General features: G+C 37.5%; 5 protein-coding genes and 1 pseudogene across 8 annotated transcripts; 2 read left to right on the plus strand and 4 right to left on the minus strand.

Annotated features, from left to right (window-relative positions):
• Positions 1 to 576: 576 nt before the first annotated feature.
• Positions 577 to 11,036, plus strand: LOC133795212 (polygalacturonase). Its single transcript, XM_062232669.1, has 5 exons — positions 577 to 756; positions 9,087 to 9,113; positions 9,688 to 10,044; positions 10,151 to 10,440; positions 10,568 to 11,036. The coding sequence occupies exons 1-5, from the start codon at positions 577 to 579 to the stop codon at positions 11,034 to 11,036; spliced, it is 1,323 nt and encodes a 440-aa protein (XP_062088653.1).
• Positions 11,037 to 11,827: 791 nt separating this feature from the next.
• On the minus strand, positions 11,828 to 16,482 carry LOC133795213 (type I inositol polyphosphate 5-phosphatase 12-like). Its single transcript, XM_062232670.1, has 11 exons — positions 15,499 to 16,482; positions 15,143 to 15,395; positions 14,180 to 14,993; positions 13,965 to 14,089; positions 13,789 to 13,873; positions 13,504 to 13,669; positions 13,361 to 13,401; positions 12,996 to 13,263; positions 12,756 to 12,879; positions 12,305 to 12,662; positions 11,828 to 12,217 (listed from the first exon to the last, which is right to left on the minus strand). The coding sequence occupies exons 1-11, from the start codon at positions 16,394 to 16,396 to the stop codon at positions 11,828 to 11,830; spliced, it is 3,522 nt and encodes a 1,173-aa protein (XP_062088654.1). The 5' UTR covers positions 16,397 to 16,482.
• A 3,758-nt stretch (positions 16,483 to 20,240) lies between these two features.
• LOC133796584 (uncharacterized) lies at positions 20,241 to 23,610 on the minus strand. 3 transcript variants are annotated; one of them, XM_062234161.1, is made up of 6 exons: positions 23,282 to 23,610; positions 22,211 to 22,405; positions 21,784 to 21,900; positions 21,403 to 21,552; positions 20,937 to 20,995; positions 20,241 to 20,553 (listed from the first exon to the last, which is right to left on the minus strand). In XM_062234161.1, exons 2-6 carry the CDS (start codon positions 22,361 to 22,363, stop codon positions 20,418 to 20,420), a joined length of 615 nt encoding a protein of 204 aa, XP_062090145.1. In that variant the 5' UTR covers positions 22,364 to 22,405; positions 23,282 to 23,610; the 3' UTR covers positions 20,241 to 20,417. The 3 variants fall into 3 exon arrangements, with proteins under 3 accessions (XP_062090145.1, XP_062090146.1, XP_062090144.1); XM_062234162.1 differs by having other exon boundaries at positions 22,211 to 22,432; XM_062234160.1 differs by having other exon boundaries at positions 23,319 to 23,609.
• A 350-nt stretch (positions 23,611 to 23,960) lies between these two features.
• On the minus strand, positions 23,961 to 26,547 carry LOC133796586 (outer envelope pore protein 37, chloroplastic). The gene is made up of 6 exons (XM_062234165.1): positions 26,040 to 26,547; positions 25,879 to 25,968; positions 25,611 to 25,793; positions 25,397 to 25,491; positions 24,651 to 24,771; positions 23,961 to 24,265 (listed from the first exon to the last, which is right to left on the minus strand). Exons 1-6 carry the CDS (start codon positions 26,442 to 26,444, stop codon positions 24,134 to 24,136), a joined length of 1,026 nt encoding a protein of 341 aa, XP_062090149.1. The 5' UTR covers positions 26,445 to 26,547; the 3' UTR covers positions 23,961 to 24,133.
• Positions 26,548 to 27,117: 570 nt separating this feature from the next.
• On the minus strand, positions 27,118 to 32,445 carry LOC133796585 (la-related protein 6B). Of its 2 annotated transcripts, none has more exons than XM_062234164.1 (10): positions 31,778 to 32,445; positions 30,651 to 30,732; positions 30,283 to 30,377; positions 30,070 to 30,141; positions 29,783 to 29,862; positions 29,569 to 29,671; positions 28,679 to 28,726; positions 28,525 to 28,593; positions 28,147 to 28,281; positions 27,118 to 27,982 (listed from the first exon to the last, which is right to left on the minus strand). In XM_062234164.1, exons 1-10 carry the CDS (start codon positions 32,228 to 32,230, stop codon positions 27,725 to 27,727), a joined length of 1,395 nt encoding a protein of 464 aa, XP_062090148.1. In that variant the 5' UTR covers positions 32,231 to 32,445; the 3' UTR covers positions 27,118 to 27,724. The 2 variants fall into 2 exon arrangements, with proteins under 2 accessions (XP_062090148.1, XP_062090147.1); XM_062234163.1 differs by having other exon boundaries at positions 28,147 to 28,296.
• A 19,370-nt stretch (positions 32,446 to 51,815) lies between these two features.
• Positions 51,816 to 55,034, plus strand: LOC133795214 (proline transporter 1-like; annotated as a pseudogene).
• The last annotated feature ends 16,668 nt before the right edge of the window (positions 55,035 to 71,702 follow it).

A 71,702-nucleotide genomic window follows, 5' to 3' on the forward strand; every position in this document is an offset into this window, starting at 1 on the left:
TTCGGCGAAAGTCATCAAGGAGGCATACCGGCGAGACCAGTCAGAGGCCCACCAAAAAGAATCGAACCGAAGATCCTCCAAGGGACGCACCTACTGGGAAAACTTCCGCCCATCCTCCGAATCATACGGAGAAACAGACTCCTTCTGCCACGCTAAAACCTCCGGCTGCGCCTACCGGAGAGCAAATTACTCGGGAAGAAGCTCTCGGGGCCAAAATCTTGAGCCGCACTCTGCGATCAGCTAAGGATCGCCTTGTACACATTGGCAAGAACGACCGTGTCAAGGACGCAATGGTTGAGGCTGAAAGCATGTCTGTCAACATGATCCTAAACAGGGCCCTGAATGAAATTTCCAGTGTAAGTACTCCCTTGTCTCTCAAGCCTTGGTCCTTTATTCTTCGCAATAGGCTTTAACTTTTTCCTTTGTTCACAGGCCTTGCTGTCTGCTACCACTGCTCGTACCCGTGCCCAGGCTTCCATCGATCAGGCTAAGGCAAAGGCCATTGAGGGGTATCAGGTGAAGGCAGTCGAAGAGCTTTCGGCTGCAGAGGCTAGGCACGCCAAGGAGTTGGAGGCAATGGCTCGAGAGAGGGACGCTGCAGTGACTAAGCTGTCGGAAGTTGAAGCTACAAAGGAAGCTGCAATAAAGTCGAGGCAGCAGTATCGAGACTCCAGCGTAACCCATCTTCGCGAAATCATAAGGTTGGAAGGGCTGCTAAAGTCTAAGGACGAGGCCACTGCCACTCTTGAAGGCAAAGTGAATCAGCTGGAGCTTGACAACTCCAAAAATCTGGAGATGTACAAGAGGACGACGCTCCGATGTTTCTACAACTTCTGGAAACACAATCAGGGTGCCGACTTCAGCTATCTTTCTGAAGACGTTAGGACTGCCGAGCTGGCGCGCTGTGCTGCCCAACTGGCTGAAGAGGAGGCAAGAGCGAGGGTTCCTGCTTCCCCAAGCCTGGCTGGTGCTGAAGAAGAGGTTGTTGCTGAGGATGCTGTCACCCAGAATGCTGCTAAGGACCCTCCGGCCCCAGATGCCTCTTAAACTTTTCCATTATTTTTCTTTCTTTCTGGCTACACGACCCACGGGTCATGATGTAAAGACAATATTTTCTTTTTGAATTTACTGCACGGGCAGTAAATCTTTTCTTTTACTTGAATAGTTACATCCAAGCAGTGATGCTTGCGGTGTAAAAGATTGCATGATGCTATAATATTTTTATTTATTATAACATTTATCCGTATGACCGAACTTAGCATAGTACTTTGGCATGATTTAACAAAACATAAATTTTGAAAAATACTCTAAGTACTCTAGCATGCTTTCACTCATTTTGTTCATGTGTTTACATACCTTGCGGGTATGCTTTGCTATCGATGTGCCTTATATGCCCCCCAAGTGATCGAGGAGCTTTAGGTCCTTGGTCACTTGCCTTGACCATGACCTGTTCGAACATTCTTGTTCGTGTGCAAAAATGATACTTGTAATACAGCAAAACAACACACGTAATGAACAAATACTTGTAAATGTAAATTTACAAAGGTTGGCAAGAATGACTGGATGCACACAGTCCCTTATAATCTCGTATTAAAAATGGACTAAACATGTCTTTACGAGTGATTCTGGAATAGAATGTTACATATACGAGCGATTAGTCATATAGCGTGGCTAACCCTCTTTGCTAAACTTGTAAAAAGAGAAAATTATTACAAGCCAGTCCTTTAAAAAGGGATGTTTATTGATAATACTTGCGCAGGTGTTCTCCATTCCAATAACGTGGAACGAGATCTCCGTTTAAGCGTGCAAGTTTGTAGGTGCCTGGATGAGGGACTTCTTCAATCTGGTAAGGTCCTTCCCAATTAGGTCCGAGCACTCCAGCAGTAGGGTTGCGGGTATTTAAGAAAACTCGTCGTAGCACCAAATCTCCGACGTTGAATTTTCTTTCTTTAACTTTGGAGTTAAAGTACCGGGTGACTTTTTGTTGGTATGCAGCGACTCGGAGTTGGGCCTTCTCCCGTATCTCGTCAATCGAGTTTAGGGATTCCATCATTAGTTGGCTGTTCTGATCCTGGTCGTATGTTAGACGTCGATGTGAGGGGGGATCTAACTCGACAGGTAACATAGCCTCATATCCATAGGATAAGGAAAATGGGGTATGCCTTGTCGCAGTTCGGTGAGACGTTCTATTCGACCAGAGGACTTCAGGTAGCTGCTCCGGCCATGCTCCTTTAGCTTCCTCAAGCCTTTTCTTCAGGGTGTCTTTAAGAGTTTTATTCACGGCTTCGACCTGCCCATTCGCCTGAGGGTGTGCAACTGAAGAAAAGCTTTTAATGACTCCATGTCTTTCGCAGAAATAGGTGAATAAGTCGCTATCAAACTGAGTCCCATTGTCTGAAACTATCTTTCTAGGAAAATCGTATCGACAGACGATGTTCTTGATAACAAAGTCGAGAACTTTTTTGGTCGTGATGGTAGCGAGCGGTTCAGCTTCGGCCCATTTGGTGAAGTAATCAACTGCCACAACTACGTATTTTACTCCGCCTTTTCCTGTAGGTAGGGACCCAATCAAATCTATTCCCCCACACTGCAAAAGGCCATGGACTTTGCATTTGTTTCAATTCGTTTGGAGCCGCTCGTGGAATCTTCGAGAACCTTTGACACTTATCGCACCTTCGTACAAACTCCATCGAATCCTCGTTCATAGTTGGCCAGAAGTACCATTGCCTTAGGATCTTTTTTGCCAAACTCTGCCCCCCAGCGTGATCTCCGCAGAAGCCTTCATGCACCTATTTCATGAGTTCCCTAGCTTTTTCTAGTGTAACGCACCTTAGTAATGGCATTGAATATCCTCTTCGGTACATTACACTGTCGACCAGTATGTATCTAGCAGCTCGCCTTTGCAGAGTTCTAGCTTTGTTCCTATCTGTTGGCAGCGTACCATTCATCAAATACTCCAAGAAAGGCACCATCCACGTATCCTCCATCTGAATCTCCATACTGGATTCTGCGGCTTGTATGCTCGGCTTACTCAGTCTTTCTACTGGCACGATGTTCAAGGTGTCAGCATCCTTTGCGCTCGCGAGTTTGGCTAAGGCATCTGCGTTTGAATTCTGATCTCGCGGGATTTGCTGGAGGGTGTACTTCGTGAACTGGGCTAGTAAGTCTTTTTTCTTATTTAAGTAGGCCGCAATTTTCAAGCCTCGGGCTTGGTATTCTCCCAGGACCTGATTCACCACCAGCTGTGAATCACTGTAGATATCAAGCGTCTTTATACTCATATCCTTTGCCATTCTCAATCCAGTGAGGAGTGCTTCGTATTCCACTTCATTATTTGATGCAGTAAAGTTGAACTTGATGGCGCATTGAAATCGATACCCTTCCGGCATTATCAATATCACTCCCGCTTCAGCGTGGGATTCGTTGGATGAACCATCCGTGAATAGTTTCCACGAGGGAGTTTTGTCTTGAGGCACGGGCACTTCAGGCTGTTCGCATTGCTCGCTGTCTGGAAGTTCGGTGAACTCCGCAATAAGGTCGGCCAAAACTTGTCCCTTGACTGCTGCTCGCGGTGAATAAGTTATATCGAACTGTCCCAGTTCGACTGCCCATTTTAATAATCGCCCAGCCGCTTCCGGTTTTTGGAGGACTTGCCGAAGGGGCTGGTCAGTTAGAACTGTAATGGAATGGGCCTGAAAGTAGGGGCGTAACTTCCTAGAGGCCAGGATCAAGCAATATGCTAACCTCTATATTGGTGGATATCTTAATTCTACCCCAATCAGTCCCTTGTTGACATAGTAGACTGCTTTCTGTATGCCTTCCTCCTCTCGTACTAACACCGCGCTGGCAACAACTTCATTAATCGCCAGATAAATAAACAAAGTTTCTCCTTCGATCGACTTTGATAAGATGGGAGGCTGTGCCATATGAGCCTTCAAGGCCTGGAATGCTTGCTCGCAGTCTCCTGTCCATTCAAACTTCTTGTTTCCTCTAAGTAGATTAGAAAAGGGAACACACTTGTCTGTTGATTTCGAAATGAATCTACTTAGGGCTGCAATCCTCCCGGTCAAACTTTGTACATCTTTGATCCTTTCTGGAGACTTCATGTCAATCAGGGCTTTTATCTTGTCGGGGTTGGCCTCGATTCCTCTTGAATTTACGATAAACCCTAAAACTTCCCTGATCCAACTCCAAAGGAACATTTGAGGGGATTTAATTTCATTTGGTACTTGTTTAGTACACTAAAGCATTCTTGTAAATCCCTTACATGCCCTTCTGCCTTTTTAGACTTTACCAGCATGTCATCCACATATACCTCCATGTTTACACCGATTTGCTCCTTAAACATGTGGTTGACTAGCCGTTGGTAAGTCGCACCTGCGTTTTTCAGCCCGAAGGGCATTACCTTGTAACAATATAAGCCTGTATCGGTCTGAAAGCTAGTGTGATCCTCGTCAGGGGGATGCATGCTAATCTGGTTGTAGCCTGAATATGCATCCATGAACGAGAGGATCTCGTATCCTGCAGTTGCATCGACCAGCTGATCGATCCTTGGGAGTGGGAAGCAGTCTTTTGGGCAGGCTTTATTGAGGTTTGTAAAATCCACACAGGTCCGCCACTTGCCGTTAGGCTTGGGAACTAGTACCGGATTGGAGACCCACGATGGATAAAATGCCACCCGAATGAACCCATTCTCTTTTAGTCTTTCGACTTCTTCTTTTAAGGCCATTGATCTATCTTTATCGAGTAGCCTTCTTTTCTGTTGCACAGGTGGAAAGGTCTTGTCTATATTCAGGATATGGTTGATTACTGCAGGATCTATCCCAGCCATGTCTTTATGGGACCAGGCGAAAACCTCCTGGTTCTTTTGCAAAAATTCCACCAGGGCGTTCTTCGTGGTAGGCTCTAAGTTTTTCCCAACCTTTATGACTCTGGTCGGGTCTTTCTCGTCGAGTTGGACCTCCTCCAGGCCCTCGACAGGTCCAACAATTTCTTCAAAATCCCCAAAGCGAGGATCTAAATCTCTATCCTCACTTTGGGCAACACCCTATTTGGTGACTTCATCACCGGATTGGGTTTGCGTATCAACTGCCATCTGCAACCTATCTAAGGTAGTGCTCTTCGGTGTTCCACTCTTCGCCTTCGTGATTGAGGCGTTGTAGCACTCCCTGGCTTCCCTTTGGTTCCCCAACAAATGTCCTACCCCTGCGTCTATTGGGAACTTCATGGCTAGGTGCCACAAAGAGATGACGGCCCGTAGATCAACCAGTATGGGCCTTCCAATAACGGCGTTGTACGCCGAAGGACAATCGACCACTACAAAAGTGGCGAGTAATGTCCTTGTTGCAGGCGTTGTACCCATCGTTACTGGGAGTTTGATCAATCTGGCTGGGGCGAGTCCTTCTCCAGAGAAGCCGTATATCGTTTGATTGCAGGGCTCCAAGTCCTTCACGGACAATTTCATGCGTTCCAGTGTTGATTTATACAGGATATTCACTGAACTTCCTGTATCGATCAGTACCCTCTTCACCATCATGTTTGCCATCTGGATGTCCACGACCAGCGGATCGGAATGTGGGAACCTGACATGCTGGGCGTCGCCATCAGAGAAGGTTATCTCTCCTTCTTCTGACCGAGCCTTCTTTGGTGCGCGGTCCTCCACAGTCATCATCTCGATGTCCTGGTCGTGGCGCAGAGTCCGAGCATATCGTTCTCTGGCCTTTCCGCTATTTCCCACGAGGTGCGGTCCTCCACAGATGGTTAAGAGTGTTCAAGTCACGGGGGCAGGCTGTAAGGGTGGCGAGCGCTGGCGCGTGGGCGCTTGCTCGTTACCTCCCGGAGCTTCTCGTTGGGGATTTCCCGAGGCCCGTACGTACTTTCTCAATTGTCCTTGTCTAATAAGGAACTCGATTTCATCTTTCAACTGGTTGCATTCATTAGTGTCATGTCCGTAGTCGTTATGGTAACGACAGAACTTGGTGGTGTCCCTTTTCGAAATATCCTTTCGAATGGGGCCAGGTTTTTTGTAAGGCACACTAGAGCTTGTGGCCTGATAAACCTCCCTCTGAGACTCAACGAGGGCAGTGTAGTTAGTGAACCGCGGTTCATAACGATTACCCTTGGCTCGTTTGTTGTCGGAGGTGGAAGGCTCGTTATACGGCCGTTTCCCACCATTCTTGCCATGGTCGTTACCGTTCCCGTTGCCCTTGCCGTTGCCATTAGGTTTGGACCCATTAGCGGCTTTGGCGGGTTCGGAAGCCTTCTTATCCTTGCCTGAGGGCTTTCCATCATCGGCAATGGCTTCTTCGAGCTTGATGTAGCGATCAGCCCGATCCAAAAATTCTTGGGTAGTTCTCACTCCTTCCTTTCGAAGACTTTTCCAGAGGGGAGAACGACGTTTAACTCCTGCAGTTATGGCCATCATTTTTCCTTCGTCCCCGACCGTTTTCGCTCCAGCTGCTACTCGCATAAAACGCTGGATGTAGTCCTTCACTGACTCCCCATCCTGTTGGCAAATTTCAACCAACTGGTTTGCCTCGGTCGGATGCACACGACCTACGTAGAACTGTCCGTAGAACTCCCTTACGAACATTTCCCAGGAAACTATGCTTGCAGGAGGGAACTTAAAAAACCATTCCTGCGTTGCTTCAAAAAGTGTTGCAGGGAAGATCCTGCACCGAGCGTCTTCGGACACTTTCTGAATGTCCATCTGAATTTCAAATTTGTTGACATGGGACACTGGGTCCCCATATTCGTCAAATTTTGGGAGTGTAGGCATTTTGAACTTGCTGGCAGTTTCAAAATTAGCTATCCTTTGTACGAAAGGAGTGCCTTTCCTCCTATCGTGGTCGATGTAAGAAGTTCTTCCCCCGACTAGCTGCTGCACTGCCTGGTTGAGGGCGTCTATCTGGGCTTGTACAGCGGCAGGAATCGCTGTGGCCTCTGTCGCTGGGGGGCTTTCTCGCCATGCCGCTCACGGCGATCGTTGAGTACATCTCTTAGGTCCTCGTCTCTTCTCCACTGCTCGCTACCTCCGAGCCGGTTGAAGACATTATTTTGTCTGGGTTGCCCCCCAGCGTCCCGTTTGTTGGGTTGTTCATCTTGAGGTACCTGGCTCCTGCCTTTACCTCTTTCTTCGCCTCTCTCACCGGCATTTCCCTTCCCTGAGTCGGCCTCATTATATCCGTGGCCATCTCTGAACCTCGACTGGCTATGGTGGGATCGACTGTTACCTCTATTCCCGTCTCTAGTTGAAACGTCCCGAGCGTTAGAGGGTGGCCTGCGCTGGTCGTGATGTCCCCATGCACTATCATGCCGTAAGGGACCCCGGACCGCAGAGCCTAACTCTGAGTCTCTCCTGTTACCAGGAGGGTGCTGACCTCTGTTCGGCAGGTTTGGCCCATCATCCCTACGGCGTCTAGGACTGCGAGGCTGATGCTCGGCCCTATTCTGCCTCTGTTGTGGGGGGTTACCCCGAGCAGCTTGGGATGGTGGCTGCGCCTCAGGATCCAATGGGACATCGTCACGAGGCATCTGAGGCTGCTCGGGCCTCTGCGGACTTGAAGGTTGGATCGGTGGGCTAGGATTGGGACCCCTCTGAGGTGGCCCATTAGCAGGTTGGTCAGGCTGCGAAGCAGGTACAGCCTGATTTCTAGCCAGTTGCAAGGCTGCCTCGAGGGCTGCCATGGCTTCGCTCTGGCTGCGGTCCACCTCCGCCTGCCTTTCACTCAATTCCGCGCGCTGCCGTTCAATCTCTTGCTGCTGCCGTGCCCAAGGTACTTTTCAACGTTGCATCATCCATTTCCTCCTCCTCAAAATCCAGCTGTGGCTCATCCTCTGCCATGTTTGCAGGAGGAGGAGGAGGAGGTGGCGGGTTCGACGGTGCAGCGGCGGCCGCTTGTCCAGTTTTCTTTCCAGCTTTCGCCATTAGTTTTCTCAACAACGATAAATCAAGCTCTCAATGAAAGCACAAGAATGTTGACCCAAGATTTGGCCAACTGACACGGAGTCAGAATATGCTTGATATGAATGAATATGATGAGAAGAACGTAATGACAAAAGTAAATAAGACACAGTATTTTATAGTGGTTCGGCCCCAAGATCTGGTAATGACCTACGTCCACTTAGACTGATATTGATCTAAGGGTCAAAGGAGTGATCAAAGAACAAGGGTTCAATGAGTTTCACTTACCTCTGAAGAACAATACAATACTGCTAGGAGAATTGCTATAGTCTCAAATAATTCAAAAGCCAAAAAGTCGAAAAGGTCCCCTTCCTTGAGCTATATTTTGCTATTTATAGGCTCAAGGGGGGTTACAAAAGATTGTTACATATATCCTCTCCTGAATAATCGAGTATCCAGGAGATTGTGTGAGATAAATTCGAGATTCACAAAGATCTTCCCATAAATGTTGCTTTGTACGCGGAACTATCGAACAGACTGGTCGCAGGTAAGACTGGTCGCAGGTAAGACTGGGCCGCACTGCTTCTAATGTGTCTTCTGGTCGATACTCTAACAGAACGTTTCCAGGTGTTAGACACGTATCCAGGGATCACTTGCCACGTCATCAATGCTAATTTTTTGGATAACATATATAATCCTAATTGTTTACTAATAATATTAATATGAATTCCAGCTGCTGGTGCTGCTATATGTATAATGTATAATATATATATATATATATTTCTGGTGGCATGTTACGTTATATCCAGAATCTCCTTCATCAATTAATTAATTTATTATAAATAATCCTCTCACTTATAGCTAATTTAAGGTGCAAGTAAGTCTCTCTCTAAAGTAAAATATAATATAATAAATATTGATTAATGGATACAATCATATGTGAACCGTTATTACAGTTTGTTGAAGTACATGCACATATAACATGCGTGGCCTATTAATTATTAGCTTGGAGTTCGGCGACCATCCCGGCTGCAACTTCTCCGCCTTTCCTCCACGTTGTCACGTGACGTGCTAATTAAGTACCTTCATTCATTCATTCATTCATCATCTTATAAATGAATTAATTATTTTTATTTACAGAGAAATCATAAAAATATAAAACAACTTATCACATGGGCTTGAGTTGTACTACTTATCACATGCGAATGCAGTATATGTCTCCGTACATATCATAATTCCTATTCCAATCCACATGTATCTATCTTACCCCACATCACGCCTATACTATACTATATGTTATATATATATATATACATTTATTCTAATTATTATTACTATTATTATTATTATTGCTTATTAATTAATTCATCTTTAAATTAACAAAGAAACCTAACCAAACACATATATGCATTCATATTATTCCCAACTCAATTAATAGCCTCACTCATCTACGATACCTAAGCTAACTGTGTCTAACCTGTTGTTCAACAATTCCATGTATTTATATATATATCTATAAATATATATATATATATTTATATATACCTTCTAATAAGCTAACTGTCTCCATATACTGCACTGCGTCTGCTTGGATATATATTCCAAGTAACAACTAGCTATCCATACATATACACTCGTTCTCTGCCTATATATCTTGATCTCAATCAATGGAAAAGCTTAATAATAATAAGGTTATTGTTTGGCTTTGGCTTTGGGTGCTTGTGATATTCACAGTGGTGCTAGTATCAGCCAATGCAGCAGCCTCTTCCAGTACTAATAATAAGGTGAACGTGATCCGTTACGGTGCAAAAGCAGACGGCAAGACAGACTCAACGAAGGCATTCCTCAAGGCATGGACAGCCGCGTGCGGATTAGCCAGGGCGTCCACCATGTACGTTCCCAAGGGGAGGTTCTTGCTCAATGCTATAGTGTTCAGAGGGCCTTGCAGAAACAGAGTCACTGTTCAGATAGATGGCACCCTTGTGGCTCCCTCAAACTACTGGGGTCTGGGGAATTCAGGCTACTGGATCTTGTTCATCAAAGTCAACCGACTTTCGGTGTCGGGGGGCACCATAGATGCCAAGGGCGCTGCCTTTTGGGCTTGCAGGAGATCTGGCAAGAGATGTCCTGTGGGAGCAAGGGTACGTACGTATATACATATATATTATATAATGTGCTGTTACTTATTATATATATATATATATATATCATGAGTATGTGGTTAATTATGGGTGCAATTGCATGCAGTCAATCACGTTCAATTGGGTGAACGACGCGGTGATCAGCGGCCTAACATCGATCAACAGTCAGCAAACTCATTTCGTAATAAACAGCTGCAATAACGTGGTGGTCCGAAATCTTAGGCTGATAGCGCCTGATCAAAGCCCCAACACCGACGGCATCCATGTGCAGGGCTCCACTGGTGTCACCATCGCCGGTGCAACCTTACGCACCGGAGATGATTGCATCTCCATTGGCCCTGCCACCAAAAATTTGCATATGACCAACATCAACTGCGGCCCTGGCCACGGAGTCAGGTAGCTCCATGTAGCTAGCTAGAGTACTTAATAATCTGTATACATATATAATAATATTTCTCATCTGAGGATCTGTATATATGTTCATCATGAAGGATTCATATAATATATATAATAACTGTTGCAGCATTGGGAGTCTAGGGAAGGACCAGATGGAAGGAGGGGTTGAAAATGTGACGCTGACAAACGCTGTATTCACAGGATCAGACAACGGGGTGAGAATCAAGTCGTGGGCAAGACCCAGCAATGGTTTTGTGAGGAATATTGTGTTCCAGAATCTGATCATGAACAAAGTTAAGAACCCAATCATCATAGATCAGAACTACTGCCCCAGTAACAAGGGGTGTCCAAGGCAGAGTTCGGGAGTGAAGATCAGCGAAGTGAGCTACAGAAACATAAGAGGAACGTCTGCGACAAAAGAGGTGGTGAGATTCGATTGCAGCGCCAGCAACCCATGCAGAGGAATCAGATTGCACAACATCAACCTCACTTTTCTCCTTAATAATAACGTCCCTGCCACTGCCATTTCCTCCTGCAAAAACATCGCCGGAACTACCACGGGAGTCCTCATTCCCCGCGCATGCATCCCAAGATGATCATACATATATATTCCATAGACGACTACTATAAACGTACTTATATTATTACATACTCCCATCCTTATGGAAGGCGCTGTTATAAAAGGTTTCCATGATTGGGGTGTACTTTGGTTGTAATATTGTTATATGTAATTCACACACATATATATAGTTAATAGTACAGCTAGTACGGTGCCGCTTAGCATTTCTATGTAATATAGTGTTTGACAGAGTCAGTCACAGATGGACGTACTGATCATCTCATCTTATGAATATTAATAATTTAATAAAGAAAGAAAGACGATGGAATTAATAATTGGACACGTAGAAATAAGGTTGTAGCTCAGAGTGTGGTTACTACTATATAGAGTTATTAATTATATGTTTCGATTTCCCTAAAAAATATTATTTGTTTCAATATCTCCAAGTCTCACTTAAAATACCATCTTTGTAGTTGGTATATTTCAGAAGAGTGTAGAGTTCTAGAATACACACTAGTATAATTTCCTGCTCTGAAATTCTTTTTATTTTTTTAGGAAAAAAACTATTGTATTTAGGTAATTATTAAATGTTACAATCACTTTCGTCTTGTGTTCCATTTCTACAACTGTGGATGAATAGTCTCTTCAAATGAATATATATATATATAGGAAAACAAATGAAAGTAGAAAAGCTTTATATCATATTATAGATGTATATATAATATAGGGGCGTGAAGATGTTCTGTCAAGAAAAGTCTGTACATCAAAGTCAAAGAAGATGAAGAAAATGCCTAAGATTACGAGTAGTGTGAGTGTGGCCATATGCATCTACAACTGCTTCAAATTGTCAGTCTTGGGTTCTACCTTCAATGATGATGATGATGATGGTTTGTCAGTAGCATCACAGCAGGAACTGTTGGGTTGCCGAGATTCGGCCATTTGGAAGGAACTCTTTTTGGAGCTGGTGGATAATTTAGAGTCAAGGCGTAGTGTCTTGGAGGAGAAACAATGGCGCACACATATTTGGTGACTGTTTGTTCCGGAGGAACAATTGCCTTGCACATTCACTGCCAGAATAACTTCCTTGTCTCGTGTGTCCTCTGACCACCAATTCTGTGGAATGCCGTCCACAAACTCTTCCAGGGTGTGAAGCTCTTCATGGCGGATTGAGACCTCCACCGCTTGCTCAGGTTTGATCATGCCTGCTGCTGGGGTAACCTGATTAATCATAATGAAACAAACTAGTTAATTAGAGTGATGTGCTAGGAATGAATGGAGGGAGAGGATTCATGCAACAGTAAATACCTCCAGCCATCGTGGAAAGCCGAATGAGCCTCTTGGTTGATACTCAGCCTCTTCTTCTTCCTTGATAGTGCTCTGACCTTCACAAACGATTCTAAATATGGCTATATCATTGGCACTGTCATTGGAGATCCGTATATTAAACGTGTCCTGATTTTGGAGGACTATGCTGTTAGTGCTCACACTTGTTTCTGGAACATAACACAACTCTTGGAGCATCGACTGGATCTTCTCGTTAGATTTGTAAATTGTTCCAAACTCCTTTCTCCTCACTGATCTGTCAACATGGGAGATTTGAACGTTGAATTTACACCGCACAGGCTTGTGATCGCTATCAGTCACATCCATGCATGCCTCGTACCTGTTAAGAGAAAAGAGGTGCACCAAGCTCTTAAGGCCATGTTGAAAAATAAGAGAAAACACATAAAAGATCAACTGCTAGCACATTACATACTGCAAAATTGATGCCACTACAGGACACTCTAGACCGCACTCAAACACTGCAGCCGGTCGACTGTCGCGATATATTATTCTGTCGCACCATGCAGGAATTCGTTTTTTCTCGCCAGAATCATAACCTGAAAGAAGACAAGGGAATTATCTTATTGAAAACCAAAGTGCTCCTATCAGATGTCAATACCAGATCATATTGAGTAGTCCAATTATCTCCAAAGTCTTACTCTTTCTTTCTTACCTGATAAACCTGCTTGGTGCCTTTCAAACTTGTAAGTGGGAGGGAATTTTATCAGTGCCTCACGCATCCCTTGGAAAACTTTACCAGCTTTCATCTCTGCCCTGAGCTGATCCTTTTCTCTGAGCCAATCAAAGCATCTCTGGGAAACGAAGTCCCTGGCTTCATCGTAAGATATGCCAAAAAGCCTGTAATTGAAATCACCCAAGAATACAACCATATCTGCTTCTGCTAGTTCAGGCCTTGCTTCTTCAGAGTTGCCACCCATAGCCTATATCACCAAAGAATAAGGCCCTTATTTGATTGTTAAGACGATACGAATAAATGTATGTTTAAGTGATCAGAAGAGGAGTCGTAGAAGCCCTTACGTTTGTTCCACGCATCATATGAGAACCAGTCGAGACTCCAGCTGCAACAGAGAGTAGCCATGGGAAGCCAGAAGAATAAAGGAGCCATGATAAATATGTGGACAAGGCAAGAGACAAACACAAAAGTAGGAGCTGCACCATACCAGCTGAATTATGAAGGAAATATGATGATCGGTTGAAGACCATGTTGCGATAAATGTGATCGAAATCAGCATTCCGGCGATTGACAGCTTCCAAATGTGCAGCCAGGTGACAGTTCACAAAACACATTATCCGGTCGTAAACTCTGATCTTCAAACCTACACCTCCCTGCTTGGACATTTCTAGGCCAGCTCAATCAATATGGTTGTTTCATTTTACTATGGAAACAGAACAGACTGATTGGTAATGCTATTGCTGACTAAGTAAAGAAGGAAGATTGTACAAACCTTATTACCAATAGCACGGCCAAAGCCACATGGAACTGCTCCAGCGTCGATATCCCCAACATGCGTTCTAAGATTCTTTCTTACCCTAAATATTAAGTGTCATCTCTCACAGAATGAGACTTTCAGCATACAAAGATGGGAAGCTTAATTAGGGAAATTAAATCACCGTCACTGACCATAGAGATATGAGCAAGCCTGCCAGTTGCCTGGATCCCATGCGCTCAAACGTTTTTCCTTCATCCAATGCCTTCCCTATATTGTCTAGCCACCATTGTCCAACAGAACTTCCTTCAAGCCCTACCTACAAGTGGAATATAATAATAGAAAATGGTAAAAAAGGGAAAGAAATAATACTAACGCTGCAGACGCAAGTAAAAGAAAGGATGATTACAGTTTCTTTTGCCGCAGACATTGCAAGAAAGCCCGCCCCCATCTCTACTTCTTGCAATCCAATTACAACAATGCCAACATCTGGCACTGCAGAGCCCAACCATGACATAAGTGCGTCATGAGAAGCTCTCCCTTGACCAACATTCCATGTGCCAACCAAAAGTCTAACATTGTCTCTTCTGGTATACATCTTTTCTTTTGCAGCCAATTCTGAACGCAATACGTTGTCGATAGGCCCCGGAGATGTGATGTTCCAACCCCGAATACCACCATGAGTAGCCAAGCTAAAAACATGGCCATTTCCAACAGCCAATTTAATTACAGGACTGCTGTGAGCCACCCACCCTGCAATCAAATTTCCTTCTAAATCCAACACCTGAATAATGCCACTGACATACCCCACATATAATCTCGTCCCGAAAGTGCAAAAGCATTGTACAGCACAAGGGTGATGGCTGAAATCTTGCACACGATTTCCATTGCCGTCCCATTGCACTAGCAAGCCATTTGTACATCCACTCCATATCATGCCATCCGCGGTAATCACTAGAGCTTCTGTTCTCTTGGCATCTTCTACAAATGCCCCTGCGCCTCTGGTTGCAACTCGCCGAACGACATCTGCAGCTCCCATTATAGCATTACGCGAGCGTTGTAAAAAGCCCCCGGATTTCTCCTTTTTTGATGTAGAAACAAATTTTACCTTCATCTCATCTTCTACAGCTGCCTGATCTTGCTGGACTGAGGAAATGTCAACTCGATTCTCGATCTGCCCTTCTATGTTGAACACTTTAACAAGCTCCCTTGAACGAGCATCCCTGTGGAAACACCATCTTTTGGAACATTAGATGCACCTTACCTTTCCTTTACAAAGTAATATATAAAGAAGAAAAATGGTACGTTCTCCTTCCTGCTTAACATAAAATGAAGAAAAAATGCACGCAAAAGCAACAAGTGTGTATCGTACCACAATGAGAATGACAGAGATCCAGCGCACCAGACTTTAGCTCTAGTCTTATCGTATAACAAACACTTGACATCTTGGGAAGATAAGTTACAAACACCATTCACTGTGACCTGGCTTCTAAGGTCGATGAATGACCTCTCCACCAACAAAGCAGCCATGTATCTTTCCTCTGGTTTTAGAGAAAGAGATTTTTCTATAGATTCCCATGGCCAGATCCTAATAACACCTCCTTCAGAACCGGACCACAGATCACCTGGATCGATCAAAAAGTAACATAATATATAATAAAATGCAGCATGTGAGAAGAACTAGCTAATATAATTATATAAGCTAGGGTGGGTGATGGATCATCTCACCATGAAATGTCATAGCCAAGGCAAGAACAGGGCCACGGTGTGCCTGCCAGGCAAGGCCTTCCTTAAAAGGGGTTGCATCCAAAGGTTGATCGGCTCTCCAAGACCTAATCTTTCCATCCTTATGCCCACTCCAAACGAGCCTATTGCCATTGTCGGCCATCAAACACAAGATGGGAGAGGTGTTGGCTGATTCTTGGTATGGCGCTGCATCTTCGTCGCCTCTCAAGACCCTGCCACCGAGGCCGCAGCCAGGTTCATAAGCATCCTTGAAATGACAGACCCGCAACCCACTCTCCTGACCTGCCCACAGCTGCGTCTCCGAGCAAGCAATGTTCCTCAGGAACTTTCCCACTTGGGTTTCCCTCAGGGGATGCGGGCGCAGCTCCAAGCATGGCGGCCTGCCGGGGTGGACAGCGGCGCGGCCGGGTACTTTGAAAATGCCGGTACCACCACCGTTGCCGATGAACTCGGGCAGGGGCTGACAGTGCCGGGGATCCTCGGAGGGGAGCTCGGCACAGAGGTTCTGATCGAGTCTCTGGTGGGTGGTGGAAGAATAAGGAAAGAAGTCGTCATCGGATGAGTCGTAGGCGATGACTTGGGGCATCTGGGTATCGTCGAGGCTGTGGTTACGTTGTTGGTGGTTGCGTTTGGGAGCGGGAGCGGAGGTGGTTCGGAGCTGCTGGCTGTAAGATTGGGACTTGCGGGGTGGAGGGACACTACTTAGACCGGCGAGTGCCTCCCTTTCGTCGTCTTCTATTCGCAGTTCGTCCATGGATGGAAGAGAAGAGAAGTTTTTACAGAGTTTTGTTTTAATTTTGTTTTGAGGAAAGAAGAGATAGATGATGATAGGAAGAAGAGAAAGAGAAGGAAAAAGAAAGGGATGATGATCCGCATGCATTGCAGTACTTGCAGCTTACGTTGTTCACTTCACGTACCAAATATATTCCTATTACATAGTACCACCATACACGTACGTACCTCATCCCCTGAGGATGAGGATCCTCTTCCTCTGCTCTGTCCATACTATTACTCGGTATATAAACTCTACTCTCTTTTGTTTATTCCACCTTACTTAAATTATATATCATAAATAATACAATTATTTGATTCTAATAAGTGTACTTTTATTTCCACGGTAACTTAATCTCCTTTGCCAATTTAATTAAATGACAATAATATAATGATTCTGTTTTTGAATCTTTTAAACAAATAGAAATATTATTTTATTTTGGTTTCTTTATTTTTAAAATAAAAAATAAAAATATGTTCGGTAAGTATTTTTGTTTTTTGTTTTTAAATACAAAAAATAATAAATAGTTTTGATAACTTTTATTTTTATTTTTTGTTTAACAATATGAGGTGTTGATTTGAAAAATAAAAAAAAAGTTTAAAACTATTTAAAAAAAAATTGAAAGTAAAAAAATTTTAATTAAAATTTTTAAAAAAATAATAAATAAAAATAAAGTTATCAAACACGTTAATTAATTAAATAAAAAATTATTTTTTTAATTATTATCAAACTACATCAATATTGTTTAAATTACGAAAACAAAACAAAAGTTAGTCTCAATAAGGAAAAAGTGGAGTAATTAAGCAAAAGAAAAGAAAATATTTGGAAAAAGTTTTCGACCGTCTTCATCTTCTTATTTTTTTTCAGCAATAAGATAAATTCATTTAAAATAATTATAATGTCTTACAACGAGAGAATTCTTCTAACCCAACAAATTATTCATCCACCTAAAGAGAATTCTTCAAACCAAACAAATTTTTTATCTATGACGATGAACATAAATCAAGGATATACTCTTAGAAAATTGGACAATAAACTTGCAATATCATCTACCAAAGACAAAGAACAAGTAAAAAATTCTAATCCAGCACCACCATTAAAGATAATACAAATCCTTAAATTCTTATTCTTCTTGTATAGCATCCAGATTCGTTAATCTACAAAAAAGATGAATAAAAATATATTTAGAAAAAATAATAATAATAATTAAAAGCACTATTCAACTAAGTTTAAGCAATTGCAATAAAAGAAAGACAATAAAAATATTCTTATGAATTAGAAAAAACAAATTTATAAAGACTAAACTTATGAAATAAAAAGAAACAAGAAAAAAAAATCTTATATGTGTAGGTCATGAAAATGTCCCCTTTATCTCGATTTTATATTGATGCCTCAATAAAAAAGAGTCCAATAACTAAAACTAGAAATTACAACCATCTTTCAAAATCAAACTCTTTCCAGTAACTTACAATAACAACTCATAATAACAAAACTTATAATAATTAATAACTCCAATAACTTTGAATAACAACAATAAATATTATATAACATAACAAAACAAAACAGAGAACTAGATTTAATCGCTGGTAAATCAAACTTAATTAGTTAGCAAGTTTTTGCTGCCAATGACAGATAGAACCATAGTTGAGTTCTTGCAAAATAAATTAAAAATGTGTCTTGATTCTTCTTGCACCCAAACTGATAATATCATAGCCAACTGTCCAATCATAAAAAACCTGAAGGCATTGGCTAACAAAAATGTCAATATCACAATAAATATAATTATCAAATGAAGTGATTAAGGAAACCATATAAGAGCAGTTATATTCCATCAAACCTATGAAGAAAAAAAACAAGAATTGAGAATAAAAATGTACATACAAAGTTAAATTGATATACATATAAGAAAACCAAAATTTAAGACTATTAATATATATCTTATATCATCTTCTAAACTATGTTGACATGTTATCAAGATTCAAAACATATTTTCTGATGGTCAAACTATATATATAGAAGACTTTCTAATGGTTAATACCCATAAATGAGTACTAATAATTATGATGATGTGGTAATATAGTGACTTGGTATAACAAGTCATCATCATGTAAATATTTTTTTTCTACATTAATTTTGAATTTAATTTTTTTTTTGTCATAATTAATAGTGTTTCCAACCAATAAAAAACACTAGTTATATTTAGAAATTAACATATATTTAAAAAATAAAAAAATTACAATATTTTATTTTCATAATAAATACACTTTTCATTAGGTAACATATTAATTAACAACTATAAATATAGATGATTAATCGTTATATAATAATTAATATTAAAGTAACCATATAAGGTTAGTAACTATTAAGAATGCAATTATAGCTGAGAAATTTGTATGATTGATAAAGTAGATATTAGATGTAATCTCATAAAAATAAGATAATAGAGTACATGAAAAATACCAGAATTTTCACAATACAATAGTACCATTAATTCGCACCATCATTAAGTAAAGTAAAAGATCTATTAAAAAACAACCGCATATATAAATCACCATAGAAAACATAATACAAAAAATAAATACACCTGTCAGGATTTCAACGTCAACAATAATAATACCAATAGCAAAACTCTTTCAAAGAATACTTGAATTAAGTGAAAAGAATACTTGAATTAATTACTTAATTACATTATATATTTCATAATCATATCACTTTTTCAAGCAAATTTTCCATGCGCTGAGCCAGGACTAAAATATGTATATATATATATATATAGAATGTATATAAGTATATAAACAAAAAGAGGGACAATTTGATCCATAAATAAAAGACTGAAAGGATACTGAAATTAACTGTCATTGTCAACCACACAAAAGTGGAATTAAAGGAAAATTCAGTAAAACAATACACACTAGCTTTGATCGTATTCACAATAGCACATAATTTTTTAAAATATTTTGATCGTTTTTAGATCAAGATAAATCGAATATAAGAAAAATGGAAATTAAAATCCCGAAAGAAAATCAATTAAAACTTATAAATAAATATGTATAAAACTTATCTTTAGTAAGTATAAAAGAGGACAAAGAATCATATATGAATTATTTGTGATTTAAGAACCTATAATGGTTATTGTGTTCGATAGTTACCGTAGACCAACCACCGATAGTGTACCATACTGGAAAGCACCGATACTTAACACCGAAATCCCAGTCAATCTCGCTCGCAAGGATATCTCTAATCCAAAACTTGAGTTTTACAACTGTTAATAACCATTAGAGAACAAATTCTCAGATCAGAGTAAGAAAACCAAATCTCACCGATGGCAACCCAGTGAACCTCGACCACAATGGTGCCTGCATGAGGGCTTGATCGGGACCAGGTAAAGGTTGATGTTGCTATTAATAAAAGTAAAGGAAAAGTGGATCTGATCTGGGAATGGTGCTAAGGGATGTCTTCTTCTTTTTATTAGTTTGTGTAGTAATAATAATAAACAATAAGAGTTGTTTCCAAGTTTCATTTTAAGATGATTAAAAAAAACAACATTAGTTGCTCTTGTCTCATGTATTACAAGGTGTAAAATCATAATTGAGTTTGTGAGAATTATCTGGTGTTGGTTCAAAATCTCATCCTGTACAACACCCGAACGGATAGACAGAAATAGTTACTTGGCGCAATCCAAACTTATGCCAAAATTAGAGACTGATTGGTGCCATATACTAAACTTTTGATATTCAACATTTCAATAATTGAATACTATCTACCACTACTACCATTTTCGTATTCCAATTTATTCATTTTACAAAGATTTCTTTAAAATAGAAATACAGAAAAGTTAATAATAATTTTTTAAAAAAATTAAAAAGAATTCTTTAAATCTTGCACATACTCTGATCTTTGGGACAGGCACTCGTGCAGTGTCCATTTTATGGTTGAACTGGAACGTACAATATCAATCAAATCTCCTTACCAAAGGAGTACTGTGGAGCAATTGGCCCCCTTCCTTGCCAATATAATAATCAAATCTACAAAAAACAAGAAAGCCAGGCAATTTGTCCTCGCCCCATCTAATTTACAGACAAAAATAAGTAGCTCCCTCTAATGTATGCACATGAAAGAATTTATGGAGTTAATCTAGGTAGAATAAAGTCACAATTTTTCGCAGATTCTTCGCCTCTTGACAAGTTTCCATGAGCAGTCGACTATCATGAAAGGCAAAGCAAATCACTTGCTGTACTTGTGAAATGATGTCCATATTGCATAGTCTGCACTAGTTTCACCACACAATAATTAATACTCAATTATTATATCCATATAAGCATCAACCAAAATTCCTCTTCTTACTAAAAATGAAATTTAAATGCATAGCCCACTACACAACACTACACAGAGTGGCAAGCAATTCAACCACTTTTAATAGTTAACCAGACATCAAACTAGGTTGACACGATTTCTACTACCCTGTCCATTGACTAGTGGATAGGGGTGCTAAAGTCGGCATACAGGTTTCTTTCAATAGACGTGGAAATTTAGAAAGACCTTAGTAAAGCAGAGAGTCATATGTTTTCCACCCGACTACATTACACCAAATCATACTGGTTATCCCTAAAAAAAACACTGACTATATAAAGTGAAGTTGAGAAAGAACCTGCTCGCTTCAATCAAGGGCAAATGATCATTGTAAGGCTTCTCTATCACATTCTTCACCTGCATTTAGAAATGAACAATAATACAATTGTAAATGGTTTTCTTCTTGGTGACAGACCAAACCATGCCTTATTAAGTTAATCCCTATACATACAATTGTAAATAGACTAGCACAACAAGTCTATTGATTTGTAAATATTCATTGTTCTGGTCTGTTTCCTGGTTCTTTGGTATTTATAGAATATAGGTATGCTCTATAAGCTCAACTAGTTAATTCATTATAAGCAATAAGTTAACTTTGGCTGGGAAACAAAACAAAAGATAAATCAAGCTCAATAAAATTCCAACTGAACCAGACATATTCAGTAATTACCATCTTTGATTGCATATAAACTATCAGAGTTCCACCAAGTAAAACCATTAACTAAAAGATATGAAGTAGAAGAGAGTAAATTCATTTTTCTTACTTTGGACAACAATTCCTGGCTCTCAGGCGGTTGCTTTTTCAAGCTCTGAGGCAATATTACTGTTAGTAGCTCTGGTTTTTCTGCTCTTAAAGCACCCCTTATAACAGCTGCATTAGTGCCAGATGCTCCTGATGTATATATGTGATTCTTCTGCAAATAATAGTGTGATACCCAAGCATTAGGAATATTAAGGGAACAACACAAACATATTTACATCCACATGCATATGGTCAGGTAAAGCATCACTGAGCATCTGACATGCTCAGTATAAATATTGATTATTCAGCGAGTAATAGTGTTGTGCAAGACTACAAGGAACATTAGGGGAAATACTATAAAATTATAGTATCACATAAGATACATGAAATCAGGAGCTCTTACAGTTATAACCATTGCATAGCTAAGAATCTCAATAAGTTCTTGGTGCATGAATCCCATATTCCGTGTTCCAAAAAATCCAATAGCTCTAGGTCCTTGCTGCTGAATGGCTAATAATTCCTGAAAGATTAAAAAAAAACTTCAAGTTCTAAAGTTGTTCCTATTTTTCAAAAAGAAATACAATTTAAATATTTTATTGACACAGAAGAGAGATATTGAAAAGCCCAAGTTGTAATAGATATATGGATCCAAACATGGTTCAATCAGCAAATGTTTATTCAATCATCTTTACTTTTTTACATACACAACTAATCATGATGTATCTACTATTGCTTCTTATAAAACTAAGGGTGCTCATACCGTGGGGGAGGCAAAGCATGATTATAGAAAAGACTTAAAAGGCAGTAGTGAAACTAGCAACATGAATTACCTGTAGATAATCGACATCAGGAGCAGGTTTAAATTCTGATACTAAAACAGCTCCTGATCCTTCAACAACTGATTGCGCTTGGGTTGGGATTTGACTGCCGACTTCTTCATCAGAACCGAACATGCGCACATCATTCTTCTCTTCATATGTCATATCTTGTGAATCTATATCTCTTCTAGCATGTCTGCGTAGCCACTATACCAGTACAGAAAAAGAGAGCCCCTGGTAGTAAATCATTAGTGAAAACCAACCGCCCACAAAATGTGGTGATCATACAAGTTCAAGCTCTAGTAAAATTAAATATTTTTCTCCATTGAAAAAAAAAAAAAAAAAGCTTCTTATTGATCAGTACTCAGTAGTGGACCTTATGATAACAAATTAGTTTACTTAACTAAGTTATAAAACGATGAAAGCTTCCTTTAAACAGCTATGAAAACGTATTTGTACAGATTTACAGGGAGGGTTGAAGATTGAAGTGATGTAGATGGGTAAAAAAACTTATATTAATAATTAATCATCACTAGCACCTTAGTACTAACAAATAGGTCTGTTAACATAGATACATACATCTCTGTTTTATCATCCAATCTGTAACAAAGGGAAAGTTCAACTATGCGCATCATAAATATGTAATAAAGATATAGTTTCTTGACTTGAGTGCTGTGCAACTGTCTTGAATTAGTTAAAGTCAAATTTAGTATGAAAACAACTTTGGTGATCAAATCCCACCCCTTACATGTAAAATTAGATAGACCTAAACGAAACGGCGAAAGAGTTCATAGCTGTTGGAACCAGAGCTTTGGAAGAAAAAGAAGAAAAAAAAGCATAATTTGCAAACAAATGTGGTCCTCTTACAATGATATTTTGTTTTACTTGTCCCGGAAAAAGAGAAAGGCAGATGAATATAACTCATTGACGCACAGTTACTTACATATTTTGTAAATAAAATTACAGGAAATTACACAGACGAATCTAAGTTCAAAAGGCAAAATCCTTGCGTTTTTTCTTTAAATAACTAAAGAAGAAAAGCAAGTAAAGAAGTAAGTAAAAATATATGAAATGATTGCATACATGGTTGTATATCGGAGAGAGAGAGAGAGGGAGATACCGTCCTCGGGGAGATATGGGGCGGCTTCTTCCTGGGTGGAATAGATGAGTAAGATGAGAAAGAGAAAATGAAATTAGGGCAAAGAGAGTGAAAGGGTCTGGAGGATTTGGTAAAAAAATCAGAGGAAGAAGGAGACGTAGATGAGAAAGCAATAATGGAGGAAGTGGTGGCGTTGGCGGTGGCCGTGGCCGGGGTCATAGGCATGAATAGCCTCAACATTCTTCTTTTCTTTTCTTCTTCTTCGACTTTCTATCTCTCTTATCGGCAGCCTTTTCTTTTTCTTTTATATGTATATACTTTTAACAAATAGTGTATTGTACTAAAGCCAGAAAGAATATATTTTATTTACGCTTCTTACCCTACACTTTTTTGTTGAACTTTTTCAACTTCATATTAATTGACTAAATTATGATAATAATATTCATTATAAACTTTTTTCAATGAATATATATTTTCATTGCGACAAAAATAAATATTATACTATAAAACAAGGGTGGGTTTGGAAATAGAGAGAATGTGATGTATCTTTCATTTGTGGTAGTATTGTTGGAGTGTGGGAGTTACATGACTACCACACATCAAATTCAAAAGAGATATTTTCTCTCTTTTTTTTCTAAAAAACAAAAAAAAAATGCTCTTGGATTCTTTTCAACTCTCTTCTTCATTAAAAAATATATATTTTGTCAGAAATAGAAACAAACATCTTTCTATTCCAAACATACAAAAAGTTCAAAATACAGATCATTATATTGTTAATTGCTTTTGCTTTGCTGCTAAAAAAAACAGTAGACAAAAAAATTACTTCTAATATCATATCAAATGTCCCATCTCTTCTTCAATCGGAACATCAAGGCTGAGGATTTTATGTCATCTTGTGGCACTTGCAGCATAAATTGAATTTTCATCTTCAACGGGGCTGCCTTTGCTTTACCACCTTCCTCTCCTACCTGAAACCCAAACCCAAACCCAGAAACCACCTCATTTTCATTTCAATATCAACCACATCAAGCAACAACAACAACAACATTTATATCATAGAGACCAATCTCACTTACCTAGCTTGGAGCAGATAAAACCTGCAATTGTGATCCAAACTAAAAAATAATAATATAAGCCAAGATATGTCATGCCAACCATTTATTCCTATTAAAGAGAATCTACACTAAACCTTTCTCGCCCTGCTCCCCCTATTTTAACTTAATTTGACTGGAACCGAGTAGCAATAAAACGTAAAAAATAAATAATAACCTGACACTTAATGATATGTTTGTTATCACCATATGAAATGACAAATAAACAGCAGCAATAAGTCTAGCATATAGGACAACATACCCAAAGAGATGCCCAGCCAAGACGTACTTCTGAATCATAACCAGCTTTAAATTTCAAGTCTCTACCATATGTATGCTTGTAGACAGCACTCCAATTGTTTGCATCAAAATTGTACCAGTAGCTGGACATGAATTTATTGAAATAAATCAGAAAAGATATCAAATTTTTGCATGGGTGTGCTTGTACATATCACTCCAATTGTTTGCACTAAAACTGTACCAGTAGCTGGACACGAAGTCACTAGAATAAATCAGAAAAGCTATCACATTTTGCACGTGTGTGCTTGTGCACAACACTCCAATTGTTTGCATCAACTTTTACCAAAGCTAGGACATCAGAAAAGGTATCATGTGTTGCATGAAGCTGTATTGTGGTGATTAAGAAACAATTACTGAAGACATGATAATTCGAGACTCCAGGGCACCACTCATGTCATTTTTACCAAATTATAAGCATTTCATGTTAGAAAAAAAAAGGTTAGATTTTAAGTCTAACTTAGAGTGGCACCGTTACTTATTTGCCCTTTTCAACAACAAGCAACAAGACTTATCTGATCATTAATGTAGAGCAGTATAGGAATTATAATATTGGCAAATTAAAATAGCACCAAGCCACTCACACCGGACAACATGTACATATCAACATGAGGGAATGCAAAAAGATTCCTTTTGATTGCAAATTGGAAATTTCATTAAGGATGTATGTAACTACATATATACAAAATTCCAGGATCCAATTATTGTTACCTCAATTTGTCTGAAGGACCAAAACGACGCTTAAAGGCAAATGATAATGCATTTGAGGGCAAAGAAATAGCTGGGATAAAGGACATTTGTTCATCCTGCAGTGCAGAAAAAGAGTTGAGAAGTCAAGACTATTCATCTAGACAGTCAGATAGTTTAGATAGATATATTGGAATGTTGGGCTATTGCAAGTACAGAAAGCTAATAATATAATAACCTTATAGGAGTATCTGAGTATCAATTCCTCATCAGCATACTGGGCAGTACAAATGCCATTCAAAAGATGGCCTTTAACAATGCCATTAATAGACAACACCCTGTGAGTTTCCTCCTCCTCTTCCCTCTCCACCCTCTCCTCCAACGAGACTTGGCCACGAGGGAATTTAAAGGTTGCCCTTGGCTGGGAAATGATAGAAATACAATTCATCGTGAATGAACAATGCAATTATAAAAAAATAAAAATAGCACACCATACTCATACTCACCAAACCAATGGTTGGAACAGGAGATGAAAGCTCCAAGGCATAGTTAGGCTCAGCAAGCCTAGTAACCATCGCAATCTCCCCTTCCTGAGCCTATTAGAACAAATTAAAAATAAAAATTAAGAAAGAAATGGAAAATAGGTAATTAGAGTCCCAATCCGTACCTTGACATCGTGGGTAGCGCGGAGCTGCAAGCCAGGAGCGAGATCGAAAGAGCCTCTGAGGAGAGCGTTGCGGTCCTCAAGGTCGTAGTGAATGGAGAGGTGCTTGGAGATAAAAGCGAGCTGGGGTTGGAAGAGCTGACCCTTGCGGTCGTTTTTGAACGACAACTTCACCTTCGCAAGGCTGTCTAACAACTTGCACGAAACTTTGTTCGAGAAAATGGAGCTGTCGCTGTCCAACTCCGAAGTTACACGAATTGCTGGCCTTTTAGGGAAGGAGAACAACGAAGACGCCGGGGCCGGGGCCGGGGCCGAAGCCGGAGCTGGAGGAGGAGGGGGAAGGGGAAGGGGAGCGGCAGGAGGAGCAGCCTCAAGGGGCGGTGGTGGCGCCATTGCCAAGTCCGCCATGAATCTATTTTTGAGCACAAATCTTTACTCTTTTAGTTTGAAATGTACTCTCTCTCTCTCCTCTGACCCACCCAACCAGAAACTCCCGATATTCTTTCCATTTCACTCTCTTTTCATTAAATATTAATTGGTGATAAAAGTAATCATTTTCAAAGCCATTTAATTTAATTTCATATATTTTTTAAAATTTTAATTATCTTACAATCAAAAACTACACAACGTACATATTGTAAACCCATCTATATCAATGTTTGTTCATCAATTCTAGTGGTGGACAAAATTCCATAAATATATATATGGATAAATTTTTAATGGTTTTTCAAATACTGTATGATATTAGTCCATATATGGATAAATTTTTAATGGTTTTTCAAATATGATACATTAGTCTATTTTCATACTCCTTACTTTAGTAGTAAAAAATTTAAAATTGATGTATTTCTTACTCCTACGATTTATTATTTATTAATTGTATCTTTCATTATAATCAAAATAAACGTGTTATTGTTTAAAATTGTGTAAGTGAAGAGTTTTATCCTTTGTTGAGATAGAGGTTGTCATAAGAAATTAGGTATTGTTGTTTGAATTATGAAGACATTTTATGTTAACGCATTGCGAAAAAGTAATAAATTAAAAAAGAAAGGGGAAAAAAAGCAATAGAAGGATCCATATATAGTGTTATTAAAAAAAGAATTATTGACAAAATTTGGTGTGCTTTTGTGATAAAAAACACAGTACGCAACAAGTAAAGATTAATATTGTAGAAGTACAAAGGAAGGAAATACAATGGTGGTGGGTTGAGCAGGGATGGATAATGAGAAGAAGCGTGCAGTCATGTCCGCAAAGATATAAAAGTATCCATAACTTGTTTTTCAATGTCATTTCTTCACTCACCTTTTTTTTAAAATCTATATTATAGGTATTATACTATTGGGCACTCTCAACTGTTTTCTTTTTCTTTTTTCTTTTCCTTTTCCTTTTCTACATAAATGGCAACAAAATAGAGAATAGAGAGAGAGGTCGGCCAAAACCACATTTTCTTGGCCTGACCTTCGCCTGAATTGATAGAGTACACTCAAACTGACACAGACAAAGTTCACCCACTGCTCCAACTAAGTTGCGAGGATCGACAGCCCAGCCCTTTGTAAGACCACCACCACCACCACCACACACGGAAAGCCAATTCCTCACCCCTAATCCCACCCACCATAGCCAGACATATCAGAGCAGTCACACACACAACCACCTCTCTCTATCTAATGACTAACAATCCCCAGTCTTTATGCAATATTAACAGCGACTGGCTTTCCCCGTCCCATCGCAAATCCTCTGGTGCCATCCGGCATACGCGGACCAGGAGGCGGAGGCTGCTTGGTTACACCTGCCTCCATACCAACTAAATTATTTGAAGGTGGAGTTCCCACCGCGTTATTTCCTCGGTTATTGTGGTGGTATTGTCCTCTTCCACGCCCCTTGCCTCGTCCCCGGCCACGCCCTTTTTTCTGCCCACTCTCCTTCTCATTCCCATGCTCTTCCCCCTGCCATTATTCAACACGTTAATCTTAATAATTAAGGGGCCACAATGCCATCCCTGAGATTCCATTTTACACAGCACCACTGTTAATAAACCTTTGCCAAGAAATCTAAGGAAAAGTTCATTACACCAGGACAAGCAATTCCCACATTCATTCATGGCACTTACTATGTGTTCATGTGAATAAGCATCGGACTGCTGAGGAGCATCTTCTACTACCTTCCCATTCACTGGTTGCTCAGCTGCACAAGCATCCTCCTCCTCACATTGCATGTCTCCCTCCTGACCCCTTCTTCCTCGGACCTGAGAAGGTTTTGACTGTCAATGGTCCAAAGAAATAAAGTCACCGGAATGGTAAATCACATCCAAAAATAATTCATCAACACATTGGATTATTTGATTTTAGCCTAAGCAAGCGACCACTTTCCGAAAGCAACAAATAAAAAACTAGGTTAATTTGTTTGTATCATTAAATGACTTTAAGCTCAGAATCATAATTGCTTAAATTGCATTAAAGAACATCAAAATGTTTTCATTTTCACATACCATGCGTTTAAACATTAAGCGGACCCTTAGACCACTCCTCCAGTTCCCTTCATCATTTAACTCTGAAACCTGCATAACGTGAACCCCATTACTTCTCTAGCAGACGAGGAAGGAAGACAAATGCTGTAATATGCTAGAAAAAAGAATTACTTACAGCTTTCTCAGCTAGCTCAACTGACTCATACTCAACAAAAGCATGCAACTGAAAAACACAAGAGACTAAGGTTAGATCCTTGTATCGGTCAATACAGGATATACTTCAACATATACAGAACTTCATCAATACAGCCTATACATGATATACACTCAGCATGTTTTCATCCACAGTCAAATTTTTAACTACTACTAAATTCTACATTCTTTTGGCCAACTGCTATTTAATGTGAGTGTCGGCAACAGCTACTGATGTAAAGGATGTCTCACTAAATGTAAGACGACAATAGAACAAGAATAAAACAAGTAAAGCTTTTCGAATCTTGGGAGACCCACACCAAGACAACATGCTTAGAGAAACTAGTAAATATTTTTTAACAAGAGCCTGAAAACTGACAAGCTAGCTTCAAATAAAGCCACACATATCCCTTGTCAATCTGATAAGCCAATAGCCAAAGAATTGCAGTCACCAGAAAAAGTTTCACAGGACATGGCAATAAAAAAGAGCACAAACAGAATGTTCCTCACAAGAGCCATAATATTAGATTTAAAATATATCCCAACGCATATCTAAGCACCTCCATCCACTGCTCACCCTAAAGAGTAAAAGTGACAAGAATTATAGTATTCCTGGGCTATCAATATCCTTCTTGCTCAATAACAATATCAAATAAAAAGGTTCCTAGAGAAATGAAACACTAGAAGACGAACCAAGAATTTCACATGCCTATTGAGATAAAATACATTAAGGTTGAGCTCTTTTATTTTAATTTTTCGTATGTAATTTACAAGGAATATGAAAATTATTGTTTACACAAAGCAGTAAAACTTAAAACAACAATTCAACAAGCCACATAACTTGATCTGAGGTAGCAGTGCTTGTATGCATACCTTGTTACTGAAGAGCATGTTGTCAGATTTTGCTGATCTTGATGCTGAAGAAGACCCTCCTCCATTGGAAGACTGGGGCTGGCAAGTTCGGATTGTCTTTACACTGCCAAAGAGATCGGCATTTTATCCATATCTAGGTTGTTACTAACATACTCTTTGAAGCCAAGAAAAGCCTTAAACTTACAGGTTTTATAAGAAAAAGTAATTAAATTACCTCCCAACAGAAGAGAAAACCTTCATGAGGTTTTGATGGCAATGATCCTCAGGCAAGTTCTCAGCAACAATAATGCGAGACTAAACAACAGAATGGATTTTAGATGATAATTTAATGTGAGAATAAGAAACTCAAAAGTTACCTTACATGATATTATCAAAAGCTAAACAGGTAAAGTGTGCCGACAAAAAAAAATGTATTGCAACAACATAAGAGAAGAATTACTATGCAAATCAATCAAGCAATTATGCCAAAACGAAATAACTAACTAATAATCAAGAACCTACTTGCAACTCTTCCATATCCAACTCGGTCAGTGGATGGATGCGTCTAACTTTCTTTCCATCTTCACTAACCACCTGCAGATCAATGCATTTAGAAGGATGTAGGATAATGATTGACGAAAAATATAGAATAGAGAATGCAAGAGAATCTAAAAGGAGTATTTGTTTGAAGAACAATATAAGTAGATAGTACAAAAGGTGCATAAAGTAACTCACAAGCTTTGACGAGTTACGCAAAATGGTTGCTAGCTGGGCATGAGTATTGATGAGTGCCTTAATTTTCTTGAAAGATGCAACAACAGATATTGGCACTACAAAATAATAAAACAAGATGTAGGAATGAATATTTGAAACAGTAGATATGATAGAAAGTTGACAGCAACTTTTTTGTAAAACAATAAATAGTTAAATATCTTAGTGTGACATCCAAGACATGGATATCTATGAATGCATGTTAAAGTATGCTGTACGTTAAGCTACCAAACAATGTTAAATGTTTTATATAGGCAAAACTAGTACGCAGAAAATAATTTTATAGTGTGTGTGTGTGTGTGTTTTCTTAGGACGGGGGGAAGGAAACTTACCAAATCCTTCAGAATCTTTGTTGATGAACCTCATAAGATGATCAGTAGTCGCCAAATTCAAGTCACTGAAATAGTACTCCACCTGAAAATTTTGGGACGTAAAAAGCATTACAAAGAAAACTAAGGAAATCTGCAGCTGCTTAATGTAATATGTTTCATGCTAGAGGTGGATGTAAAAGTAACAACCAAATCATGTTTACAGAAGTGGGGTCTATAACTCATACGTTCATGTAAATTATCAAAAGCAAAGTTAATTAATGGTGTGTCTCATGTAAATGAAAAGAAAAGGTAATCATTATGGAGGAGAGTGAAAGCATTCTAGGACCACAGACTATAATCTTGTCTATAATTGAATAGAGAGTGGAGGATATTGCTACGAAAATGGCATGTATTGAACAATCTTGTCTGGAATTGGATAAAGTTATTATTATACAGATCACTTCAATTAAACAATACAATATCAGAAGGAGCACAACAGAAGCAACTATTATTTGTCTCAAAGGCAGTTCTTCTTTTTAATAATAAATAAAAACCAAAATCCCCCAAAATCGCTTAGCATGCTCAAATTCGAAACTGGGGATCTCTTCCTTGCCTAACCATGCGATATTTCGGACTAGGTAAGGAAACTCTAACAGTTGCTCTGTTGGCCCCAGGAGGGAATACACATTCAATACAAACCCACGGAGGAAAATAAAAAATAGAATCTGTAGTTTGTCCTACCTCCTCCTTTATGAAACACCAAATTATGTCCAACATTCTGGACCTCCTAAATAGTTGACTAACATAGTATGAATGAATCTGTCGGTGGTTAAATCTAAAATCTAAATCTACAAAGTGACCTTCCTTGGAAATTTTGTGTGAGCATGTTATAAATTTAGTTTAAAGAAACAAACACAAAAGTAACGAAGGCAGGTGCATCATCACATAGGTGAAAACAATGATTTGAAGTCATATTCTTCCATCAAAATCTAAACATGGTACATTAAAGACACATAAATTTAGTAAATTATCTTAATTTAATCTTGCTTGCCCGAGGACAGGCAAAAAAATGCAAAAATTACATTTGGTGAGCTCCAAAGCAATATTTCAATCGGAAGGAAGGTTTGTTATATTTGTGAATGACAAACCTGATTCAAAAGCTTGAGAGTAGCCTCATCGGAAAGCTGTTGCTGCGGCTGCTTATTCTTGGAGGATGCAGAGTGATCGGAGGATGAAGGCTTAGGAGGAGGCTGTGGAAGGGGGAGTTCTTGGTCTCCGTAGTAGTGATGCTGATGCTGATGCTGTTGATGCTGCTGCTGCTGATGCTGATAGTGAACAGGCAAGTGATGAGGATGGTGAGTGCGAATCGGAATCGGATGAGGGTGGGGATGGGGATGAGGGTGGGGATGGGGACGAATTGGAACGTGGAAGGGAGCGGGAGAGTGATAGAGATGGAGAGCAGGGGGAGGGGGAGGCGGAGGAGGAGGGATCGGGTGGAGATCGGAGCGGGGAGAGGGGACGAACTCGGGAGCCTGGGCGTTGAGTCTGCTAAAGGAAACATTTCTGGAAAGATCGGAAGAAGGTTCGTCGTCTTGGGCCATGCTATTCTTATTCTAGGGTTTGAGTCTCTTCTTCTTCTTTAGTCTTCTGCTAAACCCTTTTTCTTCTTCAACTCGGACTCGGACTCGGACTCTCTTCTCTCTTTTCTTTGCTAGTGAAGATGTAGACTAGACTCTAACTCTAGGTGCTGAGTTGAGTCGAGTCAGAGTTGAGTTGGAGAGGACAAACTTCTCCCGTTCTCCCCTTTCAACAGGATTTCGATCCATCTACGCTATTTATACTATTTATTATTTATTAATAAAAAAAAAACAAGTACACTACTACACTATTTACTAGTCTTTTTTTTTTTTTTTTGCTGAAGACACTAGTCTTGCTCCTTACCCAAGTATACTATTTTTTATTTTACTTTTCAATAATGTGAAATAAATGAAATTGTTATTTTAATATTAATAATTCAACTATTCCAAAATTAATATGATATCATGGACACATTTATTTTTATTTTGTAAATTCTTTTATAATACAACTTATAACTAATCATATATATGCACATAAATAATTTTATATATAATGTTCACTTATTAGTTGCATTATTTAAATAAAAGATGCAAATATAGAAATAATAAAAAATTAATATTATCGAGATAATGGAGATTAATAGTATTAATTAAAAAAATAACAATATAGGTAAGAATATTTTTTTTTAACTAAACATTGATTTAATTTATAAAAATATAAAACATTTTAAAAAATGCTATGAATTTTTTTTCAATATCATATTTGTTATTGTCATAAATTAAGTGTTCAAAATTTTAAAATTGATTCACTATTTATTTTATAATTTTTTATGTATTTTAAAAGAAAAAAAAATAAAAATAATATTTAAGGATCTAAATGATGCGATTTGAAAATATTAAGGATTTAATTGATACAAAATCAATTTTTGGACTTAAGTGTTACAAAATATAAAAAATGAGGCGAAAAAACCCTATAATTTAAATTACATAATTTGTAATGTTATGTTTAAGTTGATTATATAATTTGGAGGAACAATAGCCTATATTATTTGGGGTTATACTAGTTAGTAATTACTTGTTATTTTTATTATGGTTGATCAACTAACCTCAGAATAAAAATCACATCTTTCATTATATTTAAAAAAAAATAACATGCAAAATAAAAATAAATAAAACTATTTTTTCACAGTTTAGAGTGTTTAATTTATTATCAAACACTTAAATTTATAAGTAAATAGGAAATTTATTTGCGGTATTAATGCATGTCTAGTTTGTTTTGTTGCACTTAAATGCCTATGTAATTTTTTTAGTGGCAAAAATATCTACTGTTACACATTTGGTGCAGTGAAAGATCCCTACCATTAGATCTCAGTTAAATTTGACTTTAATAGTTAAGTGTCAATTTCAAATTAGTTGAAAATTATTAAATATTTTTTAAAATAATTTAAAAAATCTGATTAGTTTAAAACAATATAAAATTAAATTCATTACAAAATTAATAAAAAATAATTATAATAAAATAAAATATAAAAATAAAATAATTTTTTTATTTTTTTTCTCTTCTTCTTCCTCCTTGTCGTTGTTCTTCTTCTTCTTCTTCCCATCAACTTTCTCAATTTCTTCTTCTTCTTCTCGAATACCCATACCCAAACCCCCTTCGGACCTCAAACCCAAAAAGAAAAAAAAATTATTCTTCCCATCGACTTCCTCCTCCTCTTCTTCTTCTCAAATACCCAGACCAAAACCCCCATCAAACCTTAAACCTAGAAAAAAAATTCTTCTTCCCATTGATTTCCTCTCCTTCTTATTCTGCTGCCCGAATACCCAAAGCCAAAACCATGTCGGACCTCAAACCCAGTTGGACCCCAAACCCAAAAAAAAAATTGTTAATCTTCGCATTAAACACAAAGGCATATCATCTTCGATTCTAGGGCTTGTGCGGGATGTCGTCGTCAAATCTGCAAATTTGACTAGATGTCGGTGTCGTCAAGGGGCTGCGAAAAACATGATGATGGGAGCAAGTTTTTCTGGGTTCGGGATCGATGAGATTGTGGGGCTTTCTAGGTTCGGGGTCAACGGGATGGGGTTTCCTGTTAGGAACGAGTTTCCTAATACACAGCAGAATGGTGGTGGGTTGGCCCAGTGTACAACAAAAATTTTGTAACATATTTAAACTACTTTTAAATATGCAGATCCATTAATATAAATACATTAATCATAAGCAAGAAAAGAATAAAAAAATACCTCTTGATGTCTATCAAGTGTCATTGCTATCTTTTCGTAATTTAAACGAACTTCTTATCTAAGCTGCTCCTAGGTACTCACACCAAGATCTTTCACAACGTTCTCTACACCCCAAGAAGTGTGTGGGCACTTAGAGAATAAATGATAGTTGATTTCCGATTCTATTTGATGTACTCAACACATGAGATCAAGAGAATAGCCTTGAGATTGGTTCTTTGTCTTTTTTCAATGAGAGACAGATTAGTATCGTTCTTTTCTTTAGAGCGAATAACAGAGTGTCTTCTTATTTTCTGATAAGTCTAACTTAAAAAGAAAAATATTTTAATGTTAAAAAATAAATTTGTAACCAATTTACAATTTATCTTTTAATTAATTAATTATCTCTGTACGCCCTGGTTTTCCCACGGGCTGTTTAGCAGGACGAGCCTCGGACTAATCAGGTTTAGTCCGAGGCTCCCGCAGGCCGGAGGTTCTATTTCCAGGACGGACCCTTGTCAGCTCGAGGGGGTCCTGTTTCCAGCTCGCATTTGTTGCCCAGGAGCTGAGAGTGACATCCGAAGGCCACGGACGGGAGCAGCTCGGGATACGAACTGCTCAGGTCGCGAGCTTCTCAGGAAGCTCCGACCCTATGGGAAGTCAACACGCAAGATAAACGTGCATATTCCTGCCATCACGTGCCCGATATCCCCCTGACTTCTCGGACACGCAGCAGGAACGTGCGTATTCAGACACCCACGAACGGGTTGGGCCGTGCGGCCCATTATCTCCTTCCATACTGATTAGACCACACTTGTGTGTTAGGTTTAGGAATTAATCATGAATGTCACAGATTTGATATGACAAATGGTAAGGTCACGGGATGACCTCCCTACCAACTTCCAAGTGCCTTCTCCTATAAATAGGGAGACTCTGGGAGTTGATAGGGGTTGGAAAAAATAGTTTTTGGAGAACTATATACTTTGTAAACCAAATACCCAGAGAAGATCAATAATATTGACTAGTGGAGTAGATGGATTTTAACCTTCGAACCACTTAAAAGCGTGTCTTGAGTCACCTAGTTCTTTCCAAAAGATTTCATATCTGTGACGGTTCTATCTTTAGTACTAATCTATTTCTCTTCTTCTCTTAATTATTTGTTGCCGAAGAACCGCGTCAATAATCTCATTAATGAAAATATCCAAAAACTAACTTTTGAATTTTCCATTCATTAATTAATTAAATAAATAAAATTGAAAAATCTATCCCTAAAAAATGTGTGTCGTGTACCATAGGCATATTTGATTTTTCCATAATTATTTATTCAAACTACCTTATCAGATAAAATCCAACAACTTGATAATTAATTCAAATTTGAATTAATTATCTTTTTAACTAATTATCAAATATAATTAATTATTTGAATAAATATCAATCTTTTAAATTCAAATCTAATTTAAACTTAGCAGATTATTATCTCCCACTCAAATAAAGATATTTAATTAATTAAACCCAATTTAAATTAAATAATAATTTTGAAATTAAATATTTAATTTATTATAATTAATTAATTATTTAATATAATTTCGAAAATAAATTTAATTATTTAATATTGTTGACCACGATTTTGGTCAACGACGAATAGCGTCAAAACTATAGTAAACCTTCAAGAGAAAATACGACACTAATAATTTTATAGTGGTTCAACCCCAATTTATTGGTAATAGCCTAATCCACTTGGAGTTGTGATATATAGATCCTATACTTAAGATCAGATGAACTAGAGTCAACTGAGTTTCTTAAGTATAAGTAGAAAAATACAAAGTTTCTCTCTCTAGAGGATACAAGCTTTCTCTCTCTAAGCTCTCTCAGAAAATGCCCTAAGAATGCCCCAAGTAACAGTCCCAAAGTCTAAAAACTAGAGAGTTCTTTTCGTCTCCAAAAAGATCAGATCCCCTTAAATGATGTCATGAGTCATTTATTTATAGGCTCATGGATCGCACATCAGATATCTCCCTTTGACTGGGTCCTTGGTTCTTCCAATAGACTTTAATTAATAAAATATAAATAAATTTAAATTACAATAATATAGCTATTATTCCGGGATATCTGAGAGATTCCCGTGGCAGTTGAGAATGATTCGGGTTGAAGCTGTTACTAAGGCTTTACTGAAGAGTCACTAGATGGTAACTTCTAAGATTCTGATCTGTGGACCAACCAAATCCATCCCCGAAGTGACTGATCGACCAAGACAATTCACCGGTTGACACAGGCAAGCACCTCTCGTCAGCATAGGCAAAGCACTCCTCTAGCACATCTCTGGTCTAGCATGACATATTTCTAGTTAGCATGACACATTTTTGGTCTAGCAAAACACTATACTGGTCGAATAAAACAAATGACTGGTCGGCCAAAATAATCCACTGGTCGGCTAGAACATTTTACTAGTCAGTCAAAAATCCACTGGTCGGCTAGAACCTTACTGGTCGGACATAAATTTTACCTGGTCGGTCAAATTACTTTTTGACCAAATAAATCAATTTCTTGACCATTAATATCACAACTCCGAAGATTAATTTCAAACCCTTGCACTCCTTGGCCAACCCATTTATTGATTATTAATGTGCCATTCACTACCATGCAGTGTCGTGTGTCACTTTTGATTGCCCGTCATTGAACGAAATTTTGGGGATAACATTTTCCCCCCAAGTTCTATCCGGTCAGTAACTTTCACTTTTGAAGTAAACCCACAATTGAACTTTTCATTTTAGCCATCCTCTTTTGAGGTTTTAACTGCTCGGATTCCACTAAACCAATCAGACCACCAAGCAAATACCTAGCCAACTAAACTCCTTTTGGCCCTCGAATCCAAGTAGCTCCTTGGGTGTTTTGCCTCCTCAGTCCCTAGCCTATCGGACATGCAGCCTCGGATGTGCCCAGCTCTACGGCATACAATCTCTTCTGAAAGAAGACTTGTGATGTCCTCCTCAAACCGCTCGGACACGGAGCTCCTCGGATGGCCAACCAGCAGCTCCTCGGACATGCACCCCAACACTCGGACACCACCCAGCCGCTCGAACACATGCAACCGCTCGGATGCGCACTCTGCTACTCGGACACACGTAGCCGTTCGGACATGGAGCTCCTCGGATGGCCAGCCAGCAGCTCCTCGGACATACACCCCAACACTCAGACACCACCCAGCCGCTCGGACGGGCACTCAGCTGCTCGAACACACGCAGCTGCTCGGACACGGAGCTCCTCAGATGCGCGCGCGCCAGTAGCTCCTCGGCATGTCTATCGAGTCATTCGGACATGCAGCCTCGGACATGCGACACAGCCGCTCGGGCATATGGCATAGCTACTTAAGCATATGCCTAAAACTTATCCCTCCGAACACTATTAAAACACCTTGTTCGAATCTCTCAAAATTATTTTGAGAGATTGATTTCTCTCAATCAATCTTGGGGAAAATTGATTTCTCTTCTCAAATAAATTTTTTCACTGTGTAGTAAATATTTTTACTTTGCATTCATTTGTTCATGTTTGTTTGGTTCACTCCAGGGACTCATCGTTGTTAGTCATGCTCAACAACAGAGTTTCCTACTCGACCAGTGATATATGCTTAGCTGACCAGGGAAGTTGTATCTGCTCTCCTGACCAGGAAAACTTTGCACCTGGTCAACTAAACTTTGTACCTGGCCAGTAGTTTACTCTTTTTTCTTGTGAAGACAATTGTTGTTTAGCAACTTTGATATTTTTCTCGTACAGCCGAGCTGTTGGAATTTATACTTTACTTTTCTTTACTAACTCGAAACATTCTAAGTCTTTTTTAGACTTAAAACATTATAAGTTTTTTGTGAATAGTAAAATCACTCTGATGTATGCCTTATATTTTCGCATGAGTACTTAGTTTTCTAAGTTAGAAATTCTAGATATTTCATAAGTCCCTACTAAGTATACTTTCTCACACTCTTATTGCTTTAACATTTTATGAGCATAATGTTTATTGTCACATGAATATCTGCTTCTAACTTGAAATTTTTTTTAAAAAAAATTCCAAGTTACTTACGCTTTGTCAAACAAGTTAGCTTAATGGCCTTTTTTTACTTCGAAAATTTACAAGTCAGCCTAAAAATAGATATCTTAACTCGTGCTCTTATTGCCTATGTTAAATTATATTCCAATATACCCCATGTGCCCCCCAAGTGATCGAGGGTTAAAAGATCCTTGGTCACTTGCTACTTGACCGAATCTATTCGAGCAGTTAATTGCTCGTGAAACACATAGAATATATTGAAAATATTCGAGCAATTGAACACTGCTTGAACGTACCGACCAGTTGAACACTATTCGATTTTACCGACCAGTTGAACACTATTTGGATAATTAGCACACATGCACATTTTTAGCAAGAATCGACCACGCTGCGCGTAATCTCTTTTATTACTCGTAAAAAAAGGACAAAGCGTGTCTAATAACGAGTCTTAAACAACAAAAAATGTTCAAAAATAAATAAATGACTGGTTAGCAAATAACCAGCTCATAAACCAAACTCAAATAACAAGTTAAACAACTTGAAATTAAGCTACCACTCTGAAAGCGGTATTTTAGTGATAATATATCCTCAGATGCTCGCCATTCCAGTGGTTCCTGATCAGGCTCCGTTCACCAAATATGATCCTAGCACTCCCGCTCATGTTGAAGTGTCTGGGCATACCTCTCCCTTGCTTTGTTGCTATCCTCAGCCAAGTGTGGACCTCCACATATAGTGTCTAAGGTAAAGTCCATAGGCCCGGGTTGCAAGGGTGGAGATCTTTGTCGTTTGAACCCAGGATTGCTGCTGCCTCCTTCTCCTTGGGGTGTCTCTGCCCGGTACTTTTTCAACTGGCCCGACCGGAGAAGAAATTTTATCTCGTCTTTGAGGTGATTGCATTCATTCATGTCGTGACCATAATCTCCATGGAAACGACAAAACTTATTCATGTCTCTCTTACTCATCTCTTTCTTGATGGGTGGAGGTTTCTTGTAGGGAACCTCTTCATGACTAGCAAGATATATTTTCGCCCGGCTGGTCGAGAGAGTGGTGTAATTAGTGAACTGAGGCTCAAACTTGGTTGGCCTTTCGTTTGAACTCGACTTAGCCTTCTTTTCTTCATGGTGGTCAGACCTGTTATTCCCACGTTTCTTTCCACTATTCCAACCGTTTCCACTATTCTTAGGCGGGTTTGCTGATCCGCCCGGATTGTTTATGCTATTCTCCTATTTCTTGATTGCATCATCCAATTTCATATACTTGTCTGCTTGGTCAAGAAATTGTTGAAGTGTTGAAATTGGATTTCTATGTATACTATCCCACAAAGGGCTCCGATAAGTGATTCCAGAGGATATGGCAACCATCTTCCCCTCGTCTCTGACAACAGTTGCTCTATTGGCTTCTCTCGTGAATCTTTGTATATAATTCTTCAGAGATCCATCCTTCCCTTGTTTGATATTAGCCAAGTGGTTGGCATAAACTGGTGGAGTCCGAGCAACACTAAATTGTTTACAAAACTCCTTCCTGAATGCTTCCCAAGAGGTAATGGAGTTCGGCTTAAACTGTCTATACCATTCCTAGGCAGTATCCGACAATGTCGTCGGGAAAACTCTACACCGATAATCGTCACTTACCCCAAGCAGTTCCATCTGGTCCTCGAATTTCCCAACATCTTTAATGGGATCTGCCTTTTCTGTATATATTGGCAGCACCGGTGCTTTATATTTTTCCGGCGGCTGGGCTACTCTAATCCGAGCACAAAATGGACTGCCACTCATGTGGTCTACAACATCCATTCCGGAAGGTCATTTTGATAAACATTTCACTGTAGCCGTTAGCACGTCAAGTTGGGCTTGGATGGCTGGTGCAACTGACGAAGTTCCAACGTCTTTACCGCCTGGTCGGGCATTACCATCAGGTGCACTGTCGTCAAGTATTTCTACTTGACTGGCAGGGCGGTTCAGATTTTTCCCTTTGACCGGGACAGTCGTCCTCTTGTTGGTGATAACTGTAATGCCCTACTGCCTTAGAGCCGTTACTAAGTTAGTTTAAAATGTGCAATTAACCTGCTAATCGAGGTTTTAGGACAAAAGTGTAATTAAATCATAATCAGAGTCATAAATTTGAAAATAAATCTTTCATTGAAAATTATAAACCGTTTAACATTTGGGATCCCAAAAACATTTTTTAGAAATATTTACAACTCAAAATATAACCAAAGTCGACTAAACGACAAAATTCAAGTTTAGTACAATCATCTCCCATAAACACCCCTGGCCGTGACAGCCAGGCAGACCAGACATGTACGCGTCGCTCATCACGCTCACCATACTCAAGGTTGATCGACTTTCCCCTTGCCTTTACCTGCACCATAGAGCACCCGTGAGCCGAAGTCCAGCAAGAGAATCCTCACAAGCAGATAATATATGCATACCAAACACTTAACATAAAATCAAGCCATCATCAGGCTATACACATACGGCCATGCCGTCCCAGGCGCTTTACCAGGCCCTGGGTTCGCGCTCTATACCGTAGGGATATCCCAGGTATCCCTTAGGGTCTCACTCTGGCAACTCGCACTCCGCGTGTAACGACCCCAAATTCACTAATGAGGCTTAAGGGCCTTGGTTAGTGTGCCAGGAGGGCATTATTGGGTTAAATGTGAATTGAATGATTTTATTGATTAAATGCATAATTATATGATTAATAATGTTTGTATAATTGTGTTGGTGTTAATATGATAATTGATGATAATATGATATACATATGTGATATATGTGAGAACCACATTATTATGTGGGTGGATCTGCAGAGCACAACTCAAGACGATCATAGGGCTAGTTAGCGGGGAAAAGTCACAACAGGGCTTAACAACTGACTTTGGATAAGTCAAGGGTATTTTAGGTATTGGGTAGCTATTTATACAATCGGGTTATGAAAATAAATATATGGAGATATATTTGAGGTTAGGAAGTCTAGGCGGGAATATTGGGGGATTTTACCATTTTGCCCTCGGGGACGGTTTCGGCACCCCAAGCCTTGGGTTAACTTAACAAGTAAGACAAACTTAAGGAAATCAGTAGACAGAAATATTAGACCGAATCTTTCTCAGCCCTTCTCTTTACTCTCTCATTCAAGGAAACACAAAGAGGAAACCATTGAGAATTTAGTGAATCAAACTGGGAATTTATGAGAATTGAGGTGGGGATTTGGAGGCTTAGCTCAAGAATTAATCAAGAACTAAATCAGGGCTAAGGTAAGCACTTAATTTCCTTTTCTGTGGTTAGAAATTCTGGGTTTTGGTTGGGTTTTGAGGTAAATATGGTTTTGATGTTTAAAGACAGAATTAAGGAGGAAAGCTTAGGAATTAGTTTGGTTTTGGCTTGGTGAAGTAGTCCAGCAGAAGAGGTAAGTCTCAATTCATGATTTAGAAGTTTTAATTTGGGTTTGAATGGCTGGTTTAAGTGTTTATAGCTCTTGAGTTTCAGAAATTGAAAAGAGAATTCTAGTGTATGTTAGGTTGGGTTTTATGTGGAATTATGTTGTTTAAGTCATGCTAAAAGTGTTGGGATTGTTGGGTGTTGAAGTAGGGAGCTTAAGAGTGGTTTTGGCTAAGATTTCAAGCCTAGAAATGGTGGGAATTCTGGGCTCGAAGGGAAGGGCCGCGGCTCTGTTCTAGAGCGCTGCGGCTCTAGGATGAAGATGAGCCAAGGAGGCTCGGCCAGGGGTAAGCGCCGCGGCGCCCATTGCAAGGGTCGCGGCGCGTGTCTTTGCCCAAGGTGGCCCTTGGTTCTGTTTTGAGGCTAGGGTCGCGGCTAAGCTTCAAGGGTCGCAGCCCTTAGTTGTGCACTTAAACTTTTGGGGATTTTAGGCATGGGAATGTGGTCTAGTATGCTCGGGATTGATTTCACCACCGTGCTTGGTGGAAATCGGATTCTCGGAAGTTAGTTTTGTAACTGGAAACCTATATTTGAGTATTAATGGAACTCTGTACATTGGTTGTGACTAGGTGATAAAATCTTAGGCTCGGGAAAGGATCGTGCTTGAGGAGTGTTGCTCATAAACAATAACCGTAAAGACTAAAGGTAAGAAAACTGCACCTGGTTGAATATATGTGACGGGACTAAGGGTTCCCTAATGTGAATGCTTGAAAAGATGGTATTATGCCATGCAAGCTATTTAGTGAACCAACGGCCTAAGGGTGCCAAGGGTTACACTAGCGCACAGGGTGCGGCTTGGCCACTGGTAGCCGAGGAAAGCTTAATATGCACTGAGCTCGGTTTAAGCGGACCGGAGTCAGTGGGATAAACAGAGGGTGCGACCTAAGTTGTCGACCCTGATTATTATGTGATATAAATGTTATAAGTGTTTGATTGCATCCATACCTCTGAATGTATGCTGAGTGGTATTAATGTGGATTATTTGATGAGAGTTCATGTTTGGTGAATTTTATTGTCTGATATAATTGATTGTGTTGCATTTCATGTTTTCTTGTTGGGCATTGGCTCACGGGTGCTACGTGGTGCAGGTAAAGGCAAGGGTAAGCTTGATCAGCCCTGACTGGAGAGCTCTGCGAGTGGAATGTACATAGCCAGCTGCTCAGCCGCCACGGTTGAGGTTTAGGCAGGGACGCAAAACCCAGAGAATGTCTATTTTGCCTTAGTATGGCTAACCTTTGTTTATGTTTCCTTTTGGAAGTCTATAAATCAACTTTTAACTCTGTTTCTTTTGGGATCCCGTGTATATAACAGTTTAATTATATAAAATGAGTCTTTTGAGACCAAAACCTTTTTAACCCTAGCTCATACATGTTTAATGACATGTTTTCAAATTAATGACTTGGTTAGCAAGTCTTGCACATTTATAAGTACACAGTGTAGCGGTCTTGGCTATCCAGGGTGTTCCACCACGTGCTAAACGTTGCTCCCGGCCCCTTGCCGTTCCTGGCCTTTGCCGTTCCCGGCCATCGCTGTTCCATCATTTATATACACACATAGTATAACTAAACATATATTTAAACGCATATAAATTCAATCAAAGGGCCACACCCTGCAACACAGTCATATAGGGCCGAGCTCTGCAACTCAATCATATAGGGTCGAGCCCTACAACACAAGCTCTATGGGAACAGTAGTTTTCTTACCTGTGTCCCGAGCCTTCCAAGCACCGATGTCTCAAGCATAGTCCCCTAATCTGAGCCTCGCTGAAATCTTAGTCACAACGCATTAACAATATTCATCCATCAAGCTCCAATCCATTAAATAACTTCGAGTCTTAATTCTAATCTCTGAGACATTGAATTCTATCAATTCGGGTGATAAAATCCATCCCGAGCCTTAACTATTGAATTCCTAAGCCTAAAACCTCTTAAAAACCCAAAAATGCAATAAGCGTCGCAGCCCTAGGGACTCATGCCGCGGCTCCCAGCTCAACCCGAGGCCCTGCCTCAAAATAGCCCACACGCGCCGCTACCTTTCCTGAAGGGCGCCGCGACGTGCCTTCAATTCCAGGCGCCCCAAGTTCTAAGGGGCATCGACTCAACAAGAACAGCGCCACGGCCCGACCCCTCGAGCCCAGAAAAACTCACCATTTTCACCTCAAAAACCAGTCCAATTATCCCTAGAATCAAGCCATCAATCCAAACTAATTATCACAGAGGTTATACTATAGATTCAGCAACAAAACCTAACCAGAATTCTAGTTCAAAGCCCCATCAAACTTAAAGTTGAATCTTCATCTCTCCAACATGCAAAACTCTTACATACCAGCAGAAATTCCAAACACAATCCTTATAATTTAAAACTTACCCTTTGCTGAATTGAGTCTCTGAGTTTATCTCCTAAGCCCCAAGCTCCTAGCCTCCAATTGGTTTTCACAAGTATAACCTCCAAGATGTCACTAAGCTTCCAAGAGAATAAGGGAAACAGAGTGAGGGAGAGGGTGTGGGTCAGTTTAGAGAGTTCCAAATGGTTTTGTGGTTTGTTTTATGTAACTTAAGTCTATACGGTTACGTCAAGGCTCGGGGTACCAAAAACGTCCCCAAGGGAAAAATGGTAAATTTCCCCAATATTCCCTCCTAGGCATTCTAACCTCATCTCCGAATATTTATTTTCGTAACCCGATAACCCCAAAAATGACTAACACCCGAGATACCCCTCGACTCGCCTCAGATTTTCGACCCCATTGTGACTTTCTAGCTAACCGCTCCGTAGGACTATCTTGGATCGTGCAACACAAATATATCACAAGTATATCACAATTATCATGTTTATACCCTCAACGGGCTAAAATTACAATCATGCCCTAATAGCTAGACGGGGCCCACATGCATATTTAATTCACCTAAACATGCATCACTAATCACATATTCACACAAATCCACATATTAAACAATAATTCACATATTGCCCTCCAGGCACGCTAATCAAGGCCCTAAGCCTTATTAGCATATTTGGGTCGTTACAATAGCGTCCCTTAGATCCTTCCGGGAAGCATGCTCTCCTGCCCGATCGAACAACGTACTTTTTTATTTTTCAAAGGGCTTACTACGCAGGACTTGCTCTCTCCCACTACGCTGCTGGGCGGGGTGCAGTGGAGGCTTTTCGGTACGTCTCGGGCAATATTTTCCTCCTTGTGGGTTGTTGTCTTCTTTATCCTTTGACTGGTCAGTGTGATGACTATCAGCCTCATCACGACCATGCCCATCTTTGAACTGTGAAGTCCTCTTATCTCGAGGAGTCCTAGTCTGATCCTGCCTGGGTGGAGTCTTTTTACTGCTCGATCGGTGACTCCCTGATCTAGAAGTTTATGATCGATGGCTCCTGGAAGGGGTTCCAGAGTTCTCCTTTTGCATCAAGGCAGTTCCGAATCGGACCCCCTCATCTTCCCGACCAGGAGGGTTACTCTTGCTTATGTCCAGTCCCCGAGAATTGGGTATGTCAGTGGTCCTCCAACCATCATTATTATTTCTTGCTCCCTGGGTGGCTGCTTGTGTCGTGGCTTGAGCATTGGCTTGGGCCAATTGGGTAGCCGCTTCTAGAGCAAGTGCTGCTTCACGATGTCTCCAGTCGACTTCCTCATGTCGTTGTCTCATCTCTTTACTTCTGGCCTCCATATCGCGCCTTTGTTGCTCTAACGCAACTCTCTGCCTAGCCATCTCTTTAGCAAAAGACTCCTGCCGAGCATTGAATTGCATCATCTCCTCTTGGAAAGCGCCTATTGCTCCCTAGAGCTATTCAACTTCTAGAGTGGTCTCCTCGAGAGAGACCTTGGGCTCAGTCTTTGGATTCTGCAATCCAAGACCTTCTGATCTAGCAGGCTCTTTTAATGTGCCTGACTTTTTAGATGCCACATTGGTATTCTTGGGCGCCATCTTGATATGATAGTCATGTTTTTCTTCTCTTCAGTCTCTCAATGAAAGCACCAAAATGTTGACCACGATTTTGGCCAACGGCGAATAGACGTCAAAACTACATTAAACCTTTTAGAGAAAATACGACACTAATAATTTTACAGTGGTTCAACCCCAATTTATTGGTAATAGCCTAATCCACTTGGAGTTGTGATATATAGATCCTTCACTTAAGATCAGATGAACTTGAGCCAACTGAGTTTCTTAAGTGTAAGTAGAAAAATACAGAGTTTCTCTCTCTAGAGGATATAAGCTTTCTCTCTCTAAGCTCTCTCAGAAAATGCCCCAAGAATGCCCCAAATAACAGTCCCAAAGTCTAAAAAGTAGAGAGTTCTTTTCGTCTCCAAAAAGATCAGATTCCCTTAAATGATGCCATGAGCCATTTATTTATAGGGTCATGGATCGTACATCAGATATCTCCATTTGACCGGGTCCTTGGTGTTGGAAAAAGCTTATACATGATCTTTATTTATTTTCATGTATATCTAATATTAAACAAATTAATACGAGATAGCCTAAAACATGTTTCTAAAATTGAATTCAAAGAGAAACAAATAATATAATACTTACAGTATACGCAGCGGAATTAAGAGTCCTTCCTTCAGTTTCTCTAACTCTTGTATCCTTTCTGTCGCAGAGTATTATCAAGAAACTGAACCGATCTTCTATTTTCTTCACGATCTTCCAATGTATCCTTAGAACCACCTAGACTAGTGTGGGCAATTCTCAACAATGAGATATATATAGAGAGAATAAGAGAAAATAACAAAGTGACTTAGAAAAGGACTTGTGTTTAGAGAGAATATAAAACTATCAGAAAATCTGACTTGTGACTTATCTGTCGTCTCATGAAATCTTCTCTCTAAGCACTCCTTTAATAGACTCAATTAGGCCATTTAATTTAATTAAAAAATCAATAAAATAATAGCCATTTTGAAGCCCTAGGTCGAAATTATCATGGGCTATAGGCCCGTGAAATTTCCCATTTGATTATAAGCCTATTGGACTTAAAATCAAGACTTGTACTATTTTCTATTGATTTAATTAATTAAATAATTATTTAAATCCTTTATCAAATTAATTATTTATAATTTGAACCTTGATTTAAACTTATTTATTAATTTAGATACCAATTTATCTTAATTAATAAATCTACCATAATTTCTCTTTTCTTCTCAAAATTACACAACTCTGTGAAACTATCCAAAATTGACCTGGTCAACTTTGATAATTCTAATTGATGATTAAATAAATTAATTGAGACTATCTAGATGATTTTATCCAAGGAACAATGGGGACCATGGGCCTATGAAATCAAGCTCCAATAAGTTATCATAAATCTAACAAATAAATTTACTAACTTATTAATTCCTCGTGACTCCACTATAGACTTGGAATTGCACTCTTGAATTCATAGAACGCTCTATAACAAATATAGATACGCTATTAATTATCCATTGTTACAACCATAATTGTCACTCAATCCTCTATAGACGGTCTACAATGAGATAGGACTAAAATACCGTTTTACCCCTCATTGTATTTTATCCTTAAAACACTTAGTTTCTTGTAAATGATATTTCAGTAAACTAATTTAATTACTGAAATGAGATCTCTATCATTTAACACCTTGAACTAAACTAATAGGAAACCATCATTTCACTTCTTCATCAGAAGCTATAGATGTTCATATCTATGATTAACACTCCCACTCAATTGTACTACCGAGTTCCCAAGATGTAAGTATGGGCTAGTCCGTAGGGTAAGCTGGTAACGAACAAGTCAAAGAACTCAAATAATACAATCAATTAGAATACTAACCACTAAGAATTGAGATTGAATTGACCTATGGTCAACTATATGATATGACTAGAATAAATAATAACAGTATGTTTACTTATCTTATCAACTGTCAATACCAGTCCTGTCCGATGTAACATATACATCCAATCTTATTTACTTTGCTAATGTTCTGGAAAGAACATAACACTGTAATGTGTAAGTAGATCATATCGTAGATTGGCAAGTCAGTGTAAATCCGGTGCACTGACTAATCTTAGGACTAACTTATTTTTGAACATATAATCATATTTATATTCCACTGTGATTACGTCACTATAAATAAGATTAGCTATATGCTCGGGATTTAATAGAAGTTTATATTAAACAAATAATCATGAAATGTGAGCAAAGTGATTGACCAAGTCAAAAAATGATTTCTATTCTTTTATTGATAATAAAATGAGATTACAAAGAATTTGGATTTTAATTAGGGCATAAAACCCCAACACTTGGTTCTTCCAACAGACTTTAATTAATAAAATATAAATAAATTTAAATTACAATAATATAGCTATTATTCCGGGATATCTGAGAGATTCCCGCAGCAGTTGAGAATGATTCGGGTTGAAGCTGTTACTGAGGCTTTACTGAAGAGTCACTAGACGGTAACTTCTGAGATTCTGATCCGTGGACCAACCAAATCCATCCCCGAAGTGATTGATCGGCCAAGACAACTCACCAGTCGACACAGGCAAGCACCTCTCGTCGGCATAGGCAAAGCACTCCTCTAGCACATCTCTGGTCTAGCATAACATTTTTCTAGTTAGCATGAAACATTTCTGGTCTAGCAAAACAAATGACTGGTCGGCCAAAATACTCCACTGGTCGGCCAGAACATTTTACTGGTCAGTCAAAAATCTTTAGCGGTCGGACATAACTTTTTACTGATCGGTCAAGAACCTTACTGGTCGGACATAAATTTTACATGGTCGATCAAATTACTTTCTGACCAGATAAATCAATTTCTTGACCATTAATATCACAACTCCGAAGATTAATTTCAAACCTTTGCATTCCTTGGTCAACCCATTTATTGACTATTAATGCGCCATTCGCTACCATGCATTTTCGCGTGTCACTTTTGATTGCCACGTCATTGAACGAAATTTTGGGGATAACAAATATAATTTCAAAAATTACATAATAATTAAATATTAATCAATTTTGTTAATCACAACTAATTTGTAATTAATTAATTAATCACTATTATCACATAATTGCATATTTGGCCCGAAGAACAATTTTCTTTTTATATCAACTCTTGCCTTGAATAGTGTTGATGGAGCCGCTGTGGGGACCTATAATTCCAAGCTCTAATAAATATGACATTATTAATTAAACTATTTAATTAAATAATCTTAATTTATTAATCTCATGATTACTCCACTATAAATATGAGACTGCACTCTTGTAATTATAGACATTTCATTTACTGAGTACTTTATAAAATAAAGTGTCCATTGATATAATCATTACATACAAATTAACCCTCTAGTAATGGTTCATAATTAACCGGGAATAAAATTACCGTTTTACCCTTTTAATTATATCTTGTTTCCTTAACACTACTACAAAATACCCTTTACAGGACACTTTTTTAGGACTCGCACATAAATGCAAGTCCTTAAAAATATTTATGGAGTTTTTAGGACACTCATTGAGAGTCCTGAAAAATACAATTTAGGACTCGCAATGAGTGTCCTAAAAAAATATGCGAGTCCTAAAAAAATCTGGGCTAAAAAATGAGTGTTTCTTAAATGCTCTTTTACTTAACAATTTTAAGGACTTGATTTGGGAGTCCTTAGTACTCTTTAAGGACTCACTTAAAAAAAATCTTGGCTAGAAAATGAGTATTTTTTATGCTCATTTACTTAACAAATTTAAGGACTTGCTTTGGGAGTCCTAAAAGAGTATTAAGGACTCCCAAAGCAAGTCCTTAAAATTGTTAGTAAAAGAGACACTCATAATGTAACGACCCAAATTCGCTAATAAGGCTTAAGGGCCTTGATTAGTGTGCCTGGAGGGCATAGTGGGAATTATGTGTGGTTTTAATGATTTAGATGCATGATTATGATTTAAAACATGTTATGTGATTACTTGAGTATTTGAGATGCATGATTATGTGTGTTAGTATGCATATAGGCCCTGATTAGGTTAGAAGGGCATAATCGTAATTTTGGCCATTATGGGCATAACTGCTTTGATATATGTGATAATTGTCGAGACCACATTGTCATGTGGATATATCTGTGATCTGTGACTCGAGACGATCCTAGTGAGCAAAGTAGCGGAAAAGTCATAGTGGGGATTTATACCCGGCTCGGGGTGAGCTTAGGGGTATAAATGGGAATTTAGCGGATATACTGGAGTCTATTATGACGTTGAGGAATATTATTGGTGATTAATTAGGTATCGGGAACTGAGCGGGAAATAATAAGGACACTTGAGGAATTAGCGGGAATTGGGTGAAATGACTAAAATGCCCTTAAGTGGACTAAAGGACTAGAATTAATAGGGAGGGTATAATGGTCATTTGCTTTATAGAAGTTAAATTATACTAAGGCTTTATGTTAGTGGAATTTGTAGAATGTCAAAGAAGTCTGAAAAAGAAGGAAAAGGAAGGGAGAAGAAAGAGGGAAAAAAACAGAGAGAGTTTACCCTAAGTCGGTTTGTGCTTTCACCACCACTGTTCTTCATTCTTTTTGGAGTAAGGCTTAGAGGGGAGCTAGGTCAATTAAGCTACAAGATTTCTGAGCTGAGCTTGAGGATTTGGCAAGGGTTTAGCAAGGTTAGGCCATCACTTGAGGTAAGGTTCTGTAAACTCTCTAGTTGCTGGTTTTGGTTTTTGAACTGTGGTGTGTAAGCTGGGTTTGATGGGGACTTTGGGAAATTCAGGACAAAGGTTAAGGAGGAGCAAGCTAGAGGAGTCTAGAGGCAGCTTGTGGTCGAAATCCTATCAAAGGTATAAATTCTAAACTCTAACTTTGATGTTCAGCTGGATTTTACTGGGTTTTAGAGCTTAGGAGTGGCTATGGTGAATTCTGAGTTTGTGGATGCATGTGTTTGGGTTTTAGATGTTTGGGGTGCTTGGGATGAGTGGAGTGTGGTTATGAGGTTGTTTTTAAGTTTGGGTAAGAGTTGGAAGAGGTTTGGTTGAAGTTGGTTCGAGAAAATCGCAGAAGAGAAAAGTTGGTGCTGGGCTGCCTGTGACTAGCGCTACAGCGCTACCCTTTGGGTGCTGTAGTGCTAGGCTATAGTGCTGAGGGGAATTTGGCTTCTGTCTGTAGCGCTGTAGCGCCCTCCCAAGAGCGCTGTAGCGCTACCCTGCCTTCTGAAGGGGATTTTAGGGTTATTTGCAAGGGTTTTTGACCTAAGGTTTGGGGTTTGGTTCCACCACCTTGTTTAGTGGAACTAGGACTTCCCGGGGGCTCGGGATTGGCCCTGGGACTAGGTTTTGAACTTGGGGATTGATAATGATTTTGACTCACGATTGTGATTAGGTGAGCGCTAGGGCTCGAGGGTGATCGTGCTCAAGGAGTCGAGGGATCAAAGCTATTGAATTGAAAGGTAAGAAAACTGCACTCGGTTATATGTTGTGACGGGACTAAGAGCTCCCGAGAATTGTATCGTGTCAATGTTGGTATCACGCCATGAGACATGTAAAAGCGGCCTAAGAGTGTCGTACATACTATTAGCGCACAGAGCGCGATTTGGCCACTAGGAGCCATGAACACTGGGATAACGGAGGGAGCAGCCTGTGAGCGCTAGCCTTGGTTATCATTTATAAACTGTGCATGTTATGAATTGATATGCTTATTATGTGGAATGCTTGACTATTCTGAATGGTTATTTGACTGAGGCTATGTGATGCAATGTGAGATATTGACTTGACTGATAAATGCTTATGCACTGTTGTTGTTGTGTTTTCTTGCTGGGCCTTGGCTCACGGGTGCTACGTGGTGCAGGTAAGGGCAAGGGCAAGCTGGACCAAGCCTGAGGGGGAGAGCTCCGAGGTGAAATGTACATGGCCAGCTGTTCGATCACCACGATCGAGGAATGGACCAGGACAGGGATTATCTAACTGCTTGTTTTGCCTTAGTATGACTGGTTATTGTATCTAAGACTTAAAACTTTTGTAAACGATCTTTAAACTTGTATTTTTGGGATCCCGTGTAACCAGATAATGTTTCTTAATGAAAAGTGTGGCTTTTGAGACCAAAACATTTTTAACCCTAGTACCTTTGTAGCTTCTACAACACGATTTTAGTTAAATGACTTGATTAGCAAGTCTGGCACTTTATAAACACACAGTGTAGCGGTCTTGGCTATCCAGGGCGTTACACATAAACTTCATTTTTTCGAAAATTTGGGGAGGGGGGGATTTTTCAGTGCACAAAAATAAAAACTCAGTCATTTGGGGATTTTGGACTAGGGCATTTCGATAGGCCGGTGGTGGTGAACGGCGACAGAGGAGGTGAGGCGAGCAGCAAGCGTGGACTCTCGGGATTGGTTCTCCGGCGTCGTGGGGTTCTTGGCTCCAGCATATCAGGTTGCGGCGGCGGCACGGTCCTGGCTCTCGGCGGCGGTGGTTCTCGTTGGAGGTGTCGTTCAGGTAAGGTAGCAGCATGTTTTTCTTTTTAATTTTTTTTAAATATTACTGATAAACGAGTTTTAGGCTCGTTTATGGTCTAGCTTTTAGGGTGTTTTTCGTTAGTTTAGGACTATTTTATTTCAAAATTCTGTTCGTTTTTTCATGTTTCAGGTTTTTAATGCTAAAATGGTAAAAATAGTGAAAAGGAGTGAAAGTGGAACAAAATCGGGATGGAAAGGTGCAATTTTGGGTGTTGTTAGTAGCGCTATAGCGCTACCACGGGAGCGCCGTAGCGCTATGAAGGACTTTGAAGCAAGAATGAATTTGACTTTAGCACTACAGCGCTGGTGACGCAATTTTCAGATTTCATACGACTTTTTGAAGGATGTTTTGGTCTTTTCACTTGGGAACACTTGAGGGCTATTTAACAGACATTATTCTGCGATTAAAGGAGGACTGGAAGTTTTATAAACCCTAGATAAAAGAGGCTGCTATAATTAGTTTTCTTTTTCATCTGAATTCTTTAGGTTAATTTTATGAACAATTATTTGAAGTTTATTTTCATCATGGCATTTATGAACTAATTTCTTTTATCTAGGAATTAATGTAGTCATTGGGATTTCTATTTTATTTTATTATGATTTTCTATTGATCTTTCTTTTCTATCTAATCTATATGATGTGTGTTTAATGCTAGTAAATAATTTATCACTATTTTCTTGATTTAATGTTTTTGATTCAAAATTCGAAAGATGAGAGTTGAATATGCTATCATTATATAGACATAGGGTGCATATTGGACGAAAGTACCTATATGACTTGTGTAGTAATTAGGTTTTCATGTTTAATGACTTTTATATGTTTAAGTTTATCACAGAAATATAGAAAACTTGCATATAGATTGAGATCTTATGTCTTGAAAAAGAATAGGAATCGAGTAAATTAACCTGCTATAAGAATAGAAACAAGAGATTTAGATTCGATTATTAAAATTAATAGAATGAACAGTTGATGAAATTAATTCCTAGGTTGTTTTTATTATTGATTCTTAAGTAGTGATTCATTGTTTTGTTTCCAGTTTTTTAAGTTTGGTTCATAGTTTATAGGATTTCTTTTATTTTTAATCATTCACTTAAATTTTAATTAACCAAATAGAATTCAAAAATCAATAAGTGGTATTTGGGAGATAGTCTCTGTGGGACGTTATCTGTTCTTACGGAATTTACTACTTGACACAACTACGTATATTTGCGTAACTTTAATTTTTGCAACAATTACATTACAAGACTGTCTTCAAGTTTTACATTACAGGACCGCCATTCATGTTAAAGAGCAAAGTTTTCAAGTTTATAGAATAGAAACTTAATTCACAGTTCTTTCTTTTTTTTCAATGATAATCTGTTCATATGACAATCACAGGACTGTCTAAACAAGAAAAGTGTTGTGGAATATGATAAGCATGAATTTTTTTTCCCATTGATATTGATAGAATCCTCATTGCAAATCTTACAAGCATATACATGACATGTTTTTTTAGTTCTGAACATTTTTAGTCCATGCGTTTGCTATGTAGGTTGTATATGTTCTTTTCAGAGATGATGGAGTAATGAAACTCCCATACTGTATTGCTATAGCTGGGTTTGTATGTGCATTGTTTGCCATAGGTATTCCACACTTGTCAGCTCTGAGGGTTTGGTTGGCATTTTCAACTTTTTTCAGCCTGGTATATATCATTGCAGCATTTGTGCTCTCGCTCCAAGATGGTAAGCATACTTTGATCTTCTATACTAGTTATGGAAATAAAATATGGGCTTCCATCTTATTGGAGCAGCTGCAAATCTTGTTTTTGCATTTAATAAAGGAATGCTTCTAGAGATACAAGTAGGCCTGAACTTATTTAAGACAAGTTATGAGAGAACATGTTCCGAAATCTTATAATGGTTTTGTTTTCTTCTAAAATTCTATAAAAGTTCTGCCTTCGAATGCATGAGCATTGAACTTTCTCTATGAAAAAAGGCGCAAACTGTGCTCCCTAAATTTGTTTTTGCTTTCTTAAAAGAAAATTTAGAGTTCTTAAACTTGATGATGATCGTTTCACTCACCCGTCATTTCAAAATTCAAAGTGCAGGCATCAACTTGCAAAACTAGAATATTCAAGCTTTCATCTCGAAGTCCTTATGTAATTTTTTTTTGTCACTGTCATTACCATCCAACTTACTTCATGTTTTCACTATGTGGTTCTAACAGGCGATAGTGAGGAAGCTTGTTGTAGGGAACATGTTGAAAGCTCTATACTTTCAGTTTACAGCTGGAGTTCTTCCCATGTATGATGTTACTTTTATTGGCTATTGGGCCTATGGATCCTCAACATCAACCTACTTGCTCAATAACGTTAATGGTCCTGCTTGGGTTAAAGCAGCAGCCAACATATCTGCCTTTCTTCAAACAGTCATTGCCCTACATGTAATTTTATTCTCTAAATTTCTTTTTTAGCCCTCTAGCTTCTTAGTTTCTTCTTTTCACTAATTGTGCTAACATTAACTTCGGTTTGCTTGTAGATCTTTGCGAGTCCTATGTATGAGTATGTTGGTACCAAATTTGGAATCAAAGGAAGTGCATTAGCAATTAAAAACTTGTAATTCAGAATTGTGGTAAGAGGTGGCTACCTCACCGTTAACACATTTGTTATAAAAATGATGTTATTTCTTGCATCTTTAAGGAAGAATTGACCCTCCATGATGTGTGTTCACTTGTCCTTCTTTGCTATAATAATTGTATATGTGTTCACTTGTCTTCTTTGTCGTAATTATTTCAAATATTGAAGATACCATTCAATGATTGTATATAGTAAGCATAAATTACAAAGTTGGCACCTCTAGGAGGTACAATATACTGCTGTATTTACGCGTGCAAGTCAAATATTTTTATGGTCTCTGTAACTCAACTAAGTTGAATTTTATTTATTGTATTTCTGGATAAGCTTTTGGGCCATAGCAATATCTAATAGAGAAAAAATGTGCATTTGTATAAAGGAAGTTGAAGAGCTATGGAAGCAGGTATGCGTATAATTTAGTACTCTTTTCATGTTAACCTTTTCATCTCTCTCTTTTTTTTTTTTTTTAATTTTTAAGAAGTTGTTCAGGGAAATGTTTTTCAAATAAATGAGGTGTTGCTTTCTATTAGACAATTTTTTCCATTAAGGATTTTTGAAACCATTTCAATAAAAATTGAGCCCTAGTCTAGTTCATCATCCATGATTTATGAGTTACATGGCATTATATCAAAATATTTATTCAAATCTAACGTAGCTCTTGATATCTATTTTTAAACTTAGAGTGGATAATGTCTTATTCTGAGTTTGTCTCTTAACAATAGAACTAGTAATTGATTTGGTAATTATGTTTTCCCTTTGATCAAATGAAGGAATGTGTATGTGTTTATTCTCTAATTGCTTTAGTATTACACTTTAGTGGAGTTTGAATATCTTAAATATTCATCTGTAGTGAAGTAGGTTCTGGGAATTATGTGTGCTGCGGTGATAACGGAAGATTGAGAACTTGCATGTCTTAGTGAAGTAGGTTCTGAAAAATTTGTGTGTTGCAGTGATATATGGATGAAAGCATGTGTGTTGTTGGATTTATTTGACATGTTAGTGTTGATTGTGACAGATGGCAAGGCTAATAAATTAGGAGATATGTTGTCCGATTTTCTATAGATATTTTTATACTTAGTTTTGTGTGGAAATATAAAAAAGATGACTGCCATAATGATAAATTTGTGATCCAGATATTTAACATTTGACAATCTAATTAATAATTAAGTTGATTATAAAATTTTAAATACATACTTAGATCTGAGATAAATTTTTAATTACTAGAATAGGCTAAAAAAATTATGTTTAGTTGAAACCCACTATACATCCAAGATAGGATTCAAATTAGTGATGTTTCTTTCTTAATTAATCAAGTAATTAAGTAGTACTAATGTCTTATCACTTAAGCTCCTTCCCACTTGAACCATAACATCATAATAAATAATAAGCCGGCATTAAAGTTTTAATAAAATTAGAGATTAAGAGGTGGATTATGATCAAAATGGTCTCTTAAAAAATGCTTAATTTAGTCAAAACTATTTGATCATGAATGCAATTTGCGTAGCTTAATTATGCATTTTCACTTTGATTTGATTGTTAAAAGCCAAATGATGATGATGATGTGTGCATTTTTTTTTTTGTTTAGTTATTATTTTATTTTATTTTTATTGTCGGCTAGGTGTATTATTGACATCCATAAAGTTGGATCAATAAAAAGTAAAAAATGATTCATCATATTGTCAAAATAGAGAAAGATAGATGTGATTTGTGGCTTTGACATGAGTCAAATATATGAGAAAAAAGAGAAATATATTATAATACAACTCTATCATTTCTTAATAATAATAATAATAAAATCAATGCTATCAGGAAGTTTTGGCAAATTAACAAAAAAAATTTCAATTTTTTTTCGAGAAGATATACATGCTAATTAATAATAATTGATGGAGCTAAAAGTTTTTTCTTAAGGGATTAATTGCATTAAAAAAATGAGACTTTTTTTTAACAATTTTTCATACAATTTTATATTAATATCTATTTTGTTTACAAATTTAAAATACAAAGAGAAAATTAGGGGAAGTTGAGCCCCCAAACTTAGTAAGTGTCGAATTATATTACAAAATTAAATAGTAAAATTATTAAAATTTTGTTACAAATTTAGTTTGCTATTGTGCAATGGAGACTAACTAAGGTCTGTCAAAGATTGGAGCATGATCTTGTGATCCAAAGTTTTAATGGTATATTTTGCTATTGCTTTAATGGTATATTTTATGTATTTTGCAACTGGTTTTTTTAGTGTATTTTGTGACAAATTTTTGGTGTATTTTGTTAACTAAGTTGAATGGATTAATATGGTAGATTTATAGTCTATTTTGTTGTTGATTTTGGTGTAATTTGCTACTGTTTTGAAATACCTCTATGTACTGGATAAAAAACATTTTATGAAATAGTACTATCTAACAAGAAATTGTTTACTCCTTGACTATAAGAATACCTATACTGATAGTTTAATTCTCGCATCTATTATATATATATATATATATTTATAATTGTTGTGTGTGTCTACTTATTTATAAGTTTGAATTATTATATATTTATAATTAAAGAATTTTTTTATAATGTGCAGGTCTATATTGAGATGCATTTCTTTGGCGCAATACTAGACAACATTGACAGTTGAAGTTTTTAGAATAAAAAATATATTTTACTAACATTGTATACATTTCTTGTTTAATATTTGGTGATGATAGAATTTGATTGTAGTATAAACTATCATGTAATATGATTTTGTCAGCCGAGTAGACTAAATATTGAAATTATATTTTTGAGTAATTAATAAAAAATTATTTTGTTGTATTTTCTTTTGAAATTTTAGAAATCTAACATATATAATACATTTTGAACACTCAAAGGAATATATTTTTTCTATATCAAAATGAAAATTGTAGTTGCATTTTAAAAAAAAACTTTTAAGGGCATGCAAAGCGAGTCCTAAAAAATATTTTAGGACTCACAATGCTAGTCCTAATAAACTTTTTTTGTAGTAGTGTAAGTACCATTGACTTTACTAGTGAAGGTTAATTCATAACTAAATTATGAATTTGAGCTCAATAACCTTTCAGTCCCAAAAGTCAACTCTTAAGAGAACCATTATTCAATCTCCTACAAGAAGGTATAGATTCCATATCTGTATACTATGTCCCCAACCATTTACATTAATGAGTTCCCAAAACAAAAGTTTCTAGCCTGATCATTCTGACAAACCCTAACGAGTGAATCAAAGAACTCATATAACATAAATATGAGTTCATAGTAACTTCGGGATTAAGATCTATTTGTATATGATCATCAGTTGATATATTTAATTAATACTTAGAAATGGTATTTAACTAAGTATTAATAAATATATCTAGTCAAGTTCTATATATTCTCTAATATATAAAGTACCTCCACTAAAGTGTCCTACTACACTAGTAATCTGGATCTAGATCACATGTATTCATAATACTAGTGGACCGTACTTGCAGTAATTAATCTAAAGATTCCTTAACTTTATTTTACTGCGAACTATTCAAGCTCATTTATCTCAAACACAATCCTCTCGTACCAATACATGTTTGAGATCACATATATGAACTTATGAATTTTTCTGATATTTACATAATATTATCACAGAATAATATAGTCCATAAAATATATGCATAAACAATTCAATCTATATATTTATTTCTTAAAACAATGTCTACTATATATGCTTTCAGGGCACAATTCCCAACATTAACTGGGTTTTTGGTCTGTTGTGGATGGGGTTTTCTGAGCCAAGTGGTCCAACAGGATGAGGTTTTTCTAGTTTTGGTTCAAGGTTTTGTTCATGTTCTTGAAGTAATTAGCAACTGTGATGAACAAGAGTTTTGGGATTTGTTTGAAGATGATTCAGGTCCTCTTGAACCACTTGGGTTGCATCAATTAGCATCAATTAATTCTTGATATGCACATCAACTATGGGCAAGTTTGATAGTCCCTCAAATTTCACTGATCTTGAGAGTTAGTATTAAAGTAATTGAAAAACAGTATAACATATATCTGAGTTGTTTTTCTTTCTAAAGAAAGTGAAATCATTTTAGATTCTTCCATCTGATTTAATTTCACTACATTCCAACTAAAAAAAAAAAAAAATTAATGTTTAGTGATTAAAAAAAAATCAGATTTAATTTAATTTTTTATTTTCAGATTTTGTTTTTACTTTTTAGTGTTTAATTTATTTGATTTTATATATTCAATTAGAAATTGCCACATAGTTATTATGCAGGTCAAAGTCAAACTTAATTGAGAACTAACGGTAGGTTTAATGCCCTACTACCCAGGGACTGTTATGTTGTGCATTTTAAACAGTGCTAAACTCGCTAACCGAGTCATTTGGCCATAATCGTATAACTAAGTGTGATTAATGGTTTAGGGTTAAAAAATTTGGTCAAAGATACAACGTTTCACTAAAATGTTTACTGTATACATTGGGATCCCAAAATATATTTTAAAGGTTAATTACAGTAAAAGATTTAGAACAAGCTAACCTAAGCGGCAAAATAGGGTTTAACCCTAGTTCCTCTTTAAACCCTCAGCTGTGGTGGTCGAGCAGCCGCATACGTACACATCGTCACCTAAGCTCTCCAACTCAAGGATGGTCCAGCTTTCTTTTGCCTTTACCTGCACCACATAGCACCCGTGAGCCGAGGCTCAGCTAGAAAACTCAACATGCTAATAACATGTCACTAAATCATAATAAGCATGTCTAGCAGTAATAGCCTTATTCGTGCATGCAGGCAAATCCAAATAAATGATTATGGGGCCTTGCGCCCTGTATAGATGACTGTCAAGTAAATCTGGGGATCTGCTCCCTGAATAGATTACTAATGAGTCTATCTCTAGGGATCTCCTCCCAGAATAGATGACTAATGAGTCCATCTCTAGGGATCCGCTCCCTGAATAGATGACTAATGAGTCCATCTTTGGGATCCGCTCCCTGAATAGATGACTAATGAGTCCATCTCTAGGGATCCACTCCCTGAATAGATGACTAATGAGTCCATCTCTGGGGATCTGTTCCCTAAGACATGTGATGTTTCAGTCACCTGAGCCTTTTAGCCCTGGCTCTAAGTAACTAGCCTTTAGACCAGACAAGCGCTTTTAGTTTTCTTCGACCTGAAGGTCGGTCAAGCATTTAATGCTAATGTTGATTAGATCTAATCGTTTCGGCTCCGCGTTCAATATGCTAATGCCGCTCTTGACTCGTAGGTCAATTCCATACGACCAACGCTCAGTACTATTGCTGATCATGACTAATAAGTCAAGACTTCACGACCAGTACTAACACCAATGTCGTTTCTGACTAATGAGTCATTGCCACTCACAAGTAAGCACTGGCTTTGATCAATTCCATATTCAATATTCATGTCATTCCCTAATCATATGTATCGCATGCATCACATATTGGGTACAGTTTTCTTACCTTCGTTCCAAGCACAAGTTACCAATAAACGACCCTCAAGCACGATCCTGTTTCCAAGCCCCTAGCGATAACCTAGTCACAACCATAATATAAAACCCTATAAAATGAGTAAATAAATACTTCTGGACCAAATCCTAGCCTCTGGAACGTCGAATCATACTCAACTGGGTAGTAGGATCGATCTCAGGCCCTTAGAGTTAAGTTCCCACGGCTAAAAACCAAATCTGGGCAAAAATGCACAGGCCAGTCGCGACTTGGCTCTGAGGGTCACGACTTGCCCCCAAGACAGAGAGAATTTGCCTGGGCTTCAGGGTGCGGGCCACGAATTGGCCCCTCTTGGGTCATGGTGCGCCCCCAGGTAGATTCCTCTGGCTTCTGGTTCATCCCGGTCACGATTTGCTAGAACAAGGTCGCAACTTGACCACGAAACCATACATTTTCTACAGTTTTTCCCACATAAAACCTTCCAAAAACCTATCCAAACATATTTAAATTCCAAACTTAAAGTTCCCAAACATCTCAATTATTCAAAAACATTAAATCCCAAGTCTCAATCCATCCAAAAACTCATCAAAACGTAAAATCCAATCAAAGCTTAAAAACTTAGAACTTAAAACCTAGATTACCTCTGATTGAGTCATTCCCCAACTAAATCCTCCTGCCAATAAGCTTCTAATCTTCCCTAGAATCGCTATGCCTTAATCCTTGCTTGAATCCGAGTCCTAAAACTCGAGTTTCCTTCGAAAATGTGATCGGGTGTCAAAAAGGGAACGAGAGAAAGAGAGAACGTTCTGAACGTTCTTTTATAATTATGACAAGTTACTTCAAGCTTAAGTAACCTCAAGCAAATCCAAATGCTCGGGGTCCTAAAAACGCCTCCCGGGGTAAAATAGTCAAAATTCCCATAATTCTCTCCTGATCTCACTAACTCCCAATTTATCATCAAATAATCATTCACATTACCCAATATCCCGGTAAAGTGCTAAATACCCAATATATCGCCTGACTCACTCCGAGTCAAGTATGGATCCCGTTATGACTTTCCCACTAGCTTGTTTCCTAGGATCCCGAGTAACCCAAATATACTCACATAATAATGTGGTCTCACACATATATCACATATATGCCAAATATAACAAAAACGGACCAAATTATGAAAATTGTCTAATTAAACAGAAATAGGCCCACATGCATATTTAATACACCTAAACATGCATATCAAGTCATATTATAATATAACTCACATAATCCCATAATTTGCCATCATGGCCCCCTAATTAAGGCCCTAAGCCTTATTAGGAAATTTGGGACATTACAGTAAGGACCTTTGACTGCACCAATTGTGTAACGGTAGGCATTTTTACCACCAAAAAATTTAGATAGGCATTTAAGTTCAACAAAACAAACTACATAGGTATTAATGTCGCAAAATTCCCTAAGTAATTTTATACAACAACTAATTTTTTTTACTCACCACATCTGAAACTAATGTTTAAAGTTTTTATGGGTTAATTATGAAATTAAAGCATTTAAGTATTTTACATTTAGTTATTATTTGGAAGAAAAAATACTCAAAACTAGTAATAATTAAATAATTTAATTATTAATTGAATAGGACAAAATTAGGTTGGAATGGTCTTAAAATATTAGATAAAATATGTTGTCATTTTGCGTTATGTATTGTAATCGTCTTCTTAATTATTTAGGGAAAATTTGACTATTGATGTATTAAATGAGACTGTATAACAAAATGATACCAAGTGATGTACCCAAAACGAGTATGTTTTAAAAATTTATAACTCGCAAGCGCACAAATCGTTTATGAAGTATAGTGTTCGAGTAAGCACTAGATCGAACCCAAAAGAGTTGTCTAAAATAAAAAAGAAAATTATTTTAAACCAAAATTAATAAATTCTAACCTAGCTCCAAAGATTGATGAGATTAAATGTCATGAACATAAATTAAAAGATTTAAAATAAATCTATTTAAGAGAATGAAAATAAACCAATAATAATTTGAAAATAAATGTTAAAAGGAAAGATTATTAAGATACTAGAATCCACAAAATGCAAGTTTAATAATACTTAATAGTATATTGATTCCCAAGTTTTAGTGATAGTTAAAATAAGTCAAACTATCATTTCCAAATAAATTTATAATTTTAAGCACAAACTATTTATAAAAATATAGGATTTTTCTTCACTTTTAAAAAAAGTATAATTTCAAAATATTTAATGTGAATCAACCTAATGAAACAAAAAAAAATCAAATAACATTATTTATAAGACAAAATATAATTTTTTTGTTCTAAGCATTGGATGTGTACAATTTAATGACACATCTTACACAAAGAATATTATGTTTTGCAAAATGCAGAACAAAGTGCAATAATATCTAACAATCCAAAATATGAGATATTAAAGATGAAAGACATATATGAAGAAGAAAAATCCATAAAATTTGTTGCATTACAAGGGAAATCAACATACAACATAAATATTATCTAGTTACAAGTTGCATCATCATGATCTTAATAATCTTGTGAAAAAGATTAGAAGCACATAGCTAGAATAGAAATTACAAACATAAATAAGAAAATTTGGAGGAGGAACCCCCGAATTTTTCCTCTAAAATCTCATAGAAAAACTGACCAAAAAAAAGAAAAAGATGAAGAGAATTGAGTGGTCTTCCAAGTGTAGAGATTTTGTAGTGTAACCTCCTAAGAATAAGCACACTCAAATGGTCTTGAAAATTCTCTATTTATAGCCAAAATGAGAGTATTAAAATAATCAATTTAAATTAATTAAATTGATTAAATTAATAATAATATGGCAAATAGGGGCAAATTTTAGGGTGTAATGATGATTTTGGGGTAAAATTTGTAGAAAAGTTTGGGTAAAAATATGACATTTTTAGACATTGGGGACAATGGGACAAATTGGGCTCAAGGAGAAGGGGAAGGTGGCTGGTGGCAGGTGGCTATTGGGCTCGGGCCTGGGGTGGTTCATAGGCCCATGTGGCTGGTGGAGCATGGTTGAAGGGCTGTTGGCAGAGGAGGGCCGAAAGAGGCAGGCCCAAGTGGCTGGGAGGCAGACCCAGGCATGTGGCTGGCTGGCGGCTCCAGCTGGCTCCAAGTGGCTCCAGGCAGCTCCAAGAGGCTTGTGGGCCATGGGATAAGAGGTGGGCTGGCTTTGGGCCTTTGGAAAAAAACACAAAATCTCTTACTTTTCCTTGAAGAATACCACTTTTTCCTTCATTTTTCTTGCTTTCAAGAGCTAAAATAATACCACATAATTCCTACAAAATAAACATAAATTAATTCATAGTAAAATATTTTAAAGTATAGAATAATTCATATTAATTATTTAAAAATATTAATCATAACTTAATTTAATTTAGCATTTAAGTTCAATCAAACAAGATTTTTTTGACCTCAAACTAAACAACAACAATTCAAATAACTATACTACAATATTTTACAACAATATAACTATAAAAATACATAAAAATCTATAAAATTAAAATAAACCTAATAAATTCAAAATTACTTTAAAACTTGATGAATTAGTTAAAAACTCAAGAATTAAGCAACAATTAGCAAATAAAAAGTGGTAAAATAACTCTATTTTGTAGAGTTATCACTAAGCTAAAAAAACATCACATTTTTTGTAATGCCCCAAAATCCCTAATAAGGTTTAGGACCTTGATTAGGAGGCCGGGAGGGAAAAAATTGATTTATTACAATATTAAATGGTTATATGTTTGTTTATGTGAATTATATTATAATATGATGTTAAATACATGTATGCGGGTCCACATTTTGTTACAGGGGTGTTTTGGTAATTTGGCCCGTTGAGGGCGTAATTGTATATTTGTATGCTTGTCGGTGACATATTGTTGAGACCACATTATAATGTGGATTTGTTCGAGCTATTCGTCATGAGACGATCATGGAATATTAATTAGCAGTTTAGTCATAACAGGTTTAAGTTCGGGGCTCGGGGTGAGTCTCGGGGTGATTTTAATGATTAGAGCGTTGTCGTGAATAAAATGGTAACATGATATAAATTATTGGTGTTTGAGAATATCGAGAATAACGGGAATTGTAGAGAGTTAATTATAATTAACGAAATAGGTGCGAAAGGATGATTTTGCCCTTGGTGGCTATTAAGGCTTTATTTTAGACTTGAGGGCATTTAGGTCTTTTCACCCTTAAGGATTTATATCAACCATTAAGGCTGTAGAAGTTTACCAAAAACAGAGTCTCTTTCCTCCTTCTCTCCCGATGGTTTTTCTACTCCATTTCTCTTTGAATTTTCAAGCTCTTTTTGAGGAACCAAGCCAAGGAACCAAGCTGTGATAAGTTAGGGTTATGTTCCACCATTGAAGAGGGTGTGTTGCTGAGATTGAAGTGAGTTTTTAGCCATTAGAACTCCTGCTTTTGCTCTATTTTCTTAGTTAAGTTTCAGCTGGTTTTTGAGTTGGAAAGTTGGGAATTGATTGCAGTTTTGGCTAGGGTTCTTGTGGTTGTGATGCTTGGGGCATGTGAGGATGGTTTTTGGGTTCATTTGTCATAAAAATTGGGGTTTGGAAGCATTGGAACCGAGTGAGAATTGAAGGAGTCGAAGAAGGAGGTTTCAGGGGAGCAGCAGTCTGGGGGTAGCGCTACAGCGCCTATCAGAGGGCACTATAGCGCTACACAGGACTTTGTTGGGCGGTTTGGGGGTTATGAGTCTAGCGCTGGGGCGCTAAGGAGCAGCGCTGTAGCGCTACTCTGTGTAGGAAAAACTCATTGCAGGATCTTTATTTATTTTCATGCAATTTACATATTATCAAACAAACATGCAGATTCCTAGAACATGCTCCTATGAAATTGATACAAATACAGAGTAAAGTAAAAACTTACATTACGCAGTGGAACTGGAACAACTCCATCCTTCAATCTCTCTAACCCTTGATTCCTTTCTTATAATGACCCAAGTATTTCTAAGATCTTGGACCATTAGATCTACTATACATAACTACTATTTTGGGAAAGATACATAAGAAATAATATAACTAACTTTATTAAATCTTGAAATATTGTATCAAATACATAATAATATAAAATATGGCATGGGTACCCATTGTTTAAAACATAAAACATAATTTTAAACTAAAGAAAATTATTTACAAAACTAAATGCGGAAAAAACATGATTTAAAAGACTAAAAATAAATAACTTCATCCTCGGTTGACATGCAGTCCACACATTCCATCCATCCTCAACACACAAGCAAAGCTATCAAGAATCCTTCCGCCTTCCATATTCATTTTCCTGCATCACACTAAAAATAAAGGAACGAGCCTAATGCCCAACAAGGAAAACCTACTAAAAACATACATCATATATCATAAGCATAAAACTTCATCAAAAACATAAACTATAAAGCATATACCATATAGCATAAGCATACACTGTAAAACATATACCATAAGCATACACTATAAAACATATACCATATAGGACTACAATATTAATGGCCATTAACTCATTAACATGGCATGCGATAAACCATCTAGGTCCCCTGTCTAATATCTGAGGTAGGTTAGATCACATGGTAGTATATGATAACCCATCTAGGTCCCCTATCTAATATCTGAGGTAGGGTAAACCATAACTCTAAACCATGAAAATAATAAACTAATCTTGGGGCTTGCTATCTAAGCAAGTCATATGCCCAAGCGACTAAAAACATAATCTTGGGACTTGTTATCTAAACAAGTCATATGCCCAAGGACTACAAAACATATTATACATATACATATTATAGCATAAACATATCATAACATAAACTTATCATAACATAAACATAGCATAACATATCATACAAACATACAAGATCTATCCTATTTTCCTTACCAAAATATCGGGATGATGAGAACAAAGTCTTGATTTTGGAACACTCCTAAAAACCCTTAATAGAGAGGTGAATTTTCTAAAAGAAAGAGATGAAGAGGAATGAACTAAACCATCGAGAAGATACTTACCAACAAGAAATCTCAAGTTCGAAGAACTTAGATGCCTAACCAAGAATAGAGAAGATTGGGTTAGGAATTGAGTAGAGAAAAACTATAAGAACTAACAATACAGAAAAGGAACTAAGAATAGGAATACCTTTGAAATTGTTATGACCGAACTACTCCAAACCAAAATACACTCTATGAACCTTACTTCCCAAGTGTCTAATAAGCTTAGAATGACAAAGCTTATAACCCCAACCCAAGTATTTATCACTCTATAGTTGTTAGGAGTGTGTCCTAAAAGCATGTAAAGACATTTGTTTTTTCAATGAATAAATAAATACAATAGTTTATTATTATTGTTATATTTAGATTGTTAAATTATTGTTTGAATAATTTTGAAAATATCAGAAAAATTCCATATTCATTATTGAGGATGTGATCTTTTATTAGTACGAGAGAATTAAGATCACATGAATGAATAAAAATAGTCAACAACAACAAATTAAAGTTATGGAATTCTTTAATTGGAGTTGTAAGTACGGTTTACTGAGTATCATAATGATATAAATAATCTAGATTCAGATTATTGATGTGGAAAGACATCTCGGTAAATGTGCTTTATATAATATGATTATATATGACATGGACCGATATGAATTAGAATCTTTATCCAAAAACCATTTAACAATAAAGACTTGTAATTCATATCATAACTGATGATCATTTATAGATCAACCTAAATCCTGAGTGTTCATGAACTCCTGTTCATGTTTATTAAATCTTTTGATTCCTTCGTTAATGTCTCTTCAAAGAATGAGGCTAATGACTTTTGTTTTGGAGATTTAATATCATGGATGGCTGGGAACATGTATCAACAATAAGGAATCTAATCTTTCCTAACGGATCGTATATTAGTTCCCTTAAGGGTTAATTCTGGAACTGAATGATTTTGAGCTCAAATCTATAATTAGATTATAGATTAATTATTCACTAGTGAATTAATGGTACTTAAGGAATAAGAAGTAAATTAGAAAGGTTAAATGCTAATTCTTCCATTCTAATTTATGAACTAATTAATTAGAGGGTTGAACTATTGTAAGATGGTTATATCAATGGACGACTTAAGAAAAAGATTTATGTAAAATTATATCTATAACATAAAGAGTGCAATTCTGAATTTATAGTGGAGTAATATCAGAATTAATAAATTAACTAATTATAATTAAAGAGTTTAATTATTTAGTTTCAATTTATTGGAGCTTAATGTAATAGGTCCATGGTCCCCGAAATGGCTCAAACAATCACTGTCAAAGGCAAATACAAAAAATGGGCAAAAAGGACTTATGTGATAAGTAAAATATTTTTCTATGTATCAAACATAATTATTATTTAATTATGCGTAATTAATTAATTGAGAATTAATTAATTATTTGATTTAACAAAAATATAATTAATTTTGATTTAATTTATTTTTGGGATTTTTGGTATTTAAATAATAATAAAAAATGGGAAAAATCACATGCCATCACAGGCATGTGGTCCACGTGTGGCACAGTGTGGCACAGTGCACAAGCACTGTGCTACACGCATAAGAGAGTTTACTCAGTCTCTTGATTCCACAATTTTAGTTATTTAAATATTAAATAAATAATGAGATATTTTAATATGATTAAAATATTATTATTTAAACAAAAATCTGATAACTGATAAGTTATTTTGAATTTGTTTAAAATAACAAATATTTTAATATATTGGATATTATTAAATATTGGATATCAGTTTTTCACAGAACGTAACTTTTTAGGGATTGAAAAATATCTAGGAATCTCTCTTAGAGAAAGAGAACAGTGACAAAAACTAAAGTCATTGTTCTTCACAAAACCTAGGTCCAAACTGTGACGCCCCACATCACTATGGCTGCTTTCTGGAATGATGACTGACCCTACAAATCAACACAAGTATTTCCAGCGTGCTTTGTCCTCACTCGCACACTTCCTGGGAAAACTTCCCAGGAGGTCACCCATCCCTAGATTACTCCAGGCCAAGCACGCTTAACTTTGGAGTTCTCAAGTGATGAGCTACCGAAAAGAAGATGCATCTTCCTGGTATAGGTAGTACCCATCAATCCATTTAAGCCCTCTTCAACTGTGTAGTCCCATACCTACACAGTCTTAGAATCATTACACTTGACCTTCCCCAGGCAGTGTGGGATTGCACAGTTTACCCGGTCTTTCCCCTTACGGATCACAGGATTATGACTGTCACACAAACTTTATCAGATCTCATGTGTTGAGAACATCTGATAAATAGTTTATTGCCTATTATTTGTATAGCGAGCCCACACTCGTTCTTTGTGTGCTTGAGAACATTTTGGAAGATCTTGGTGTGAGATCTCGAGGATTTAGCCATACGAAAAGATAGCAGCAAGGAAAGACCTGAGGTAATTTTTCTGTTCATGTCCTTGATTCAATATATATATATATGCATGTGAAGAAGTAGATCTATAAATCTTATGGGATTAATCTAACAATTTTATTGTTGTTCCGCTGCGTATAATCTCTGATTTGATCAATAAAAACCAACAAATGGTATCAGAGCCATCTTCACATATATATGTATTGAATCTGTGTGGGTTTAATTTTATGCATTTATTTATTTTGATGAATGAATGGATGGCTTAATGTGATTGAATGCGTGGGAATGTTGAATCGTTAATTGTATGGTGTTTTTGGGTTAGGATTTGTTTATGATTAGATCATTGTGTAAGCCATTAAAGGGCATAGGATTTATGTAATTTTATTTGGTTTTTGACACTATAAAATTGTAATTCCGATCACACAAAAGTCAGAATGGAGCCCGGGATTCCGAACTCAGCCACCGCTCCTTCGAGGCCGACCTCCGAGCCACTACCGAACGTCGTACGGACGGGTCCGTACGGATCCGTACAGTCCAGCCTGGCAGCCCCCGTTTGACGCCGCATGTCCCCGTCTGACTGGTCCATAATTTTTTTATTTTTTTCTGAAATTAATATGTTATTTTTTTTTTTAATTTTTAAAATGTTTAAATATCCTATTTTTGAAATTTGAAATTTAAATAATGAGATATTTTTGTTGTCTTAACAAACTTTTTTGAATATCTTATTTAAAATTTATTTTTTCAAAATAAAAAATTTTAATTTAAATTCATTTAAGTTTTAATTAAAAGTTGTTTTATTTAAAAAGAAAAATAAAAATAATGATTATTTAAAAGTTTGTTTTAATTAATCAAAATAATTTGAAAATTGTTTTCTTATTATTATTCTGGACCAACAATGCCACATATCCTACCGACAGTAAAGTAAAGAAGCCCGAAGGAGATCAAAGCAGTTTTATTTTATTTATTTTAATTTTATAAAGTGGTTGTAAAATTAGAAATACCCAAAAGCACTCGGTTCAACATTTATTATTTATTTATTTAAATAATTATTTTCATGTGATTAATGTGATTGATAACATGTTCATGCATTGTATGCTGTTGACTGCGTTTTTAGCCAACGACGTGAGAACGTCAAATACGACAAGCCTTCAGGAGAAATTAAACGACACAGACGGTATCATAAAGAAAGTAAATAACACAGGAGATTTTTATAGTGGTTCAGCCCCGATTGTCGGTAATAGCCTAATCCACTTAGGGTTGTGATTTATAGATCCGTACTCAAGATCAGATGGACTGAGCCAATTGAGTTTCTTCAGTACAGATTGCAAAAATACAAGGATTCTCTCAAATATCAGCACTTTCTCTCTCTAGAATACTCAGACCCAAATTTTCTCTCTCTAGAAAGAAGAAGCCGAAGAAGCCCCTCTTTCATCCCATAAGCTCTCTATTTATAGGCTTAGAGTCATACAACTGATATCCCTTAGAATCGAGATATTTTATTATATTTATTACATTTAAATTACAAAGAAACATTCAAAATTCAAAATGTAACAAACCCCCCATTTGTGGGAAGAGTGAGAGATTCCCGGTTGAAGTTGTTTCTGGGGATCTTGACTTAGTCTCCTCTAGCTAGTTGATCCACCTCCTACTGACCACCCATGCAAGTGCTGGTCGAACATGTGCATGGTGGTAGGACAAACATTTGTTGGTCGGACGTGCATGGTGGTAGGACATGCATGGTGGTAGGACATGCACTCCTTTAGGCTTTCCTTGGCTCAAAGTTATGCATGCATGGCTCTCCTCGGACCAAGGTGGTCCGAGGCAATCTCCTTGGCATCTCACCTCGGATAGGTTCGAGGCAACCTCCTTGGCATCTCACCTCGGATAGGTCCGAGGCAACCTCCTTGGCATCTCACCTCGGATAGATCCGAGGCAACCTCCTTGGACTTCTCCTCGGTCCAAGGTCCCTTGGTCTCTCTTCGGACCACATCCTTGGGGTCTCCTAGGACCACTCTCTTGGGGTCTCCTAGGACCACTCTCTTGAGTTCTCCTCGGATGCACTCTCCTTAGCTCTCCTAGGATGCATTCTCCTTAGCCTCCTAGGATGCACTCTCCTTAGCCTCCTAGGATGCACTTGGCTTGGTTATGACATATTTCAAGCAGTCCAAATTCTTCGTCAGTCTACCGGGTCACCTTATCACAACTCTGAGGAGTCAATGTATTTATTGACTATTTAATGTGTCTTTTACGAACCATGTACTGCCATTTGTCACCTCTATTGCCACGCCATTGATCTCCAATTTTTGGGTATAACATATGCCATACATGAAAACCCACACAGTCATAATCATGCATCTCATTAGTAGAAACATGATTATTAGGATTGTCCTATTTGTTTATATGAATTGTTTTGTGAAATCAATTGCATGTAAATTACTTAGTTTTATTTTGAAAACTTGGTAAAATATCACACCAAATTTTTAAGTCTTTATGACTTAATTTCTTTAAACCAACTTTATTTTAAAAAGTGTTTTTTTAGTAAAGTTTAGATGAACATGATTGGTAATTTAAAATTGGATATGCACTTAGAAACTTGCTTTCTTTCCAATTTCAATTATGTTCATAAAGTTTATAGAAACTATAATTAATTTGGAATTAATTAGGTTAAAAACACTTATTTCAAAATAGTGAGTGGGAGAGGGTTGATATCTCAAACATAATCCATAGTCTCCATTATTAATATAACACCGTGAGATATGAATAGCCTCGCGACGGCTTTGTTTTCGTCCCCCTAAGGAAGGTGTGTGGACATATCAATAGCAAGGTTGTATTTCTTACATAGATAGGAACTAATGATGTATTTTAGGCATGACCGAC

The sequence above is a fragment of the Humulus lupulus genome, chromosome 8 (genome assembly GCF_963169125.1).
Source record: "Humulus lupulus chromosome 8, drHumLupu1.1, whole genome shotgun sequence".
Taxonomy (NCBI): Eukaryota; Viridiplantae; Streptophyta; class Magnoliopsida; order Rosales; family Cannabaceae; genus Humulus; species Humulus lupulus.

Coding starts and splice junctions, on each gene's coding strand:
- LOC133795212 (XM_062232669.1), top strand. CDS start 577: ATGGCTCGAGAGAGGGACGCTGCAGTGACTAAGCTGTCGGAAGTTGAA. Junction 9,114..9,687: donor ACTTATCACATGCGAATGCA/GTATATGTCTCC, acceptor ACTAATAATAAG/GTGAACGTGATCCGTTACGG. Junction 10,045..10,150: donor GATGTCCTGTGGGAGCAAGG/GTACGTACGTAT, acceptor AATTGCATGCAG/TCAATCACGTTCAATTGGGT.
- LOC133795213 (XM_062232670.1), bottom strand. CDS start 16,396: ATGCATGCGGATCATCATCCCTTTCTTTTTCCTTCTCTTTCTCTTCTT. Junction 15,396..15,498: donor CTTGGCTATGACATTTCATG/GTGAGATGATCC, acceptor TGATCGATCCAG/GTGATCTGTGGTCCGGTTCT. Junction 13,264..13,360: donor ATATGATGCGTGGAACAAAC/GTAAGGGCTTCT, acceptor TTGGTGATATAG/GCTATGGGTGGCAACTCTGA.
- LOC133796584 (XM_062234160.1), bottom strand. CDS start 23,537: ATGTTGAGGCTATTCATGCCTATGACCCCGGCCACGGCCACCGCCAAC. Junction 22,406..23,318: donor CCCATATCTCCCCGAGGACG/GTATCTCCCTCT, acceptor GTACTGGTATAG/TGGCTACGCAGACATGCTAG. Junction 20,554..20,936: donor CCCTTGATTGAAGCGAGCAG/GTTCTTTCTCAA, acceptor AAACTAGTGCAG/ACTATGCAATATGGACATCA.
- LOC133796586 (XM_062234165.1), bottom strand. CDS start 26,444: ATGGCGGACTTGGCAATGGCGCCACCACCGCCCCTTGAGGCTGCTCCT. Junction 25,794..25,878: donor CTGTTCCAACCATTGGTTTG/GTGAGTATGAGT, acceptor ATCATTTCCCAG/CCAAGGGCAACCTTTAAATT. Junction 24,266..24,650: donor TTGGCTGGGCATCTCTTTGG/GTATGTTGTCCT, acceptor TTTGGGTTTCAG/GTAGGAGAGGAAGGTGGTAA.
- LOC133796585 (XM_062234163.1), bottom strand. CDS start 32,230: ATGGCCCAAGACGACGAACCTTCTTCCGATCTTTCCAGAAATGTTTCC. Junction 28,727..29,568: donor ACATGCTCTTCAGTAACAAG/GTATGCATACAA, acceptor TGTGTTTTTCAG/TTGCATGCTTTTGTTGAGTA. Junction 27,983..28,146: donor CTTATTCACATGAACACATA/GTAAGTGCCATG, acceptor GAATAATGGCAG/GGGGAAGAGCATGGGAATGA.